Raw genomic sequence first — 72089 nt, 5'->3', positions numbered from 1 at the left:
GCTAAAAGAAACAAAGACTCAGATTATGTTCACAGAATAACCTCCGCAGGCCACTGTGACTATATCACAGAGAACTTACCCATGCTAACAGTAGTCACAATGCTAGCTCTCAGCCTGGACTCTTCATAAAGCATTACAAGACTCCTGAACAGGGGCGGGGAGGACCGGGGATGTTGTTCCTCTCACTCTCTGACCGGGCTGCAGGCTTCACCGGCTGACTCACCGACGCGCAGGCTTCGAGGACGGCGGAGCACGAGCTCGAAGTCTGGCAGCAGGCGGTGTCACAGAGTGAGAAAGATGGTTAGCAGAGGACTGATGTGTCACACTCAGCGGGGACGCTACCAAGATGTTTCACTGCCAATCTGGCGACGACTCAGCATTTACAAATCACACACCATGCGCAGAAGGTTTGAGCGAGGCAGGGTGTTACTGGTGTAAGACTCACAGAAATGAGTTGTCACACACCCTCAATAATAAGCAGTGGCGCTAAGCTAACACAAGTCTTTCTTTATGCCTAATAAGGAAAGGTGCATCTTTTAATTTTCCAGTTTTTAACAGTAAAATCGAAAGCATTTAACTTTTGAAAACATGCCTAAGAGTTTGTATCTGAACAGGAAGTGGCTTTGCAAATTGCTGATCAATCTGTTCGGCTCTTGTGCAATTAGCCACAGCGGAAGCCAACACGAATGCCTCCGGTTTAAAATACAAAGAAGGTCGTACTTCTCGGCTTTGCGAAAGCAGAAACTGTTTGATGATTCTTACACCTGACGGCACGACACAGCAGGATTTAAGAGGAAACGTCAAGAAACACAAAGAATTCAAATTGTACTTCCTGCAGATCCAATGATGTTTCTTCGGATCTTAACAAATGTGTCAAACATCCGGCTAATGAATCATCAAACTGGAAAGAAAAACCATCACAGAAAAGTCGAGCGGCAGTTAAACTTTGTTTTGTTCACTTCTGCTGGAACATTATGTCAAGCTGTGCTGCTCTAACAAAGCCGAGCTGTGCTGAGTGTTGTGCCCGTATCACTGTGTTTCATAAACTGAGTGGCTCTGAATCAGTCGCAGTCAGGCGATATTTGATGTTGGTTGTCTGACGATGACTCAACACTTGAGCGTGTCTGTGGAGAATGGTCCTGACCTTGGCTGGAAGAATCTGTTCTGACTGTTTCCTCTTTTTAATGGTACTTTTTATTCCCTTATTTTTTTTTTATTTCGGTGCCGCTGAAAGTTGTGGAAACATGGAGACTCGTCATAGCTAGTGACATGATGTGCCACCTTTTAAAAGATCTTGTGACAGGTGCATGCAGTGACTTTTAGCCTCGCAGGCTTCCGTAGGTCTACAGATAGCTATTTCATTCTGGCACAATTATTTTGACAACGGTACTAAATCTGGCATTTCTTTGAAGCTCTGTGTTTTTGGTTGTGCAGAAGGTTAACAAAACGTTTCTAATTATTTCCTCTCGTCTGCTTCGGACACCAGACGGGCACCGACTTGAGACGATCTGAATTGTTCCTCACGAGAAAGTAATTTAATGCTTTTGTTTCTGGTTCATACATGTACAGCGAGTCACACGTTCATGTGACATGTAGATTAAACTGACACGGGTGCACAAACTTCATATTGCACTGTGAATTATGTATTTGTGACACAACCTAGAGGCTGTTAGGTCCAGACAGGTTACACACAAGAGATATATTCATTGTACAAAAGATGTAAATATGTATATTTGAAATATGTGTGGAGATGTTGAATAAAGATCACATTTTTTCATATTCACACGGCTTGTTTTTTGAACCTTTCTCCGTAAAGCTCTTCATCCCCCGAGAGAGCAAACAATACATGTTCTCATTTTCCTCAGCGCTTTCAATTTCAGCCTTGTGAGGGGAAAAAAAAAAACCTCTCTCCGTCTCTGCTCCCAGCCGTTTACTCTTCTCTGACCTTTGCGTAATGTAACATTTAACTCTTCAAACACTCAAATGTCAATAGTGGGTCAGTGTCTTTTCCTGGAATACACAAGGGGGAGCGTATTTAAACCACTCTCCTGCTTTTGTCCTCAGCTTCAGTGCTCACCGGTAGAACTCGAGGTCAGCTCATCACGCGCTGAACACCAGCGTTATTTCATTTCAAACATGTATATTCCTCTTTACTTAATCCACTCTAGTCTATGAATCATCGTTTGACCTATAAGAGCTTGGCATGTCTCCACCGTCTTGTGTGTTATGACTTCCCCAGGCTTCGCTGGCCGGGGCTTGTGTAAGCGGTGCGTGCGTGTTCATGTGCATACCTGCCTGCGTGTCTACCTTTGTGTGTGTGTGTGTGTGTGAGCACCAGAGTCAGATATCAACAGGGTAGCTGGAGTGTGTCAGCTGCTGGGAAGCTGCCAAACTATTTCCCAACACGTCAGAGACGGGTTACCTCCGGGGACGACGGCAGGGCCCCCAAAAAGTAGGCTAGTAGTAGGTCAAGCAGCAAGTTTGCAGCTAGAAGTTAATGATAAATTGATGGGTGGGTTTCATGATATTACAGTATGAACATTGTTTATTCCTCATCTAAACAAATGGAGTGAACAACGAGACATAGCCTAGCATGGTTAGCATTATTAGAAAAGAGGCTACGCTACCAGTCCTGGTTTACCTTGGCTCTTTAGAATGTCTACACGTGCATTAGGGTTGCTTTTAGGCAAATTGTGTTACTTTTGGAGAGAGTCATGCTTGGAATTATCTTTGTGCGAAGCTAAGCTAACCCACTGATAGCAGTAGCTTTATATTTACCATGTAGGCACACAGCTTACTGCGAGACGGGATAAGAAAGCTATGCCTTCATGCGTTAGCTGAAAGTTATTACAGGGATTCAAACAGAGGTGTGTGGTGGTGAGTATAATGAGGTCAGGTGTTGGGAAACACACTCAGGTACAGTGTTTATCTGTGTGATCTCATCCCGGGCCTTTGCCACAAATGTAAACTTTAACCCTCCCTGTGATCTGGGATTATTAAAGTTTCCTAACCTCGGAGACCTTTAAATAACAGACTGCACTAACTTCCTCATGACGTGTTCTCTTTCTTGAATGGATGTCACACACGGCAGAGCGTCATCAGACGTTAACTTGAGCCTCGATGACCTCATTTGATCAAATAGAAATTACAGGGAAAGGAGAGGGTGTTTGCTGAGACGTTGAAGCTATTTTAAGCAGATTTAAAAACTGGTCGAATTAAATCTACGTGGGTTGTTTTTGATCATCAGACTGAACCATACAGGAACAAGGTGTAACGTAGGTGTCATCTGATCTGTTTTCCCTCTTAAGCCTCACAAGGAAGCGAAGAAGCGGATCTGAAAGTTGTACGTAAAACACCTGCTTCAGTCTGAAGTGATGGTACTCTTTCCTGAAAGCTCAGGTGACCGCTCCACTGATGCAACAGACTCTTCTGTTCTCTTTGACCTGATTTATTTCTTAACGCAAATCCCTGAAGGAATGTGAGGAATTGTGTTGATCATAGTTCAGTGATGAGTTTGAACGATTATAATAAGGCTGGTATTTTTCCCTGTCATCTTTGTTTAGAAAGGCATACCTGATGTTCATTTGAATGATGTTAGGATCTCTGCTGCCATCTTGTGGAGGTCCAGCAAACTGCAGCTTCGTGGCCTACATACAAATTATTTTACCTTTAGACTCCTTATTGTGGTGGAGGAAGCCAGACCAGACAGCTAATAAAGTCATGCCTGTTTGTCTGCCCTTGAAAGTGCAGCGAGCTCCAGGATCAATGTCCAGGATTGTCAGTAATATGGCCATGTTGGTCTCATCTTTTCTTTTTAATATCATTTCTTGGCCTTTTGGCTTTAATGGATAGGACAGGGAATATAGACAGGAAATATGGAGAAGAGAGAGTGGAGATGACATGCATCAAAGTGCAGAGGGCCGGAGTCAAACCCGGAGAGCTAGTGTAAAATATAAAGCACTTGTGTAACTGATCTCGTCAGCTCTTTAAAGGGCTTTTACTGTTAATGAAGTACAAAGCCACTTATATAATATGCCTTATTAGAATGTCCATCCATCCGTCCATTATCTATACCACTTATCCTGTTCAGGGTCGCGGTGGGCTGGAGCCTATCCCAGCTGTCATTCGGCGAGAGGCGGGGTTACACCCTGGACTGATCGCCAGTCAATCACAGGGCTGACACACAGACACAATTCATGCTCACATTAGAGTCACCAATGAACCTAACAAGCATGTCTTTGGATTGTGGGAGGAAGCCGGCCCCAAACGCTGGAAACGACAGCACTGGCCACTGCACCACACAGTGGACAGAAAATGAATTTATCCGTCTATAAAGACATTTTATTTAAGCAGAACCAACATCCTATTTGTCCAGCTTCTGAAATATAATGAAGCTGCCTGTTTTCAATCATTGTAAATAAAATAACATCTTTTTTCTGACCAACAGTCCAAAACTGAAAAATGTTTTGATTCCATGAAAACTTCTAACAAACCTTAAAGTCGAGCTGAAACGGCATTTCGAGAGTATCTAGCTTCCGTATCGTGACGTATTTCCAAGTGAAACAGGACGTGCAGGCGGGACATCTCATTATAGGGATTTGATTTGATCGTTGAGAAGTGGGCATAGACAGACGTTCTCCACAGCGCGGTAGCTAGAGAACTGACCGAGCGTTCTTGGTGCTCTGCGGCTAAATGTTGCAGATTGATTGTTTGAAATTGGTTGGTCCTAGCTTACATAAGCACGCGCAATATTTTTTTTTTTTTACAGGAAGAAAAAAATGATCGGATTTTGATATAAGAATACGAAGAAATGGATTTTCTGTATTTTTTTTGGCCTATATTGTCAAATAGATGCACAATATTACAGAGGATGTGATCTAAAAGGATTAAAATGACATTTTTCATTTCACCTCGACTTTAAATAAATATAGTTTTTTTTTTACATTTAAAAAAACCTGCATTGTTTATAACCACAAGCTACGTTTTGTTTTTCACCACATTAGTGGGCACATTGATGCTCTTTTGTGTCCCTAACCGCCACCTGTTGATCAGCTGAATAGTGTGAAACCACTGGCAGGACTTTGTGACTGTGAGTGCACTCACAGGGTGCCTTTAAATGTTCATCAGATTAATCATTAAGGAAAACAATCATTAGTTGCATGCAGCAGCATACTCATGATTCTGTGACAGCATGACTCTCCTCTGGAGGTGAATGTGAGTCTCGAGTCTCGTCTGGGTCAAAAGGCTCTTAAGCACAGACAGGAGGGGAGCGACGAGCGCGTCTCTGATGAGGTTATTTCAAGCAAAGTGGCTCCTCTGGGCTCTGTTATCATCTGGAGCGTTTTCTATTCTGACAGATAAAGTGAAACAGAAACACAATGTTTGGAGATTAAAATGTGCTGATGACATGGCCCCAGGTGGCCTGAAGTTAAAAGGTTCTTTTCTGACTGTTGTAAATCCATTCGTTCAAAAAGATCAGAAATAATCTCAAGTTTTATCTGCCAAATCTCAATGTGTAAATCTGCCCTCCTGTTAAGGTACAAATGTGTGTCTGCTATCACCTGTTTCTCAGCCCTTAATCCGACCTGGAAATACAAGAGACAACGCTAGCACAGCCTCATTCCTGTCAATATTACACATTATGTTGTGCTTTATGGATTTACTACAGTAAATACATCATGACAACAAAAGTCCAGTAGAGGGCGGTGTTTTCATGCACCTGTCCAGGTTGTTCCTCATAATGACAATCAAACTATCCTCAGTATCACAAAGAACAGCTGTTTTAGAGGTTATCTGTCTTTGATATGATGGGACAGGATTACAAGCTAGTAGATCAAAAAGGATATCGTCTGTCCCACAGATTACCATGCTGTGTAAGCTAAATGGGAACAATGCTTCAGATGAAATCTACATAACTAAAGCACATCTGATCACTCAGGTTTTCATCATGACAAACCATTTGGCTCATTGTTGAAAAAACAACAGACGCTCTCATCCTCATGAATTCCCACCCATGCCTTTAATGAGGCGAACAACATGAACTGATCAGAGTGCTATCGTTTCATTGTGTTCACTTGTAAAATCGTCCATCTGTCTGTGGAATCAATCAGCTTTTCATGGCCTGAGCTCGGACTGATGAGAACGTCGCCAAATTAGCCAATGAGAGAAGAAAGATCCACACACTCTTAAAACGTAACCACATGTGAAACAAATGTTTCTCACTGTCACCTAAACGTGCTCCACTGAGCAGAAAACAAGTCAAAGCAAAAGTTAAGGATGCTCCTTCATCTACACGTCTTTATAATGACAAGTGTATTGGACAGTTTTATGTCAGAGGATTTTAATAGCAGTTTCTTGACTAAGACTTAAATGTCAGATGAGTTGAATTTATGTTAATGTGACAGAGAGGTTTGCACACACAGTATCATGAGAGCTTAACTTGATTGGAGTATTTGTGATACACGCTGAAACGGTACGATACTATACAATATGTAACGGTGCAATACGATACGATACGATACGAAACGATACGATATGTAACGATACGATATGTAACGATACGATATGTAACGGTACGATACGATACGATACGATATGAAACAGTACGATACGGTTAGATACGGTTAGATATGATATGATACGATACTATATAATATGTAACAGTACGATACTATACAATATGTAACGGTATGATACGATACGATATGAAACAGTACGATACGGTTAGATACGGTTAGATATGATATGATACGATACTATATAATATGTAACGGTACGATACTATACAATATGTAACGGTATGATACGATATGTAACGGTACGATACGATACGATATGAAACAGTATGATACGATATGAAACCGTAGGATACGGTATGATACGGTTAGATACGGTTAGATATGATATGATATGAAACGCTACGGTATAATACGATACTATACAATATGTAACGGTACGATACGATACGATATGAAACTGTACGCTACGGTACAACATGATATGATACGAAACGCTACGGTACAGTACAGTACGATACGATGCGTTACGATACAATACGATACGAAACGGTATGGTATAGTACGGTACGGAATGAAACGAAACGAAACTATACAATACGAAATATGATGCCATAAAATTCGATACACTTTATTGTCCCCGTAGGGGAATGCGTCTTGGACTCGCATGCTGCATACATTTAGTTGCCTCCACAGTAGATGATTTAAGGGAGGGATTCATGTTTGACTTGAACCTCTAAAATGTCTACAAGAAGTTCTTCTGCTCTGTAACTGTATCACTGATTGGGAAAATTATATAAATTGTGCCCTCGGATGTTTTAATCATATCCTCATTAAGTCTCTCAATTTGCTCAATTTGTCTCTCATTCCTTACATTCCAGGATAAACAAATAGCTGCTTAGATTGAATGATATAAATATGAAACATCTAAAAGCTGATGTAAAAGACAAAGCAACTTTTTTCACACCTGTTCCAATGTACGTTTCTCTGCAGTTTCCTAGAAATTAGTTATTCAGCCACCGCCGTTGGCTGCAGTGTGTTAACGCTGACATCACTGACTCACAGCAGCTGCTAATGGGGACAACAGAGCGCACCAGTGTCTCTGAAAGCTTTGTGTCATTCATAAGATTGAACTGTCAGACAGAGCTGAATCACTTGGAGCTTTAATTCCAGTTTTTTTTTATACTCCTGGTCAAAGTCTTGAAAAGATTGAGCCCCCTCAAAGTCTTAGGTGAGAAAGCATCGTTAATAAGCTGCAGTCTCACATGGAAGACTGGAAACACGGACTCAACAAAACATCCAATCAGGAAATAATCAACTCTATGAACAGCTCTGACACCATACCTCTAATATTTTGCTAATGTGTCCAAAATAACTCCTCCGGAAATCTTTTCATTGCAGAGTTGTTTGATACTTTATTTCAGTCTAAGAAATTTCAAAGCCGTGCTTATATTCAGTATAACAGCACGAGTTCAAGTGTGATATTGTTTTTATAGACCAGTTCTATTTTTTGTTTATTTAATCACTTATTTGGCACCACAAACACAACAACAAAACTATTTTTTTTACATTTTGCTACTTTGAGTATGTCTACATGTTTCCACAAACCAGTGACTTTGTATAATGAACATTCATCTGTATGGTTCCATTGCTCAGGCAACTAGTGAAATAAGAGTCTGTTGTCAGTGGCTGTGCCAGTAACTGCGATTCTGAGGTAGCAGCTTGACTGTATAAAAAGATGGATGACATTAAATCTCCCCAAAACTGACTCCAAATCATCTCTATCGCCCCCTGCTGACTGGCTGCAGTACAGGTAATAAAGCCCGCCTCCTCCATGTTAACAGATGGGACATGAGTCAAACTATAAAATCAAAATACACATCACAATTTATTTTTCTCTCACATGGTTTCTGTCATTATAGTTAATTATTATCATGCTGATTTATCCAAGTGTTTTTGTGAAGTTTTAATTAGTTATGCTAAAAACAAAAGGGGGTGATTGACAGCTCTGTTGAATGGCTTCAAATGACATTATCAGCGTAAGATAGCAGACCCTGCCTCGGGGGTATTCTGGCTTCACTTTTAAGAGGAGGTGGAGTGGCGTCTATCTTTACATACAGGCAATGGCTATAACGTTAATTAACAGCATGAGAGAGATGCATTATAGTGGGAAGTATCAGTGCCGTTATACTCTATATCAGCACTCATGGACTGCCTTTTGTCCAATCAAATTACTTGATCGTTACTAACTGTTGTATAATGAAAATTAAGACAGAAAACGAGCAAGACAGCCTCCACTCCTCGACTACCTCATGTATTTTTATCTTTCGGGGAATATAGAACTGCAGTTCTTTTCTGTTGTCCTGTGGAGTGTTTTCACTCCAATATTCTCTCCTGGATGTCACTCACACTTCAGGAGACACATGGTAGCTCTACTCTCAGGGCTTTCTTGTTCAAAAAGGCACAGTGTCGTCCCACCTTATTCCTGACTTTTGAGGTTTCCCTCCTACAGACCTGAGTGCTTGAACACAATCACTGCCAATCTCTCAGCAATAGGCCTGTGAGGGGAATAGAAATTAGGCGACTTTGTGTTTTTTATCATCCATGGTGTGAAGTTGAACTTGAGCGCAGAGAGAAGAAAATCAAATTCTGAATTTAGGAAGCGCTGACCTTTGTATTGTTAAGTGTGGTTGTACATGTAGTGTATAAGCTGATTAATTCCTAACCCTCTAAAATGATAAGTTAGCACTTTCCCTTACTCATGGCCGAGAGAAAACAGTGCAACGGCCAAAGAGATTAGCTGAAAATTAAACAAAGAGCGCAGTGTAAGGGGATTTGCTCCGCCACACGGGCCATGAGTATACAGTGGCTGCAGCCTCTGTGGTCCTTCATGCCAATGCGCTTTGTAATGCTTCTTGTTCTCTTAACAAATGCACATTAGCTGACTTGCTGCTAACTTCAAGCTCGTGGATAGGATGTTGAGGACATTAGTCCCATTGTATGCCGGAGAAAAAACACAGATCAGCTGTGCATGAGCGTAACCTCGCCTTGTGACTGAGCAGATCAACTTTAATCCAGAGGTGGAACGTGCCGTCACATTAATATGATGACAGACATAATTTTAAAGGGAAATATGTTTTTTTTCCTCATTAGGTAGCTGATCACTGTTTAAATTAAAACTAGTTGAGTGAAAATAGGGATAGAATGAGTGAATTACCCAGAAGTGTGTGAAAATAGCTCAATATTAACCAGGTACAACTGCTTGATTCAGAGCAGTTTGTTTTGGTTACACATTAAAGCTCATGTGAGGAGTGTTATCTGGTTATGAAATGGACTGAAATTAATACAGATGCCTCTATATGACCTACAAAAGCAAATGAGACCATCAGCGACAGGATTGATAATATCTTTATAGTTGTTTATAATGCCTGAAACCACAGCCCGGGGGGTAGAAGTCAGACGAGGCAGTTAACTTAACTTAACAAAGCTTCACAACAAGTAGTATGTTTGAAAGTTAAAAGAAAAACACTTCTCGGGCACCGGTTTAGCTCAGCGGTTAAATCGGCGACCATATACAGAGGCTATGGCCCATCGATGCGGTGGCTCTGGGTTCAACTCCCACCCTCGGCCCATCCCCTGTCCTCCCTGTCAACAAGGGCATAAAAGACCAAAACAAAAAGAGAGAAAAGCAGCAAAGAGATAAGAGGTACCACTTTGTCCACAGGGGGTGCCAAAATCAACACAAACTGAAAGATCCTCACAGGAGGTCCCATTTTATGCAAAATTCACTTTGGAATGGTTTTCTAACAATAATATGAGCCCCCTGCCTGTCTACAAACTCCCCTAAATGAGAAAAGTCTATCCTCTCCCTCTCTTGCTTGCTCCACTTTTCAGAAAATGTGTGCTGAAACAGCACGATTGCAGCTTTTCCCTACATGACGTCAATAAGGGCAATAACACCTCCTCCAGGTTGGTGACCCCGCCCCAGATAAATGTTTGGTCTGCACCCCTGAAACTTCCTCGCGGTGGCTATTTTTTTCCACTCGCAAACGCTGCTCCGGTAAAATAAACATGGCGAAGGTACGGGCAGAGCACGGCAGTTGCTCTGTTGTTGGCTGCACAAACGAGCACAGGAGTCTATTTTTACCTTCTTTGTCTGAGGTTATGTTGCTTTACAGGCCTACCGAGCGTGATACCCTGTTGAATGTGGTTTTAGCATAGCAGCTAACGTAAGTTACTGTTGGTAACATAATTTCCTTATACTACGTTAAAACCCGTTACCACTCTACGGCCCGCCGGCGGGCCGTCATCGCGATTACTACAACATTGCCACTCATGTGTCACATCGTTGGAAAGCTATGATCAAGCTCAAGATTCGATTGATATTAACCATTAAGAGATCCAATCACCACAGCGGGTGCAATCAACGGCAACAGAACATAAACAAACATTTACAAAATTGACGTAACTCACCGATGAAAGCTCACTGTAATCCACTGATGCATATTATTTTCATAAATTCACTCCTGGTACATTGCTAAAGGTCCAGATGATATAATCCAGTAAAGTATTTAGTCCAAAAGCATTATTCCATCAATAAGTATCCATGGATCGCCGTTCGTCGTTACTAATCGGCCGTCAGAAATGCCGCATTTCCCCGTGTATTTACTGTAATAACTTCATATTCCCTTTGAATTGCCACTCCGTTCCGGTAGCAAAGTGGAGGCGAGCTTCTTAGCTTTCTATAGACAGCCTACAATAGCCAACCAGAGTCGGTGTTGAAGGAAGGTGCCTGTCCCTCTTTGACTGAAGGCAGAGCCGGCCAATAGCAACCGAATTAGCGCATGGTACCGGAGCGGGAGGGGCGTGGACAGGCACAGCTCATTATCATTTAAAGCTACAGACACAGAAACAGCTTATTCTCAGTAGAGCTCAGTAGAGGGAGTTACAGGCTGGCTGAAGTGCAGGAACAAACTGGGTTTTTAGGCAACAGACTTCAAATTGACTGTTCTGGGACCTCTGAGACCTATGTGAACTTGATGAAGAGGAGTACAATATGGGACTGAATAAAACGAAAAATCCAATATTATTTAAATAAAACTTAACTTTTGATTTAGGTACATATTGATACTACTATAAGGTATTACTACTTTCAATGCCATTTAAAGTTGTAATCTTGATGATTGCAGTTTCGTTCTCTTTGGCGCCACCTCTGGAAATAAACAGTGGTGCATGTGTGACGTCCACGGATGTCTCTGGTTGTAACTCTTGATTTTTCTCGCTGATGGTTGCTTTCCTTTTTTGCCTTCAACTGAGCGTCGAATTTGTTTCTTTTTCTTTGGATTTTCACTTATTTTTGAAGTTGTATCGATCTTTTCTTTGTTTGTTCAGCCATAGTAGATTACTGTTTACTCGCAACACTTGCAGAGACCGGAAATGCAGCCGCTTAGCTCCGCCTACCCTCTCTGGCAGACCAACTACTGCTGGCTGATGGAAAACACGTCACTAACTGGGCACCGCTTGTGATTTTTTCCGCGAATCTGTGTCGCCACAGTAACCCAGTCTGTAATACTATATACTGCAAATGCAAAGGCTTTCATCAGTGGGCCATAGACTCAATCACCATTGTGTTATCTCATTCAGTGATAGTGACTTAACAGACATTTATTTAAATGAAAATCTTCGAGATTATTACTTTAAGAGAAAAACAACAAGGTGTTAACACAACATTCAAATATTATCATCTTGTAAAGTTCATATCGTGACCGGGTTTGCTAAAAGTTATTTGTTTACACATTTAGCAGATACAGAGCATTCCTTTAGCATGATGTTTCTAACTACCTGGCAAATGTAAGTCAATGTTCTTTTTTTATCTGTTTTTGTAGCTTAGAAATGCTCCGCTATGTTCACCAGCTGACGGTAGACACAGAAGTAATTGGAGCGGAAAGAGTGAGAACCAAAACAACACAGTTGTGTCTGCAAAACCAAAACACTGAGCTTATTGGGTTAGATTTTTCTGAGGAGTAGTAGTTGAGTTTCTTTCAGTTCCAATGTTTCAAGTACTTATGACAATATGACAAGCATGCCGCGTATAATTGAAGCGAACTGCACCGATTGTCAAAGGAGGGATTAAACACACACACACGTTGCCCTGACGTCCTGTCTACACTCTCATTTAATCTGCGACTGATGCAGTTCTATTAGCTCTAACAACTGAGAGGATATCAGCATCAAGCTCATTATAAAACTCATGTTATCTCCTCACTTGTAGCTTGTCTTTTTGTGGGAGATATTGTGTGTAACCACTTCTAAAATATCCTTACATTTGCTACGATACAAGCACACACACACACACACACACGAGTCGGTGTGCAGCGCCTGCTCTGTGCCAAACATAAAAAGTTGAAAAGGGGATTAAGTCAGCAACCCACATAGTTGCACAATGGCAGCCTCCCTTTCTTTCCATTTACTCGGAGCTCCCACCGGGTGAGCCTGGGGGTTATGAGAAGGGGAGCCATGAAAGGGAGCGATCTTTCACTTCTTTGCATGGCATAAAGCTTAGCTGCAGATAAGCTCACATTCTGCAGCACGTACAGCAAGTAGTGTAAGACAGACACCGCTCTCTTTCAAAGGAAAGATGGCCACATATCTGAGAGATCTGAGAGGATCAATTATACATGCAGAGATACAGAAATATACATGTGCACAGGCATAAAGAACATGGAAGCTTTGGCTTTGCATTCGAGCTACATGGCCTTTAAAACTAGCAGCATAATGACTTGCACTACAAAATAAAAGCTTCAGGTAAAATCGATTTACCTCACATTATTTTTAACGAGCATATACGTGGTGTGGAGGGTTTAGGGGTGCTGTGGTTCATTTATTCACTGCATTTGCTCATAACAGGTCGCTGCTGCGCTCATGAGTCAGCGGGTGATGGATGGAGAGGAGAAAAACACTCTTAGGCTGGAGGAATGATGGACAGATGGTGGAGAAAGTAAGACAGGAGTTTAGTAGAAGGCAGCTAAAGGGTTGGGGGGGGAGAAAACAAAGAAATGTAGCAGCAGGACGCGAGACAATATGAAACAAGATTGGGCGAAGGAAAGGAGAGACAGAATAATAGAACCGCCAGAAGTCAAGAAGGGGTGTTGTAGCAAGCTGGGAGTGCAGTTTGCATGGCTCCACTCTGCGGGTGACTTTAATTACTTTTCAGCGTCACTGCCTCTCCCGGTCATGAGCTGCATGCTCCGATCACCAGCCCCTGATTATCGGGCCTTTGTGAGGGCTTCTTCCCGCTGTCAGGCCGTAATTACGTTTGTGCTGGAGAGAATCACAGGACGTCAGAAAGCTTACAAAGCCATTATCCAAGTGCTCTCCTTCTGTATCGGCTCGAGCTGCACGGTGCTAAGGAACTCAAAGGTTAAGGGGGGTTCATGCGTAATTTTGGATAGATAACGTTTATGTGAAGGAGGTTAGGGTTCATAGCAAGTCAGTTTTCAAGGCCTACTTTGAAATAGTTGTGTAATAAAAACGGGAACTGATTGCGAAAAACAAATGTGATTGCTCATAATGAGTCAGAAAAGCACAGAATCATCCAGTCATTGTGAAACGCTTATCTATCCTTCATGCTTCTTCTAACTAAGGGAACAACTGCCTCCACTGTGTCACTAATGTGTTACATAATGATTAACAGCCTTAAAGGTGAGGTAAAAGCACTCACTTCCTGTTAAACACACCTGTCCTCATGGTCACCATGGCACGACCACATGTACAAAAGGTGTGGATCCGTCTCCTAGGTACCGCACTGTGACTTATCAACCTTCCTCTCATGCCACCTTTGAGAGACTTCTTCACTTTTTCCTAATCAAGCATGACGACAACTTCAAACAGAGCTTAATGCAATATTCTCAAAGCAATTCTCAAAATCATTTTTATCTTTTATCTTCATATTTTAAATAATTTAATAAAGCCAACCATTGCTTCTAATTACTTCTAATTTGTCTGGAACGTTAAGTCGACCTTTAGAATGTGTTATTTCTTATGTGTAAAGATTAGTTTCAGTAACAATGGATCATTTTCATCTTCTTCTGCTACTTTTTTAACTTGTGGTGTACCCCAAGGCTCCATCCAAGGCCCCTTTTTTGCTGGTTTAGAATTGCTTTATTTGCATTATATATGTTGAACAAGGGTCTGTTTATACTAAATCACCGCAAAAAAACATTTTGGAGTTTCTACGCTGACGACACACAGCTATGCATCCCCTTAAAGCTGAGTTAAGCATGCCATATTGAGTTTCTTTTAAGTTGTCTTGAGGAAGTCAAATGCTTGCTCAGAGTCTTCTCCAGTTGGTCTCACCAGCAGCTCAACTTCAAAATGCAGAAGAGAGACACTTCACCTCTACCAAAAGAGGCCATGTCCCTGGAACTTCTTTTGAAACTTATTGAAATGAGCTGCCACTTTTAGTCATCAAAATCAGAAGTAGGATCAGCGATTCTACCACATTGTTTTTTATTCTCGATGACGGAGAAACAATATTAAGTTCAACAGAAGAAAATCCCCCGGTTTCTCTGACGTTTCCATGTTGCAACATTTATCCTCCCCCTGAGTTATCAAAACAACAGACGAACTAAGGCTATGCAACATGTAGGTAGGTCTTTAGAGAACAGGGTGCAGATAGCGGTAAAAATAGACAAGCATTCAGTGTGGACCAAGCGTATGGCAATGTCAGTCTGTCCATCAGTTTGTCAGGCAGTTGGTCCACCCCTGTGGTCCAAACTGTTGGATGATTGCATTGAAATTTATTACATTCATGTTCCCGGGAGATGAATCCCTAACAACCTTTGATCCCTGGCAATCCTATGTACAGCCTTACAGAGCCTCTCTATATAAATCGACTTAAGAAGTGATACTGCCTCGGATCTAAAATCCTGTCCCTTGTCCCATCTGTTTTTAGACTGTCTAACCTTTCTTTTTCTTTGTATCATTTTTGTCCATCTCTCTCGCTGCTCCCTACATCCCCTATCTCTGTGATCTGTGTCTCCCCCATTTCCCCTTGGCTGCCTTTCTCTCTCCCTCTCCCATGCAATCACTCTCCACTGAACCAAAACAAAGGCAGTGAGGTGGCATGAAGAGAGAGCTGCAGGTGTCTATTGAAGTGTTGTCCAGCCAGGCGGCCCACCTCCGAGCGTCCATATCCCACAAGCCCAGCGTTGCCTGCATTTTTGTGAAGGTCGCACCTCTCTGAGCCATCTCACGCAGCTGCTTAGGGCCTCTGAGCCCCATTCTCATCTTGCAGTCCAGCACCTACCTGCTGGGCATCATCAAAAGAGCTGGGACAGACCTTCAATCACAACAAAGTCAAAAGATTCCAGGGTTGTTGTGCATCTGTCGAAGACTGAGCGAAGGAACATCTCTGCAGGGCACTGGTTAAACTCATATCTGTCCGTGATGTTTGCCTTTTATCTTGAAATACACTGAGTAAAGTCACGAAAGGTTATGAGGAGAGCGATGAGGAGTCAAGTGTGATAACCTTGGCGTGTCCTAAGATTGGGGACCACATAAGTGTACACGATTACATGACGCAGGGTTACATGACGCTGTATCTAAAAGGAAAACAATGTGTAAATGACCCCACTGTAACAGCTACCATATCAGATGCCAAATATTCAGCAGTTACCAACAGCCAAATCCATTATTAGCGACTAAACTTTACTTTCTATACATTTACATTTATATCACTTACATTACATTAAGCCGTGGATGCTGTGATCTCTTATCAGATTCAGCTGACTCAGTATCTTGTGCTATAAGTCTACAGATGAGTCACTCATTTTCGTGGACATTGACAAGACCTTAATTTTGTTCTGCCATCCGAAACCACCCCCCCGCTACGACACACAGACAAGGTCAGCCTTTAATTAATAGAGTTATAACTTCAAGGTCTTGCACAATTGAGGATAGAAAGTCTTTGCAGGTCATTTGTTGCAACTTTATAAAGTCACTTTGCATGGCTTTTAGCAGGTATTTAAAGCAGACAGAGGAATATGAAACTACCTGTGCACATTGAGGCCTTCTTACAACTGAGCGTACACCACTGTGCGGATTCAAAGGTTTAGTACTAAACTGGAAAAGGGAGCCATACAAGTAAGGTTATTATAAAAGCAAAATCTATGAAGCAGTTCTAGGCAAAACTATTGCACAGGTGTGTTTTTGTCAAGGCTCAAGATACAAGAGAATCTGCTTCTTCCATTAAAAGTTACATTAAAGCAGCACTACTTGATTTTTGTCCACTTCTCAAACAAGCTGAAAACAAACCATATTCGACTTCCTCAAGACAGAATATATCACTCACTTTTAAGACGAAAGGTGTTGTCTTTTCTAAATTCAGATCATTGTGAGCAAATCTAATGAAAATTAAGTCATTTGAAAATAAAAAACGGGCCCAAAATGGAACCTTGGGGTACACCAGAAGTTATACAACAGTGTTAATTTCGTTAACGAAAATAAGACCTTTTTTCTATGAGGAAGACTAGACGTTGGATCGTTGATAATGAAAACTCTGACGACATGTTTGTTTTGTTTTTGTTAACAAGAGGAGCCGGGTCTAAAATGTTAGTGGTGGCTGTCGGACATTCAAAATCCATATTTTCCAGGGCGCTGGTTTAGCTCAGGTGGTAGAGCAGGGGCCCCATATACAGAGGCTACAGTCCTCATTGCACTGATCGCAGGTTCGACTCCCGGTCTGCTGATCATTTGGTGCATGTCGTCCCCCACTCTCTCCATCTTCAGCTGTCGATTAAAAGCAAAAAGCCAAAAAAAATCCATATTTTCCCACACTGATCTGTCAAAATACAAGCAATTCATTCCTGTAGCTGGGTGACCTGTTTGGAGATAAGAGGTATCATGAAGGTGGTTATGAACTTTCTCTGTTAACTCAGGTTTTCTGCTTCAGGCTCTGTGTGCACTCACAGAAAAAGGGCCATTTAACGTATTTAACACAACGTCATTTGACGCTTCTTCCGCACAAAAGGAGCAATCATTGGCCGTCTGCTTAAATCAGACTGTTAAAGACAAAGACAACGATCGACTTTATTGACCCCCATTGGGGAAATCCATTTGTGAGAAGCGATGATGAAAAGCAATCTTTTGATGCGGTGTGTTCATCGTTCATTTACTCTATTGATGATCTGCTGAAATTTAAAGTGTTAATTTTACCTGAAGCAAACAGTTAAAACTGTTATACAAGTATCAGAGGAAGATCAAAATCATCACCTTATAAAGTAAGCTAACATTATTCATTTAATTATTTGAAGTCCAATTTTTACTCTGTTTTGGTCTCCACCAACTCTCTATTATGTTCACCTACTTTATTATGTTCACCTGCTTGTTTGTCCTGCGACTGAAAACATGGTTTATACAGTAAGTGCTGTGAGAGTGAACCAGTACTAGTAAAAAAAAACAGATAGAAAAAGGATCAAGACTGATGCAGAAATTGAAGACCATTTTTGCAGTTCAGTTGGAGATTTGTGAATAATAATTATACTAGCTAAAGAACACTTGCGCTACTAGCCTCAAGCATAGATGAGGAGCAGGCTTTAGAGATTCTTTTTATTTTCAAACTTGTAGTCTTCAAACCCAACCAATGTTGCCCCAAGTGGGTCAATTTGTTCCCATTGGTGCCAAAAAGCTATAACACGACTTTTTTCTACACATGCAGCAGGATTTCCGATGACCTGTAAACACACTTTGAAGTGTGAAATTGGTGCACTTTAAACCAAGGACTTTTGAGCAAAAATGTACTAGGCTTGATAAAAGGTCACATTGTAGCATCATCCACATAAACATCAATCAATCTTACACGCGTGAACAACCTCATCTCCCACCACATTTTATGAAAATCAGTTTCTAATCTACATGAAAGGAAACCTCCCCGCTGGAGCTTAAACAGAATCAGAGGAAAGATGGCTAACTAGCTCCTGGATTCACTACTTGGCTCAGTCGTCTTTTCATAAAGCGTGACTGGAAGTCCTCCTTATATGAAGGCCTGTATCCTGGCAACCATAGAATTGGCCTTGAAATGTGATTGGATGTTATGCCGGGCCTGGAGCTCAAAAATCTCAGAGGGAGATTTCTAAGACACAAATATGTCACATTCAAAGCACCTATTCAGTCACACACGGTCGCTGCTGACGGCAATAAAATGGCTTTCAATTAAACATTGTTACTATACCTCAAATTTACATGAAGTACTTTGACCTTTATGGTCACTGTGGTGGCAGATAAAAGCTTCTTGTGTGCACTGGTTATATAATTCAGAGTAAACATTGTCAGCGTGTGTGTCTCTTTTGTGCTGTCCTTTGTGTGTGTGTTTGCTTTCAGTTTAGCCCGCCATCAGAGGAGCAAGAGCCCGCGCTCCCTGGAACGAACTTCCCTGACACATGGCAAGATTTTTGTCAAGCTACTCCTAGAAGGCAGCGATGCTTTCCAATTACCTCCGCGGAGCCAGCCAGCCATCTCGCCGGTTTGACAGATGACTTTGACCTCGGCAAACACGAGGACCCTCTCGTGGTTGACACGTACGCCTGCTGTTGAAGGGAGAGGTTGATGGGTGCAGGTATGGAGAGATGTGAGGCTTATTCTCAGATTGCATCCTGTACAGTACAAAACTCAGGCAGGCGAGGACAGGTAACTCCCCTTGATGGCATCCATATATGCTTCCTGCAACATTTTCCCTCTAATGACATGGTTAATAACCTGCTTCATGCTGGGCCTGAATGCTCGGCTACTGAACTGTGAGCCTTGACCGCAGCTTCCTCTTATAAAACCCTTTCAATGTGAGCTCTGGCTCATGGTAGATATGTCTTGCGAGAACAATAATAACACAACTATGAGGCTTATTTATACGGCGGCACTTTTCAAAACAAACATTGCAAACTGCTTTTCATAAAACCCAAATGACGGGAATAAAACCAGCAGGCCTCAGTCTCAACAAAGCGAACAATAACAGGTCGTTTCCTCTTTCTTCCACACAATCTAGAAGACTGATCGTCTAACTTTATAACCTCGCAGGCTCCCTTGTGTTTTTGATGAAGTAGATATGACTCGGTTAATGTGCTGTGTTATGAACGATTATAAAAAGTTGTATAACTGTTAAACTTTTAAACCTCAGTAAATCAGCTTAATGCCACATCCAGATAAAGTCGTATGAACTGTTTGCACTCTGCGGTGTAATTAGAGCGCACTTTGCTTGTTGTCAAGTTGTGGCACTGCGTGACTCTTTATGCTGTTATTAACATTCCCTCTGATATTACACGCTGCTAAAACAGCCTTGTGTTAATCAGAGTAAGGCTCTCGATCCGCACACTCCCCACGCAACTGACTTGATCCTTTGTTTTCCGTGCTGCTGTTATTATCGTAATCAAGCCTCTTGAAACAGTGGAATTTCCTCCGCGCAGGCCGACCCACCGGGCCGAGAGTGATGAAAATGCAGCTCATGAGTGTGAGCTCATTATTCTCGGCTTTACACACACTGTGAATACAAATACAGAGGGAACGTACCTGGGTAGAGCAGCCCACAAGGTTCTTTGGTTTTGTTAACTTTCCAGAGGGGGACGGCGAAGATTACAAAGTGGTTTTACACCGCTTTGCTTCTTACTTTACCACTGTTTAATTATCTTTCATGTAAATTTAAAGCCCGCACAGGTTTTGCTGCAAACACACAACCTTCGGACACTTAAAAAATATAGAATTCCACCTCATTGTCAAACATATAGAGGCAGCTAATGCCTAATTTATGTTACTCGAAGTCTTCTCTTTATTATTTTCTCCGCCAGTTTTAATAAGTCATCAATCCATTATTATCTCAGCCCCTGACCAGCACATATCGACATTTTCTCCAGGTGAAGCTTGATTGTCAGCCTCATTTTCTCCCTCGTACCCGCCTTGGGTGAGTGCTGTGTTTCAAGGTTAGGATTTAAAAAGAGCCCGGCGCCTGCCTGGCAGCGACTGCGAGGCAGGAGCCGGACCGCATAGTGAGAACCAGAGGCAAGAATCAGAAACAGCGTCTGTCGATTTATATTCTACCCTCTCTCTTAGTGATGTATGGATTAGGATGTGATGAGGTTCACATGTCGCATTTCATTCAGAGATTTGAATCCGCAATGACAGATTTTTTTTGGTTACATGAGAGCAGCCGAAACAAGCTGCAAACTTCTTGTTTAATCGACTTTGGGTTGTCTTTTTAAAGATTCAGCAGATATGAAGCAACATTAACGTTAATTTGGAGTCATGTTTCTGACCACCTGACGAGTGTAAGTCTGATATTCACCCCTAAAGGAACATAAAAACGATGTAAAGGAATCGTGTCCTGGCATTAGCAGCAGCACTAGACCTGGAAATTGTACCCTAAAAAAAAACGAAACAATTAGCTTCTCCTCCTCCATTGTTGTTAAAAAAGTTTATATCTGAAGCCCCACCCCTTCTTGATTTTGATTGGTCAGTGACAGAGAAGAGACAATGACGAGTGCAGCAGTGTTCCAGAAGTTTAATTACTTTCAACTGAGAGTGCTGCGATAAATAAGAGCTGACACCGAGGGCCTTTTTGCGCCGAGGACGCTGCACTGCATTAGAAAATAGCCGCTGCCAGCGCAAAAAACTAGTGGACACAGGCCCTTACGCTCTGTTTTTGGTCTCCACCAGCTCTGATAGAAAAGTATCTGGCTTTTGAGCAGCTAAATGCTCCACTTTGGCTCCTTTCACATCTAAAGTCTGTTTGTTTGATCCAAAGACCAAATTGAAACAATGTTGCATTTTGCCTGAAGTTTGGTTTGTGGTTACACAAACCAAACTTCTCTCATGGAAACTCATGGAAAAACTCCCGAAGTAAACAAAGAGAGGGAGCACACTCCTGATCATATTATTCCATATATATATATATATATATAATATTCTGGTGCGTTTCGACAAGCATTTGTGAAACTATTTGATCATCCCATGTTTCTATTACTGCCCTCACCTCGTCGCTGCCCCACATTTGTCTCTAATCATCTTGCTGCCTGCCTCCTATATTAGGTCCTACTTTAAGTATGATTGTGTTCCCACCTGAATCATTTTGAAACAGACTGAGTGCTGTCTTTTCTGGCGGACCATGGTCCGGTGGTTTGGTCCGCATCAGAGTTCGAATGCGTGTTCTCACCTCTACAAACGAACCAGACTTTTGAAAGTCCAGACCAAAGCTGTCAGCTCTGAAAGCACCCTTTGTTGATCAGCTATCCCTTTATATTGTCCGTCAGCTGTTTGGTTCTCGACAGGTTGTTCAGCTTTTTGGAGCTCTTTCTGCTTAAAATTGAGTTGTGCTACAGTCGGAAAAAACACAATAAGAGAGCTGAGAGAGACAGCGGTGTGGGTGAATTGTGGATCATACCTAACTCGATTGTTCCCATGAAAGAATTGGAGCCACAGTGGAGGTCAGAGTCCACTGACACATGCCGGAGAGATGACCCAGCCAGCTGTTATCCCTTTACTTGCCACAGCCCTGACATCTGGAAGCCACACATTTATGCAAATGAGCAGCAATTAGTACTTGGATGCTCATTTGGCCCTAATGTGCTCCCCAGGCGCCTCCAGATAAAGCACGACGGAGCGGAGGGGATTCAACAGGAGAGGATAAAATATCATGAATACTGATATATCATATACCACGCTGGCTGACCTTCCTACAGTCAAAACCCTGCAGGATTATGTACCACACCAGAGGAGTCAATTGTCTCTTTTGGCAATGCTGTTAGTGACAGCACCTCGACCGCCTGTGGAATCATTAGCAGGAGAAGCTCGGCATACTGACAATCTATCCGAACAAATGGCCTCTGTGAAGAGACAGGTGAGGAAAAACCCTTAACTCTGCGCGGTCAGACTGCCGGATCCTGACTCTGATTAAGTCACTAAGGGCCCTGAAGTCCCCGCTGATTATCACACCTAAAAATTTAAATTCTTCTTTGCAGCGTGAGTCCTTGGTTTCAAATCATTGCAGCATCCGTGAACTTTGACCTCGACTGCTGGAGTGATTAATGAAAAACAACCTCGAGATCAGCTTCCAGGAGTGATCGATGGCCGTCCTGCTCCAATTCCGCCGCCGAAGATGAGAGCGACACGCATTTGGAGCAACACCTTGGTCCCCCAGATCTCTCAGACAGATGGCATGTGCCAGTTAGAGCGTGCCCTCAGCTGTGTGCAGCAGCCCTGACACTCAGAAATCTCTCGCACACGCTGCACAGACCATCAAAATTATATGACCAATATGTTGCGTTTCAGCGAGGCTCAGGAGGAAATGCTATTATGGCGTATTTGCATCATGTGCTCCTCCACTCAAGTAAAACAGAACGCCTGAAGAGGAGGGAAATATTTTGGTAAAAGAAGGCTGCATCTGTTATACTATTATGAGAGTGTACTTTTATTAACATTCTGACGTCGTAGGGACAGATATCCATCTTTACTTTTCGTCGCAAGCCAGCTAATGTAACTAGGAAGATTAAGTACACTCATGTGAACTCTGAAACTGACCTTTTGTGTGAAAATAACTCCTACAGCCTCATGAAAGTTGTTCGTAATTTATTTTAGCTGCATGCGGAGGTTTGAGGCAGAATCAAATCGACTTCCTTCCTGCTTTCCTTTAAACGCCCTCTCAAGACTGATTATTTCAGACAGTGGAACAACTGTGGCCAGGAGGGATTCAAACCAACACATCAGCCTCGTAATGAGGATGTAAATATAGGGGGAGCAGCCAGAGTTCAGCTGTAACATGTCCCCGATATCTGACAGACAAACCGACATATTGCAAAAAATTATACACAACTCACACAATAAGAAGTCTCAGAGTTTTCTGTCAAGCAGCACAGAGACTGATCGCTCAATGCACCTTTACTTCACACAGTCTGGAATTTATGCAAAACATCGTTTAATGACTCAGAGCTTTGATTCATCTCAGGTGTTATTCAGCACCAGCAGCGTTTAAACGACTGGATGAGCTCAGACTTACATGCGAGTGGAAGACTTACAGGCTAATCTTTGTCTGGCGCAATTTTCACACATGGATTGACGGGAGCGGAAGAGGCACTTTGAGGGAACTGGGGACTCTGCAAACAAGGAAATTAGAAAAGAGATGAACAGAAGACTTTAACGCTCTGTATACTAAAAGAAAAGCAAAGTCATTAAAGCATTAAATGGAAAATATCGCCAAATTAAAAGATATTACCATCCAGATGTTCAGACAGGGGCGGCTAATGGACTCGATGAAGGGAAAAGTGACGTGTCCTCGTAAAACACACAAACAGAAAGCAAAATGTCTAATTTGTTTGTCTAATTTATTTTCCTGTTTCCTTTCCTTTCTCCGCCTCTACATTCAGCTTTTTAACAGATAAGGGAGCGATATGTGGAAACTGTTGGGCAATCGCGTCCTTTGACTCCGCTCGGGTGTCCTCCAATTTAGCAGCTTAATGGTGCGTTAACACTGCGGTGAAAAGCCTCCACTGTTGGGTTACAGTATGTAAATTTGCTTTTGCTTACCCGCCTCACATCATACAGCAAAGTCACTTTCAAGTCAAGTGTTCCGTAACATGAAAGAAAACTGCAGCCAGACACAACATGGGATACTAACGCAGCAGCAGTCGAAGGCCTTGCAAACTGCAAACTCGACTGTTTGCTTCTTTGATGCCAATTATCTCAAACCAATTAGGATCATTTAAAACAACTCAATTAAAGTGACTTGGATCCCTCCTCCACTCAGCAAACGCCAAGCGCGATCGTCTCAAAATGACCAGTTCAAAGAAGAGCTGCCAGCGAGCGCCGCCGTGGGAGACACACAGGACGACAGCGGAGATAAACAAAGGCCGGGCACACAATGAAGCCACCTGTCTCTGTGGCATCTCAAACCGCTCAGCTGTGCCACTTGACTCTGGACATGAAATGAAAGAGAAGTGCTTCAGGCAACGTTTTTGGGCAAAATAAAAGCAGGCAGTCTTCCCGGTAATGGGAAAGTTTAGAGGAAGACAAATTGAATCCAAGTTACAAGTGTTGTCAGTGTATCAGAGGCCACAGGCAGCTCATGTTCAAAATGTATTGGCAGCAGTTTAATGACTCAGAAACTTCACGGGGAGAGACAATAAATGGAGAAAAATACATGAACTGGTGTATGTGTGTTTTATGGACAGTCATTTTCAATAAAATCTTAAAATCAAGTTTTAAAGGAAGACAGTTTTACTTTTGGAAAAAGAATGAAAACATTCTAAACTTAAACGCACCTGACTACATTCACACAGAGGCCATTTTCCTTTGAAGTCACTCTCAGGGTGGGAAGCCAAATTGCTGTTATAATGTCGTTCTGCTGTAAATCGTTTAAATGTAGTTAATCTAACAAATCGTTATCATTTCAGTGCTTCCACTACGACAAAGTATGATGAAACTTCAACCATGAAACGTTTAAGTCTGAAGGAAAATGTTTAAAGATAAAATTACATATTTGATAACACATTAGCTACTGGCAGACAACAGCTAATGTTAGCATTCAACTACTTCCAGCTAGCACTACCATTAACTAGGAATTCATGGCTTTTCTATCATATTGTGTTATCTATCAAGTGGCAACGTTAGCTTTCAGCCACCATCTAGCTAGCAGTCATGTTTGCTGGATAGTGGCTGAGTGCTAACACTGCCACTAGCTAATAGTAATGTTACCTAGGTAGTGACTGAATGCTAACGTTGCCACTAGCTAATAGTAATGTTAGCTGGGTAGTGGCTGAGTGCTAACGTTGCCACTAGCTAATAGTAATGTTAGCTAGGTAGTGGCTGAGTGCTAACACTGCCACTAGCTAATAGTAATGTTAGCTAGGTAGTGGCTGAGTGCTAATGTTGCCACTAGCTAATAGTAATGTTAGCTAGGTAGTGGCTGAGTGCTAATGTTGCCACTAGCTAATAGTAATTTTAGCTAGGTAGTGGCTGAGTGCTAACGTTGCCACTAGCCAACAGTAATGTAACAGTAACAGTAATGTTAGCTAGGTAGTAGATTGAGTCTTCCGTTGATTCCCTACATAATACAACCTAGATTACAGCAGTAACACATTATAATTGCATATTACCTCCCACACTGAGAGTGACATCAGAGAAAATAGCTGGTGTGTGAATTTGGTCAATGTTACTCAGTTTAATGCACTGGGTAGTTTAACTGCTACAGCTTTGGTTCATCTGGTATGGCGGCTAACTTAACGATGGCTAACATTTGCTTATGTTAGCAAAGTTTTGACGGAAACTACTGTTTTGCGGATATTACAGATAGGTGACTGTCTCTTTTCTGTTTGTGCTGTTACAATTAGTTATAGCTTTTATCAAGTAACTGCGCTTTTTTCTGCCCCTAAATGTAGTTTTGAATGACCAACTCACACATTTCTTGTCATTCACTATGTAATCCTTTTGTTTTGCTATGTTTAATTTCCGTCATCTTTCGGCTCAAATCAAAAAAACAGTTTTGTCATTCTTGCTTTCAAAGGATTCTTATCAGCCCATGACATCACACTTTGAGTTATTGTCCTCAAGGTGGGGAGTGTTCCATGACGCTAACATACAAAGAGAGGCCGTGTTGCTAATGTAGGTGGCTATTACACACACAACTTTCCCAAACCTCCTCTTTGTCCAAATAGACAACTCCTCTCTGGACAAACAGAGTTGTCTGTCTGTTTAAACTTTTTAATGAGCTTAGTCATACTTGTTTACTAGAAAGAAAAACAAAGGTTGGCCTCCATGTTGCACCATAAATTGGGTCTGCTGTTGTGGGTCTTCCTTGTATTTATGCAAGAATTTGGGCACTCAATCAAAACACTTTTTTAATTGACTTTGAAACTTTTATACTTTTAAAGCTGCTTTATGTAATTTATTGTAATGTACTTTAGTGATTGCGACACTTATTGTATTTAAACAAAAACTGCTCTGTTATTGCATCATCTGGCACTACTGACAGTTATTCATTATCATTAGGGAAATAACTCAGCACTTTTGGAGTTACATGTTGGCGACAGTTAGATGAGAGGGTTGATACCACTCTCGTTTCTGTGGAGTAAATATGAAGCTACAACCAGCAGCAGGTTAGCATAGCCTAGCACATAGACTGATGACAAGGGCAAATAGCTACCCTGGTGTCATCAACACTATAGAGCTTGTTTGTTTCATATGTACAGTAAACTAAGCTTAAGAACGACAATTCAGAATGTTACACCTGCTAGATCTGTCGGCTGGGAGGAGTTGTCTGACAATACCTGGAAACTGAAGCTAGTCACTGATTCAGGCTATGCTAATCATTTAGCATTCAATCATAAAGGTGGTATAGGTCTTCTCATCTAACTAAAAACAGCATCGTTTATATAGAATTTATGCCATAAAAAGGCTATATCTTAAAGGAAAAGTAGCATGATGGAGCAAACTGTCTGGCCTTCACATATTTATATTAACTAAATCTACATAAGCTAAATCAGCCCTGTATGTTGAGAATTTGAAAAAGTAAACTGGTTTTATACGTTAATGTGGATCCACAAATAACAACTGTGAGTAATGAAATAATAGCTTGTTAAAAGTTACATTCTGTTCCTCATTCACTGGATAACTATTATGTACAGTAAATTAACTTAAATATTCAGAGAAACTAGAATTCCAATGTCTTAGTATTGTACAATGCAACTCATCACATTAATTCACCAGCATCCTATGGAAACAGAACACACACACGCGCGCGCGCAGCAGCAGCAGTAAGAGGAACCTGCAGGCGAGCTCTGACAGTTGATTATAATTGGGTTGCCTCTATAGGTCCAAGCTTTCACATCCCATCAAGAGGAAAGGCCTGTGAGACTGTTCATGCCGATCACTGCTGCTTCACTGTAAGAGCTGTAGGAACATACTACACCCTGCAAACACTACAAGAAAAATTGGCTGATATAAAAACAGGAGGGAAACACCCCGGATGTGTTTATCGTGCAGATATAGATGTCACTCACACAGTCACAAGCGACTTAGTCCCGTAATTACCTGACTTACATGTAACAGGAAGTGATTCCCAAGTCCATAAAAACACAGGAAAAGATGGTCAGTCTGTCTGAGGAGGTGTCCAGACGGCTTTTACAACTTTAACACACCTAGAAGTGCAGATATGATTATTGACTGATGTGAGTCCTGCTTGTGAGCAAACTGTTGCTTGTTTACACATCCAGCCTTTTATGGAACATTGTCAATCATTTGGAGTAGTGTTTCTGGCCACCTGGTGAAAGTCAGTCTGATATCCTCTCTTCTTTTACCTCTGTTTTTGTGTTTGGATATTAGCTGCTAAATGCTTCACTATGTTCACTTGCTAACTGTCTGTCTGTTGGTTGGTACTGGGCGGATAGTGTGGAGCAGGTTTTTTAAAGCTCTTTCCCTTGTTGCATAGGATACAGAGGCCAGACCTCAGTTAGAAAGCACACTGAAATTCATCTCTAATAAAGTTCAAATTAAGCCAAGCATGCCAAGAACGTTCATCACATCACGTAAATCCCTCCTGCAGAAACAGCAGTAACATCTGCACAGCTGCACTCCTGTCCACTTAAAAGCCTCTTGGTTCAATATAAAAGTGTCTAACAGACTTAGGACAGACTGAACTTGACAAGACCCTCAGGAGCGTTTACCATGTCCTGATTTGATTACAGCGCTGCGAGGAACATTAAAGCTAACGTATCCGCGTATAGCTACCAGTGTAGCATACTTTATATAGCATACCGTATAGGACTGATTATGGAAGATGACTCATCTGACTGTCATAGATGATTTCATGGTAAATTATCTGCATGTCAGACAGCGACAGGTTTTATGCTGCAGCTTTAATGTATCATCATTGTGTTGAGGGGAGTCAAGAAAGCGATATGGAGGACATGAGGAGGACATCAAGGTCAATATTCTCCTCGTCCTGTGACCCTTCCATCCACATGAGTCTGGACTCATTAAACTTTGACTTTTGGAGAAGAAAATATGGAAAAACTAAACTAAAAGATGTTTCTTGCGATAAGACTTCAAGAGAGTAACTGGTGGAACAGGCTTCTATAATTGTAACAACATAATCCAATCGCTGCCATCGTCAGCGCACAATGAGCATTCTTTCCACTGGTACTCTGTTTCCTCACACCGAGGCTGTAAAACTTTGTGCAACAATGTTCCCTCGTGTTCGTCAGGGCTGCAGTGAACACAACGTCCTCTCAGGAAACCTACAAAACATTATACAGTGGACTTTATATGCAACTACAGTTTATCGGTAATGTAGTCAACTGGCCACCTGCTATTTGTTTAAAGTCCTACTTTAACAATGAAGAGAGCAGATGGTCGACGAATGCTGCTAACAGATATTGTAGCTCTGATACAAGCGAAGATGAGAGGAGGGCTTAATTTAGTTATTCTGTAAAACTTGTTCATCCAAACTCTCCTTCTGTTGGGAGGATTTTCCCTTCACGACTCGTTACTTTTAATTCAATGCAGTTGTTCGGCAGGCAGGGCTGCAGCAAGGAATTCTGGGTACCTGGGGGAAGTTAGCTTTAGGCCCCCCCTAGGATTCTGTTTGTTCCCCTTTTAAAGCTTTTTTTCACCCGTTACCCAACAATAGTGACATAAATAAGGTATGGTTGCACATATCCATTCATTTAATTATTTTCTAATCCTGTTTTTTTATTGGTTTTCTTGTTTTTGGTTAATTGATTTATGGTTTAGTCTAATTAAGGTCAGAAAACAGTGCCGTTAAGAGTTTCCCAGTATCAAGGTGACATCTTTAAATATATTGTTTTGTCGATCCAACAACATTTTAACAATTTAATAAAACAGAAAAATGAAGTAAATCTATTATTTTTGAAGAGAGGATGAAGTAGTTATGAAATACCAAACATTTTGGCCATTTGTTTTAGCATAATGTGTGTGTGAAAAACAGCCCATGGGCTTCTATTCTCATGTTAAATATTAAAATATGAACTCTGACCCCCAAGAAGTTGTCAATGGAAAAAAATGTATTCTAATATTTATTTATTTTTCAACAAAATAAAGAAAAGTGCCCTCTGCAGCTGGTCGAACAATAACCTTTTAAACCCAGAAAATTGCACTAATTTATAAGAAACACTTTGAGGTCACTTTAAATACACAACAAACACTCGATCAAACACGTAAATGATGTTTTAGAGCAGCTAAATGTTATTTTTCTGCTTGGAAGTAAAACAACATGACAGACGCCTCATTTCAAAACGACAAGGAGGGTTTACTTGACCTTTGGGTACATTTGAGACTAGACTGATCAGTGTAACAACTCCACATTTCCTTCAGACGTGCTGGTGTGAGAATGAACCTTAAAGGCAGAGAGAATCCTTCTTGTATGCAGCTCCGACACTCGGCTGTCTGCGTGAGCCGAGGAAGGAAGTTAAACCTCATGAGAACAAAGTAACAGGACCCAACATGAACAGAGAAACGTAGAATCAACACTTTAAGACACATGTGTAAAGCTTTATAAAACTATACATTCTGAGTGGAGCGACAAACAGGCCTACTGACTAATTCAATTCCTCGCTGATAATTGAAGTCATAATTGCTAAGGCCATTTAGCATCACGGGGTGTTAAGGCAATAACATTGTTTGTTGAAAGCATAATTCTCCCAGTAGAAATAATGACATGTGTGCTCCAATTAAAAGTAAAAACAGAGGAGTGAAGGCTTGCTATAGATTAAAGCAGGGTGTAACAGTTTGGTAAAGGCTACTACTTGCAGAGCTATTATTTTGAAAGGGCAAACATCAGTCAGCGCCCGGCTCACTTTTTATCGCCTCCACGCTGTTGAAATGAGCCTGCAGCTCCTGCAGCACGGCTGTCCTGCCCAGGTGATCGTTCCTCCTCTTCTCCATGATCATGTCCTCCAAACTCTGAAACTCCAGCACGTGCGAGTGTTTGTCAGACATGAGGATTTTCAACCTGTAGGGCTGCTTGCCTATCCGGATCTCCCCACCCATTTTGAACTCCCTCTTGCCGAACATGCACCAGGCTGCAAAGCACTCCGAGTTCCTCCAGCTCAGCTCCCGGTCCTTTAAGCCCACCTGCTCCATCGCGTTCTGCACCACCATGTCCGCACCCAGAGCTTTAAATTTGTAGAAGTCGTTCACAATCCTGCACCTCCTCCCCTGGCTTGCATCCGTCAGAAAGCTGTTTTTCACCTCGGCTCTGTGCAGGTGCACCACCTGGAAGTCTCCCACATACACAGCCCAGTGTGGGTACTGCCCTGTAGCCACGAACTCCACCAGGTCCCCTGCTTTACATTTGTTGAGCAGATTCTCCGGGGAGTAAACCTCCAGGCTGGCAGACTTGGCGCTCTTCTCGTAAATACACTCATCTCTGTTGTAGACGGCGCACTCCACCTCGTCGCGCTGGTCGTACTGTTTCTCTTCCTGATTCGGGTCCCTGTGTGTGCCATCCACCGCGCAGCCGTCCTCCAGCTCGTCGTCGTCGTTTGAAAATATGTAAGAGACGCCAATCCGTGGACCTTCCTCCGTGTCCATGCCGTTCGGGTCCACCGTGGGAACTTCTGCGTAACTTAAATGTGACAGCTTGTCCATCTGGTTCCCCATACCGCTGCTCACCTGGTGGCAGCCTGTGTGTAAGACGATCCGATGAGCTGTTACCGGTCTCCAAACATCACCACCATATGTCTCAAACCCTCTCAGGTTTAAACTCGCTCAGCCCTGCCGTCGGACAGGGCTTTTATCCAAATTACGCATGAAAATATCCCCGTGAAACGACCGCCGGGATAGCCTGATATATCCCATCAACAAGTGGAGTTGGGAGGAGAAAACAAACTGGTTTCGAGAAAAAATATCCCTCAGGTGTTGCCTCGTAGACTCACCTGCTGTTTCCCTGCGTAAAGTTCCGCCTGCCAGCTGTCACACAGGAAACACAAACAGTCAAAATCCAAATACACGAAACGCAGGACTGTTCATGTGTTTGTCCACAGAGCAGATAAACTAGTCCACCGTGCAGCGGCAGAGATCCGTCCGGCGCTGAACTGAGTGCAGATCTGAAGCTCGGCATCGCTTCAGACTCTCTCCAGATACACACAGCGCCGCTTTTAAAGCGGAAGTGCGCGTAATTTTCATCATCGCATTTTTTTATATCCGCTCCTCGTCTTCGCAAGACTTAAATGCTCTTTGAAATAAACGCTGCTTTTGTATTTGTCTTAAATATAGTAATGTAGAATGCACTATTGACAAAATGAATTACATTTTTAAGCTTTAAAGTTTTTTTAATTTATAGTTTTATTTTTTAGTTAATTGTTTCATCTTAAAGCGATTAAATAATAATAATTATTTGTTTAGCAAGTTAAATATTAAGCTAATTAGCAAGTTAGCAATTTAATTTAAGTTCATATATTTTTTGTTAAAATTAGATACTTTTTTGATTAATTGATGAATTGATCGATTTTTGTATATAGCCATTTTTAAGTTATTTTATTTTTAGTGTACTTTAATTGTATTTTCCTATATTATATATTAATTTATGCATTAATCATTATTCATTGAATTAATTAATTAATTAATATTTGTTAATCATTTTTATTTTATTTATTTATTTATTTTTTTTAACTTTTATTTCTTCAAATTATTTTGTTAATATAATTTCTTTTTTTTCCTTTTTTTTATGTATTTTTTTTTTAATCTAGTTTGATTATTTTTAGTTCTACTTATCTATATATTAATTAATTGTTTTATTTTATGCATTCGTTTTTGTTGTTGTTGTTTATTTTATTATACTAAATTAAAGTCACTCACATCAAATTCTTGCTGTAGAGAAAAACACTGCTGCGTAGACAAACCTCCATCCTGGTTTAGCAGGTAACTGTGGCCCCATTAAAACTTACAAACGAACATCTGCGCATATTTTACTGTTGTGACCACCTGTCTGTCCTTACATGAACTGAAGTTTTGCAGTCATTTGCTCCCTCTCCGTCCCCAGGTGGGACCATAATGTCTCCATTAGGTTTGTAGCCGGGCCTGGACTCTCTCCCTCTCTCTCCCTCTCTCTCCCTCTCTCTCTCTCTCTCTCTCTCTCTCTCGTTATGGGCTTTTTTCTCACTACTGTATCCCACAGGCAAGGGGAAACACTCAGTATGCCCCAAAAACGGCACATGCTGCAGCAGCTTGTGTGTGAAAATACCTGTCCTGGAAATAGAAGCGCTGTGAGTGAGACACTGGGAGAGATGCTGAGCGGTGTTTGACAGGCTAAAGTAAGCAAATGTTCAACCCTGTAAAAAACAAGAGGCACACAGAGACACAAACTCAAACAGGGTGGAGTGACCTGTGTTGGACCCCAGCACTGAGCTGAGTCCCCACGGGAGGAACGCTTACAAAATGACTGCAAAGTCATCTGGTACAGTAGATATGACAGAGGACGTGTCTCAACAGGAAAGGGACTCTTTTTGAGCTCATGAATCTGGTTCACACAGGTTGAATAGCCTCATTGTCCACAGTGGACTCAGCAGATTAGCATAGCAGCCTTTGGACAGCACTACTTTAAGACTATCAAGTTAATTAAGGGACTGAGCTTTCCCAGAGCTGAACAGTATCACACTGTGTGATTTCCATACTTATGTAATCCTGATTGTTTTCCCTGATTAGCAATATTTGACCTGGGTCAGGGTTTGAATCAAGTTTCTTTCTGCAGATTTCCAGGTCAAGACTGATCCAAAGTTAATAGAGTTTAGTCACGGCAGGAGAGGAAATGTGGCAGGGGTGTCTGTTGGTCCAAAACTACTGGATAAGTGGCTTTGATATTCTATACAGACATTCATTGTCCCAAGAGGATGAAACCTAATCCCTTTGTTTATACCCTCTTTCTTCCCGTAATACCACCAGAAGCTCAAAAATTATGTATCCGCTAAGATTTTATCTCCAAGTTGGCACAAAAGTTTGAGTACACATTCATGACCTAATGACTCAGGAGGTTGGCTATTGTGGAGTGAAATTTGTAATGGACTGATTGTCATGACATTCACGTCTTCTTCAAGACAATGAATAACATTGTAACTGGCACCATCATCTGTTCAAATGTTAACACTTTAGTTTGCTAAATATGCGCCAAGTAAGTCATATTTACCTCAACTAAACTTTATCATAAAGGCTAGTTAGCGAATGTTAGCATGTTAACATGCTAGACTACAATGGGGAACATGAACATACTGCTAAATATCTGTGTTAGCATGTTATTGCGTGCGTGCTAGCATACTTATGTTAGCATTTAGCTCTACCAAACACTGTTTCTTAGTCTTGTTTGAGTATATTTGTTTCCTGTTTGTCTTTCTGGGCAACACAGATAAAGATACACTTTATATATACGTTTTTTTTTCCAGTCTCTACAAGTTCATTTGGGACTGGAAACTTGGGCGCCGGTTTAGCTAAGCAGCTAAATCGCCAGGCCATGTACAGCGGCCACAGTCCTCGATGTGGCGGCCCCCGAGTTGGACTGTCATCCCCACTCTCGCTTCCCCTGTTTCTACCACCATCCACTGTCCTCTCTAGGTAGAGGTATTAAAGGCCAGAAAAATAACCTTTAAAAGACGAGGAACTTAAAGCTGTAGTATCATGTCCTGACTTGATAATGATGAAACACATTTCAGAAGAATTTTATCTGCTGCCGTACTTCCACTTTTACTTGAGCAGAGGGCAGAATCATTTCACCATCACGATTGTTTATCAGCTTTGGCTCTAAACTGCATTTTCCGTAATGTGCACGCCCGTCTTTTATTTCCAACCTTTCTCCCTTTTGAAGTCTTGCAGGCGCAAAGCATATGTCAGAAGTCAAAAATAACAAATTCAGCAGATGCATTACACCTTACCAGAGCGTCAGTGCAGGCCTGAAGGTGTTAGAAAAGAAATGAACAGTTATAGTGGTGAGACGCAGCACATTCGACCAGAGCTTCTTATCCTCGGGTGGCATGACCCAGTTTATGCCCCTGGTGCCCTGCCGGTGACACGCTGAAATTTGTGGTGCTGGGAAATTACTGGAGCAGGGAGACCTGGGAGACAGAGGCAATTAGACGGGGGGCCACACGCTGACACCTTTACGACCTCTCAAAAATGTGGGTTTTCATAGCTTTCAAATGGCTTCACATCCATGTATGAGATTGTTTTTTTTAGCCTTTACATCTACATGGATAGGTGAACAAGTGTGTACTTGAGGCAGATGGATGGAGCATCCGGATCTGGCGTCTTGCGCTCCATCTGCTCCACCTGGCTAGGACAACATAGCATGTACGGCTTATTATCATGTAATGTGATTGGCTGCAATTCAGAGGGCTGGAAATCACAAAGTATATACGAGGATAAACAACACAGGGAGACATTTTCAGGGAGGAAAAAGTTATTACATATTTATTTATACTTTCATATACTTTTTACATATTTATTTGTCATAATAATAATAATAATAATATGTATCTGGAGCAGAGGGGAGATGGAGCAACGATGGAGGAAGGGCATGTTGAAGGAATGTCACGTTCTTCTTATTTTTTCACCCATTTAATTACAAGAGCATCATCATTTTTAACTCAGTCAATGATATTCACAGTCCCATCAAACAAGCTACAACAGAGAGTCTCTAAAATATATGCCGACATATAAAACTAGCAGTTTTTTTTTTTTAAACACTGTGGTGGATGTTTACCGGGGGAAAGATGGAGGGTATCTGGGATGACTGAGCACTGCAACTAGAGAACAGACAGGCAGGATTTCAAGGGGACTCTTATTGTGAAAGGTGTATGAAAACACCGAGAGTGAGGCGTACGATACACACGCATACACAACATACGCACGACAGTTTCTACACAGTCATCATGCTTCAACGGGACCTCATATTAGTCTCTTTTTATGTGTATTCCGCACTAGAAACAACCACAAGTGGGTCAAAAACGGTAGACGGCAGATACCTTCAAAAAGAACTTAAAAAAAAATGCAATAAAAACTCGTTTCGGAGCCACCTAGAAAACTCATGACTAGACTTCACGCACTTTAAGGGCCACCACATCACTGAGACGCCGTGCGGAGCATTAGCATTTTCCGTCCCACGGCTCTGCGACAAGCCTTTCCTCCTCTCTAGACTACAAAACCCCATTTTTCAAAACACGGTGTAAACAGAATCCTCGGAGAGTGTGGCGAGCTGGCCGAGAGTGCACCGCACTGCACTGCACACGGACTGGAGTCAATCCAGGGAGAGATACTGGCAGCAGACAACCGTGGCAACAGGCCCGGGTCAAACACACAGACGTGACTGTTCCCGCTCTATGCAATTAGATACACTCGGATGATCTGGTTGAATTCTCCAACAGCGGTGATTGCTGGGAGTTTTGGGACCCAGTGTTGTTGCTTTAACCGGTTTTATACACTCATTCCATTGCACGTAAATCATTAACAAACCTAAAAAAAAAAAGAAGAAAAACTAATTCTAAGATAATCAAATCCAGAGATTTGATCAAAGACCTGTCAGTTTGTGATTGGCTGAGAGATAAGGCAACTAAATTAAAGTAAAACACATTCAGAGATTTAAAAAAAAAATCCTTACACAGGAAAGAAAAATGGTCTTTGGTGTCTTTACTGAAACAAAAGATGAGTAAAAAACAGCAGTTTCTCTGATACCCAGTTAGTTTCCAACAGGAAACACTTATTCACGCCAGCTCCAAAATAATGTGCACACTACAAGGGATAGAAAAAAATACATGAAGTTACTTCATCCACAGGTTCGGAGGAATCCTGCGCAGTGCAAACAATAAATGCCCCCAATATTGATTACAAGAAGAGAGGAACGTATTTTTTTTGTGGTGTGTTTTGTGCAACAGTATCATGCATCAGATCACTTAACATGAGACGACAGGGAGGCATCAGGAGGGGAGGGTCTGTGTTTGGACTCGGTCCCAGAATCTGCATATCGTCAAATGATTCCTGAAGAAGTTTGTTCGACTTTGTTTATTTCGTAGGGTCTTTTTTTGTTTTAGAACATCTATACAATATCAACCACTTTACACTCGGCTCTGGAGGAGCACAAAACATCCACTGATTGAAGGGTGGGCAGGGGGCTCGTCAGCGATTGTGCATCCACTTCAATGGTCTTCCAGGTTGTATGCTGTTAACCTGCGTCATTGTAATACACTGTGATAATAGCACCACTCCAACAGAAAACACTGCCTCGCTACAGATACAAGGAATCACAGAGGGGGGAAGAAGCGAGTCGGGGTTAGTGTCAGAAGGACGATTCCTCAAACTGTCAAAGTGCTGCCGGGGCGAATTTTTCCATGATACTGACAGACAAGAATGTGAGGCTTCTGATTGAGCGTGTCCTCGTGATCAGGTTTGAAGATGCAGTGTTGGACCTCGAGAAATAAATTCTTCATGACCAAATGTGGAAGTTTTGGGGGGTTTTGGCTTATGTGGGCTGGTCCTTCTGCAGAGCGGAGATGTCCAGAGGAGGAGGGGCCCGCCCGCTCCACTCCTTCAGCTGCCCGTCCTTGAAGAGGAGGTTGAGGGCGGGCAGGGGGACGCCGGATTCAGCCGGCGGCTGGCTGAGAGGGTTCGACACGCCGCTGTCCATGTCAGAGGTCTGGTTGCCGTCCTGCCAACACAGGAGTCACAGGTCAGAAGACAGAGGGCAGAGGGTGATATGTGGGACATAGGGTGCATCTCTCTGGGATAAAAAAGTTGAATAACTTCTGTCTGATTTTACACCCAGCACAAACAGAACACTGAACCACGTGGCTGAAAATGTGTCAGAAAGGGTCACTGCAACGAGTTCAAGGTGTCGACTCGGCCTCCAAATTCCCCAGATCTCAATCTAATCGAGCATCTGTGGGACGTGCTGGACAAACAAATCCGACCCATGGAGGCCCCACCTCGACACTTACAGGACTTAAAGGATCTGCTGCTAACGTCTTGCTGCCAGATACCTCAGCACACCTTCAGAGGTCTAGTGGAGTCCATGCCTCGACGGGTCAGGGCTGTTTTGGTGGCAAAAAGGGGGAGCTACACAATATTAGGCAGGTGGTCATAATGTTATGGCTGATCAATGTATAGTGTAAATAGGAATCTAAAAGGTATCAAGATCAAGTTTAGCGCTGCTCCTGCAAAAACCTTCTCCTTCCTGAGAGCCTCTCGTGTCTCACTGCATGACTGGGAGTCTGAATGGCTGTGTGGCTAAAGACCTCAAGAGCTACATTCATGAATTATTATTCTCAATGAATACTTAGCAGACTTAATATCTAAAATTAAATTCACCAGCCGCAGATATTTTTACTGGACCAACGTTGTTTCTTTTCTTTCTGTGAGTATTTTCAAGTGGCCACTTTCAGAGGCAGCGGAGTGCTTTTACCTGGAATGACTGAACGAAGCTCAGCACCTTCAGCGACAGCTTTCGGCTCGAGTGAAGAAGCTCTTGAAGGCTGAAACAACAACAAAGCGTAAGTGTCTCCACGACTACAGCAACACCTTCTTCTGTCTTAAACACAAAGTCGTATTTCTGAAGACGCTTGGCGTTTCTTTTGTTTTACCTTTCGCTGCTGCACAATTTATGCGAGGCGATTTTCCGACACACTTTGCGGTTGAGCTCGGAGCTGAAGAGGGGCATGCCGAAGCACAGTTCGAGAGGGACCCACTCGTCTTCGGATGAAAGGGCTGAGAGAGAGATTGGAGAGGGAGAGGAGGGACGGGCAGGAGAAAAATTGTACCTTTTTACCAACCATCTTTAACATCTTTCCCAACTCTTAAACACCTCATTATATGAATATATTTTAATGACAACATAACTTTAAAAAGGTGACCTACTGTCTGTCTTTGCTTTGCCCTCCCCGTTGTTCTCTTCTGTCACCAGCTCAAAGGACTCAGTGCTGCCGTTCGTGTCCAGGCCTCCACCTAGATGTGTGTCCCCTAAAAGAAAAGCAACAAGTTTCCATCAGCGTAAGGTAGGGCTGCGCAATTCATCCAATATTAATCCTTATCACGATTAAATAAACATTATTGACAGCAATACTGACATTTAAAATGCATGCTCTGCCCGCATTTCAAATCAAGCACCCCCTTAACTAACAGCCCCTCCCCCAGCGGGCGATGGAGAGGTTGGGGGAGCCGGCATGTCAGGTCATAAGTTCCTACCATGCAGCAGCAGTTTAGATTGGAAGAGTAAACAACAGAGATCGGTGTTTCGGTTCAACCAGTGATCATGTTAACTGGCGACTTTGAGCTGAATGCATTTGTGGTTGTCGTAGTTACAGCAGCTCTTAAAAGTGGGAAGAGAGTATGTAGCGTTCCTCGTGAATGCCACTTTGTTGTTTTCATTATAATCTCAAAATATACTGTATTGATCTGTTAAGGTGACTGCACGCTGCCCAGACAAACACCGACCAACTCCAACCGACCAGCAACAACTCGGGTCAGTGTGTGCCGACAGACTGTCGGATGGAGTTGTTCGAGTTTGACATGTCCCGTCGGGTTTTGGTGGAGTCGTGGAAAGTCGGACAAGTGTGCGCCTTTTCCCAACAAACCGCAACATTCTGAGAGTGCGTTCCCTTGACAACAAGCCGATACTCGGGTGCGGAACATCAGTGCGCACGACCTTCGTCCATATAAAATAAAGCAAAAACTTAAATAAGAAAAAGAAGGCAACAGAAGTCTGTCCTGTCAGCTCGTGTCTGGGCAGCGTGGAGCTGCTAGCAGTTGGATTCGGAACAAGACTGCAACCAGCAACTGCCGACTTTAGAATGAGCTGGGCATCGTCTGGGCAGTGTGCGGTCACCTTAAATCTTTGAAGTGTTGTTTGTGCAAACGTGTCATGTAGGCTACTAACGATCAGTCGCGTCTTGAAAGAGTGAGTCACTCATTAAACCAAAACACCGTCCTTGTCCAGCGTCAAGTCAGACATCCATAACAGCGACGCTGTACAGAGCGACACCCTGTCCACCCAACTCCCACACACTGAAATTACCCATGATGCACCAAATTCAGGTCTTATTTTGATACAGAATTTGTACATGAACTGGTAAGTAGCACAAAATGGAACTGAAAGTGTTGCTCCGTTTATTTTAAATAATAATCTCGAGGATTCAGTTTCATCTTTTTCAGCAGCATCTTCTGGGAGCACACTTCCTAGATATCCAGACGTCTACAGCTGGCTCCCTTTGTTGTTGTAACTCTTGATTTTCCTCGCTGACGGTCGCTTTCCTTTTTAGACTGTTTGCCTTCATCTGAGCGACAAGTTTGTTTCTTTTTCTTTGGATTTTCACTTATTTTTGAGGTTGTATCTGTAGTCATCGATCTTTACTTTGTTTGTTCAGCCATAGTAGATTACTGTTTACTCGCAACACTTGATCTCAATTTTGATCCATATATTCATGATTCATTATCAGTTTGGCCATGACCGTGCAGCCCTAGGGTTAGGTACAGAAAGGTGGATTCTGGGAAACTAATCACAGCTTTGGTTAAGAAACTAATGAAATGCAAAACTTTTTAAACAACTTCTCTTTCGCCAAATAACTTTCTTTCTATTTTAAGCGAAACCTGTGATCTCTTACGTCAGTTTAATCAGTAAAACACAAGGTAAAGGCCAACACTGTTCGATCCACGTCCATTAGCAAAGGCTATCACAATCAGAGACACGATTATGCAGACAAACAGCATAATTAAAGCGGACTGCGAGCAATCTTTATCTAATTTGCACCATCAGTGTCAATAGCCATCAGAGGAAAGGACATTGTTACTAATTCAACTGTGCGTCTCCTCTCTCTCTCTGTCACACACACACGTCTGCATGTTCCCCACCTCTGCACTCGGCGCTGTCGCTGGCCCGGCGACGGTGCCTGTTGTTGGAGTTGAGCATGGTGATGTAGCCGCACTGGTGCTCCAGGTCCACCTGCTCCTTCAGCATCTGCAGCGACTTGTGCGTACACATGTTGGAGTAGGAGAAGTCTGCAGGAGGAGGAGGGAGAATACACAGGGAAATAAGAGCGATGCTTTAGGGTACTAGGTCATATCATATCTGTGTCTCCGGAGGATATAAAATCCTGTATTAGAGGGGTGAGTCACCAGAGCGATGAGCACAGCTTGACTGAGGTTATGTTTCTGTATAGTGTGAGTATCATAAGAATTATAATACTATAAGATAACCCTGCTGTATGTACCACAGAAAAGTGCAGCTTTAACGTGCATCCCTTCCTGATGGATCTGCTCTTCCTCTTCTTTTCTAAGAAAAACACCTCTCTCTCTCTTTTCAGCATCACCTCTCATTCTGTGACATCAGCTTCCTTTAAAAGGTGCCATAATCAAATCTCACATTTTCTCTGACTCACTGAATCATGTTCTTTCTCACACTTTGCAAATAAATGTAGCTTTAAGGCCGAATTACTTTTATGAAGTGAGTAATTCACTCCCACGTCTGCTTAGAAGAGCACATGTATTATTAGAAGAACATTAGAGTAAATTATATCACTAAGTGATTTTACAGCGTTGTCCTCGTGTCATAACTCACCTGCTTTGAGATCTTCCTCATCGAAGGGGAACGGGATGTGAACCGTTTCTCCGTGGCCGTGCATACCATGACCCTGAGGGTTACACACACACACACACACACAAACAGAGTTTATACAGTGTACACAAATATGTTATGATTGAAAACATACAAAGAGTCGATACATAACATTAGATTCTCTTCCAGAAATCTAATGAGACAGAACCTCATCCGGGGTGGGAGTTGCAGGGCGGCGATACGTGGCCCACGATAACACTTATATCACGATACAGCGATTCTGCGATGATTGATATATTGTAAGACAAATCGGATAACGATACATCACGATATCTGATTAACGGAAGAATACAAATTGCCCCTAAAAAGTTTAAGTGCAGGATTAATGTGTTTATTCGCTGCAGCGTCAGTTTCACAGAATTTGACACAAACTGAGATAAAACAATGTTTCAGTCTGTAAATTAAATGTACAGAACAAATTAAGACTTTGGATTTGAAAGTAGGTGGCGCATCTCATAACTTCTTTTCACCGCTGTCCAACATCCCGCCGTCTTCTTCTTCTATCCTGCTGTCAACTTCTTCTTTGGCCAAATAAACTCTGTTCATGTTACCCCTTTTTCTTGTTGTTTAAAAATAACGCGATAACGGCATACATCATAAAGAGTCTCAATTTATCACTAAAGCCTGTTCGAAAAGCGTGTAGCATGAAGTGAGAAAAACGTACCTAGTCCTACCCTTTTTCTTTTAGACTACATTAATTTGTTCACTGATAACACCAAAGAATACAGATAACTAGCTAATGCTAAAAATGCAACAATCCAAAAAAAAAATACAAGATGCACAGTAGTGATGTTAGTCCAGTTTAGCCGTTTGTTCTTCTGTTCTGTATCTGTTCAATGTTAGTTTTGAATATTTGTTTAAACTCGCTCTGTTATGTTTTCGTTTCCTCACTGCAGCTGTTCCACAGATTAACCCCCTTTGTCGTAACACGTTGGCATTGGTTCTAACTACTTGTTTTTTGAATATATAAATGTTCCTCTGAGATCGTGTTTAGTTTCCCTCTGTTGAAAAAACCTCTGGATACTGTTTAGTAACCACTGATTTTTCACGAGATAACATCAATGTTAGCAGAGCAACACACAAACTACAGTTCAGTTTGCACATCCGAGGTTGATTATCTGCTCATTTGGAAATCATTCTGTGATTTTTGTGCTTCTACCATGGAGGAGTGCACTACTTAATTAAAAGTGTTATTTAATTAAGTGAGATTTCAGTTTGTTGATATTAAAATAAACGGGAAAAAACAGGAGTCTGTAGCGGTCTGTACATGGTGTTTTATTTTGAAATGACCGGCTGCTGTATGCTGCTTTTGTGTGTGACTTCCTGTTTGGAACGATCTGCTCTGTTGAGCTTGACGCATGTTTGAAGCGGCCTCCGTCAAAAATAGACCCGACGCGTATCTTTAGCGGAGCAGACACGCTTCTGGGACGCGCCGGAGACGGACCGCGGTGCATGCTGTGGAATCACTATCATTGGCTTGAATGGGCACGATCAACTCCGGAGGTCGCGGCGCAGATGGAACGCGCCAGAGACGGACCCTGTGGGTTCATTAAAATATCGATATTTGGCGCCAGCCTGTCGATGAATGTATTGCACGAGTCAGGACGACGATATATTTTGGCGTATCGATATTTTGTCCCACCCCTAAACCTCTTTTAGAGCTCATATACTGTATGTGTGTTTACCTGGATTAGCACAGCAGAGTGCGTGAGGGCATCGTTGAGCATGGTCAGCACGTTGGATGTGGGGACGACTCCGGGGTCGTGACCCCAGGACGTGATCAGCAACCTGTCGTACGCCTGAGCAGAGACAAACAGGTCTATAAAAGATTCTTCCACAGTTGCTACAACATTTTCTTGCTCATCAATCAACATAATAAAAGATGATATAGAAAAAGATGAATGCTTTTCTTCTAACACGAAGCTTTAATTTAATAGTTAAAGTCTAGACACAATGTTACATGAAATAATAACACGCCTCTGTCCTCTACAACAGGTCCTCACTGAGTCAGAGCTTCTGTGAAGTTAAGAAGAATTACGTTCTTTTGTGCGTTTTGTTGATTATTTTTACCTCCGAAATTGGTGCAGGTGTGTAAATATGTGTATGAATGTGACCACAGTTTAGTTTACAGTGAAGAAAAACTGTTTGAATAATAAAGATGAGACAACAGGCAGCAAAGTACATGCTGCTGTGTTCTCATGAAGTGACCCATTTACATGATATTACCTGCCCTCCCCTGAGAACTCACTGCATCAAATTCTCTTCTGTCCCCACTCTCACATTCCCAGGATGATTTAACAAATCCCAAGACCACTGGGAGGCCTTGGACGAGGAGAATGCAGGTGCACGGTGTGGTAAAGCTGTGATTGTGATGCTCTGTGAGGAAATGAAGGTTGATGCGGACGAAGGAAACAGCCTTGAATTTTACCTCCTGAGCTCTGACGACTTGGAACGTCAAGGTCAAACTTTAAAAAGGCAGGTGTCGAGAAAGAATGAAAAAGTGTCCAATCACATCTTTGATCCGCCTTAAAGGGATGTTTTTCTGACTCTGACTTCAGGAGATTTATTCATGCTGTATCTGCATCAGCATACATTGACTCACTCGACCGTGTGCCTGCACTCATTCAACCTACCTGCCTGATTAATCATTACTTAAACGTACCTGGAATATATCGGGCAGTTTGCGGAGCCTGGAGCCTTTGGAGAGCAGCAGAGAGGGCGGGCCTTGGCCGGTCACTTGGTACAGGTACAGCTTGAACCAGATGGAGCTCACCTCAGGGATGGCCGGCCCGATGTGCTGCAGGGAGTAACAGGTGTGTACACGTCAAACATAAGTATACAGGAGCAGATAAATTGGAATTACATGCACACAGCCTCAGACATCTTTCTCTCATAAACACAAAGTTATTGTGTCTGTGTTCCTCCTCTGGCGGAGAAACAGAGATTGAAGCTGCTATTAGAGATGTGAGCGCAGAAAAGATTCATTAAATTCCACTTCGCTGAGTCCCAGCGGTGCGGGATAAACAGCAGCGTGAATGGCACAACAAGAGTTTAACTTCTTTCCCTCCATCTCTCTGAGCTCAGCGAGAGAGCTGGAGTGAGGCCAGGCGGAGGAATTACTCATGAGCCTCCCCTCCCCTTTTCCCTCTCTCTTTCTCTTTGTGTAGTTTTGTTGTTGGGGGCAACTGCAGGCTGAGAGCCCACAAAGCACATACACACAGAGAGTCACAAATCACTCCAGGCATACAAGAGCACACACAAAGAAAGAGGGCAAACACAAAAGAGACACAAACGCATGAACTCTGCATTAAAACACAAACACACGATGTTCACACTGGCAACATTTGATCCTACAGTCCAGCACGTCACACAGTATCCCCTCCGCTCTCCCTCCCTGCAGACATCATACCTGAGGCGTGCAGCTGCTGATGGGCCTGATCTCGTTGCTGAGCGGCGCCATCGAGACGAGCAGCTTGTAGTTCTTGTTGAGGACGCGGCTGCAGGTGGCCTGGTCCAGACCCAGCAGGCTCTCACAGCGCAACATGTCCAAGGGGAAACCTAGATGAGGAAAAACCAGGAAAGATCTTCCATATAAAATAGGCTGTGAACCAAGTAGCAGAGATTAGGGTAATGCATGTAGTTTGCATTCTTGTGTCTTCTACGACGTGACTGAAGTATCTGCAGGGATAAAGTCTATTAATGATAGTGTTTAAATCACCTAAATAATTTGTTGCTTTTGTATTTTATTTTGAACTTTTCCTTGTATACATTTCCTTTAGTTACATTAAAAACATTGATGCTTTTATTTTGAAAAGGTATTACCGGTAAGGTTAACGGTAGACACGGCATGCGTGCACGCGCTTTTTATTAACCAGCGCCTGGTTGATGAGGGCACAAGCAACGTAATTATTTCTTTTAATAAGCAGCTTTATAACGACTCAATTCATAAACTGTTTTCTTAAGTTAAAGGTTGGATGCGTGTTAGCAAAGATGCTGCATTAGCTGCGTGCACCGAAACACTGCATGTCGAGCAATTATTAAGACGTAGTTTAACGGAGAAACACTATAAATGACCGTTTATGTTGTATTTAAGATATATGGGACAACATGTGCTTTAAATAGAGAGTTAACAATGCATCTCATGTTTATTTGGGTTAAAAACAGTGACTTAATATTTCATATTTTATTTAATTTGCCTATGTGTACACGCAGCCCTCTTGTATTTTGTAAAAGGAAAAATGTGAATTCACGGTAATATAAATAGTAAGGTTAATTAATTTTCGTTGTAAGGTTTAAAATACATAATGTCAAGGTTAGGACTGAACATAATTGAACATTTAAAGGGTAAGAGGGACACATTTGTGAGATATAAAAGGATGTTAATATTGTACTTGTTTTTCTCACTTTGTTAATGGACAAAGGAACTACTTCCAATAAAACACTGTGAACCATCAGTAAAAGAGTCACACCATCATCCTGCCGGGATCATTATAGTAGCTAGCTTTTTCTAACTGTTCCCAAGAATTATACTACGCTAAGCTAAGCTAAGCTAAGCTAACAAAGCACAGGTGTGACTTGTATCAAAAGCAAATAAGCACATTTTCCAATAGAAAGCGAGTAATCATATTCAGAACAAGTTCCAAATCATTATGCATATCATTATGTGTAACCTATGGCAACCACTTCGGCGATGCGCGAGCCAGCTGTAACCGTCATCGTAATTTTTGCAAACTCACTACTAACATTAACGTTACTACGACTAATTACTACATTTCAAGCTAGCTAAGCTTCAACAAGTTGCCACTAAACGATGGCAGAGACAAGTTTTGTTTTCGGCTGTAATTTTATGAAAGGAGAAACGTAGCACATAGTGGGCGGGGACTATGCAGATTTGGCAATTTTTAATGAGGGAGAAGGAGGAGATGCCTCGGGATTTTTACAAGGTAATTAACATATTTTGCAGGGGAAAAAAACAAATTAGACACAATTTATTATTATGTCTTAAAACATGACTAGAGCTGGTCTTACAGTTCAAGTTACAAGGGAAGAGAAGAAGGGAAAAGGAAGTGCAAAAAAGACCCCAGAAGTTCATCTCCCCTGTGTGAGTGCATCACATACCAGTTACATTGTAAATGAGCAGTGAATCACATCAAGAACACAGTGAAGAGTCTCTTTGTGCAGCCGTGGTGTTAAGAAAAGTGTTCCCACCGAGGTTACTTGTTAAGAACGTCTTCTCAAAGGACACGACGGTCAACTTGACATTGTTGGATTTTAATATTCACCTCTTGCATCCTACATAAATCAGAGAGGAAAGAGGTGTCTTTGATCTGCAGGGAGTCTTTGTATTATATTATAACAGGTAAATCCATTTTCATAGATGTAAAGGAGTGACTGAAACTAAGTTAGAAGCTCATGACCTAATGTTTATATTTAATCCTGAATAAAAATGTCTTATGAAAGCCAATTAAAACATGTAATGAGACTGCTGTTGTCTGATTTACCAGCATATTTACAGTCTGTCTAATAGTATCTGTCTGCATGGCCTCTGTGCTGTCGATCAGAATTCAATTTTCTCTGACTATGCCGTGCTGCACTGAAGAGCAAAGGAGAAAGGAAAAGTCTCGTCTGCAGAGACGTTTGTTGGCAAGATTAATTTCCCTCACTTCCTAAATGAACAAGCATCAGGATCATCACTAGACTCTTGTATCACTGTGGGTTTAGTTCAGCCTCCAGCAGCAGCCTCTCTGTGCGCTGGCTCGCCTGGAGCAGCGGCTGAGGAGGGCTGAGAGATAAGACAATAAGACACGAGGCAGGCAGCCAAAGCAAACAAACAGCATCTGGTGGCACTCTGGTAGCTACATGGAAACTCAGACATTTGATATTCTCTGCTGCTCCCCCTAGAGACACAAGCAGAACAATACAGCTCTACTCTCATCGTCTGTCTGCGGAGCCAGAGAGAAAGTATTCAGACACAGGTGAGGGGTGAAACGGAGCCGAGAGGCGCACAAAGACACAGAGGACGCTGTAAAAAGCGGCACAAAAGAGAAGATTCACTTCCTCTGCGTTGCTTTCAGAGTCTCCAGCTTAATTCAGAGCTGTCGCATGAAAGAAACTTTAAAACGCTTCACCACTTATTGATTTTTTTAGACTAAGTTAAAGAGGGAGTCATTCACAGGAGGTAGCTGCTGCTGTAACGACAGCTCGGAGTATCTTTTCAATAATAAAGTGGAGCTGAAAAGAAAGTCTGAAAGAGCTGCTGAAAGTCTGTCTCAGTTGTTCCCAAAAAGTTGCAGATTTTGCATTATTATACTTAGATGAATTTCACATGATTGTCTATAGTTAAAGTAATAATCTCTAAGAAGTCTCTACCTATCGCCGAATGACGTAACACAATTGTGATTAAGCCTATGGCCCACTGACGAAAGCCTTTGCATTTGCAGTATATAGCATTTTTACAGACTCTTTGTCCGTGGCGACATTGGCGTAAAAAAATCACAAGCGGCGCCCAGTTAGTGACGTGTTTTCCATCAGCCAGCAGTGGTTGGTCTGCCAGAGAGGGTAGGCGGAGCTAAGCGGCTGCTTCTCTGGTCTCTGCAAGTGTTGCGAGTAAACAGTAATCTACTATGGCTGAACAAACAAAGAAAAGATCGATGACTACAGATACAACTTCAACAATAAGTGAAAATACAAAGAAAAAGAAACAAATTTGACGCTCAGATGAAGGCAAACTCTAAAAAGGAAAGCGACCGTCAGCGAGGAAAATCAAGAGCTACAATGCTCCTGCGTTTAGGTGCTGCCAAAGAGAACAAAACTGAGATCTTCGAGATTACCACTTTAAGTAATTATTTACATTTCTGCTTTACCCTGGCAGCTGTTTGTGCCAGCTCCAAAACGAAATTTCAGTCTGACTGATTAGTGAAGTTTTGGAAGTGATTTTGAAGCAACTGTTACAAAATGATGGCTGTATTTTCATCACAAAGGATGTCAACTGTTGGCAGAAAAGTAACAACAAAAACAGAGAAAACAGTGGGCTGACAGCTTGTGTTTCATTAGCTCTCTGTGGAGGCTGCAAAGGAAGTGAGATCGACCAAAGCCGGCGTGCCAGCTGCGTGATAATAGAAACAAATCTGGGATTGTAGCTGCCTGTTTATCACATGCTAAAACAAGTGTACAGGTGAATGGACAAAGAGGGTGCATCTGTGTAATTACCTATATTGGGAATGTCAGGTCCCTGGTCCTGAGTGAGTTCTTTGTTGTAGCGCAGGAAGAGGATGGTGTTTTTCAGAGTAAGAGCGTGGTCAAAGTAACGCTGGGCCTCGCCCTCTGCTGTGCTCTCCACCTGCAGAAACCAGGACAGGAGTCAAAGTGTTATGTGGTATACCTATGAGTAAGTCTATGAGTAACTATTTAACTTTGGTGTTTAAGATAAAAGTTTAACTAAACACCTTTTCCAGCTCAGCCAGGAAGCTGTCCAGCGTCTCATCGGACAGCTTGCCAACCTCAAACATGGTCACTGCATGACTCTTCAGGTTCTGGCAGGAGAGAGACACAGAGGATTCAAGACGTCAAAATGTTACTGTGATTAAAAGATTTCAGTTTCTTTATAACCTTTGTGTTCACTCACCGGAGAGAGGTTGCCCATCATGAGGAAGGCTGTGAGGGTGGAGTCAAAGAGGAAGGCGATCCTCTTTGTGGGTGCGATGGGGATGCTCAGGCTGCTTACGCTGGCTGTGTCTGCTATGGAGACACAGATGAGATCAGTCATGCATGTGGGTGTACACGTCCCCTTCTTATATACTTGATTATAAACATGGAAATGGTTTTGATGAACAGCCACTTTGTTTGAGCAAACCAACAGAGCTGCTTTAACGAGCACGACAAAAGTAAAATTAAACCATTTTAGACAAACTGCTGTTAATGTGAGAATGACTTTAAGAAGCACGACTGAGCTTTCTTTGGGATTAATTAGCACTGCTGCTAAAAAACAACAACGCAACAAGTGCTTTGCCAGCATACACCAGGTTGTGTCTCTATTTGCATGCACTGCAGTGTTTGTCTTTACATGTGTGTGTTTGTGAGGCCAGGCAGACCTTGGTCCTCGAGACTGGTGGTGTCGGTGTCTGTGGCTGAGGAGCCTCCCTCCATGACCGGACTGCCCTGCTCCCAGGACAGCAGCATCTTCTGAGGGTCCATCGTGCTCCTGACACCGAGGACATAAACACAGTGATTGAAAGAAAGACGCCACAATCAAGCAAAGTGTAGTGGTTTGCTAAATTCTGAAGGGCTGCTTTTTAAATTATCAGAGATATGAGTTGGTTAAAGGTTGATGAGAACCCAGCTATAATTTTCCTGCCACATGAAAGTAAGAGTCCTAAAATACCAGGATGTAAAAGGTTCAATCTTTCAGTGTTTGATTATAAAATATTAAAGACGGGGTGTTATCCTGTTTTATATTTTAAGACATATAATGTTACAATGTTGGATGTCCAGACTAAACGTGGGTGAAGTTTCACATCTGCAGGTAAAAGTATGTTAGAGTAATCCCCAGGCTTCTCAGCTCAGTCTGCAGGCTGCTGTGAACGCCAGGTTTCACACTGTTTTTTCAACACGCAGCACTTTGTGACATCACAAAGTGCAGCCTCAGCAGGCTTCAGAGAGCTGGCTAATCAGAAGTAAGCAGGCTTGTATGTGTGGGGTTTCATAAAGGGACAGAGCTGACCGAGCCGTTTCAGACAGAGGCTGTATGAGCACCTGCACAGAGCTCCAGTGTGAGAACAATGAGTTTTTTAAAATGTAAATTATGCTAAGCTACTCCACAGGTATCACAGAGTGAAATATGAAGCTTGAAATTAGCATAATACCCCTTTTAACTTAAAGCTCCTGTGAGGAACTTTTGGTTTGTGTTGATTTTGTCGCCCCCTGTGGACAAAGCTGTACCTCTTGTGATTTTGTCCTCTATGCTGTCTGTAAAAAATCTCATCCTGCTTTCTTTAACAGTCATATTTATCACTCACTTAAATATTTGCGCTAGAAAATATAAACAAAGGCAGCGTGCAGTTAATCCATCTGACACCCCCCTGCCAGCAGTTTCAGGCATTAAACTACCTGCATAGAAATAATCAATTATGTCGCTGATGCTCTGGTTTGCTTTTGTAGGTCACATAGAGTCATCTGAATTAATTTCAGTCTGTCTCATAACCAGTGAAAAAACTCCTCACAGGAGCTTTAATAAGACAACATGGATGTCTGGCACATACTTGAGCCTGTTGACAGACGGCGCGTTCTTCCAGGTGGGGTGGAGCTGCTCGGAGCCGAGCGCATGACCTTTCTTTACAGCGAAGCCGAGCCGACAGTACATGGAAACGGCATTCTGAGGAAACAGTAGAAGTTAACATAATGAACATGTTATATATCATTAGCCTGTGACCTGTCATGGACATGGGCACGTCAGATATGGATGGGAGTTATAAGATGCTCTTTAAGGTGTTTAAAGTATTTTAGCGGTGGATATTTTAAATAACTACTGTTATATTAGCTCGCACTTTTGCAAGTTTGAAATAAAAAGTTACCTTAACAAGTAATGTATCAGCTTATAAGACTTACAACCCCGTCTTTTTAAACTAATTTAAAAAGTCACTACACTGTGAAGAAGGGCGACCGTTTCAGGAGATACAACGTGAAGAATGAATTAACGTGAAGTCCAAACACAACCTTATACTTTATGGGGTGAGAAACTACAATGAAGCCATTATTTTATAAGAAAAAGAGCGTTTAAAATTGCTCATACTGAGGACTTTCCATTAAACTGTTGGCTGGCTTTTTCATTATATCTTTAAATTATACAGCCGTCTTCTGGCCTTGCTGTTAAATCTTGTATTCAGACGGAGCGGGCCACCGCAGTCAAGTGCGGTGGCTTGATTACTTTCTGCACCTTCATGCCCCGCAGGTGCAGACTGAGGTCAACTCTTAGTCACCCTCTTAACATATCAAAAGAGCCACAAGCTTCGAGTGTCTCAGGCTGCGAGTGTAGTCATTACACAAGAGAAAGTTGGACTCAAGACACCGAGGGAAAAGTTGTGCACAAAGGAGACCTCTCAGACGTCTCAATCATCTCACAAGTTACAGGGTTCCTCCTGCTGACGCTGCCTTCAACCACTTCTCTTAAATGCTGTTTTTCAGCGGCAAGAGATGAGATGTGACTGAGGGACGGGAGAGTTCAGCTCTTCACGCCGGAGGTCAGAACACCGAGAGGGGAGTTTTGGCTCGGTGTCTGATGGAGAGTGAAAAGGAAACTGGGGAGAACTGGGTCAAACCGGAGCACCAATTCAACTGGAATGTTGCTGCTCAGCCCTCCGGTGGAGTCATGGGGCACGATGGATCTAATCTGAAACAATGCCTATGTGTGTGTGTGTGTGTGTGTCAAGGTCTACCTCCCAAGAGTACGTCTGTGTGAGTGTGTATCCAGAAAGTAACGGCCAGATTGTGCAGAAATATCTACTTGCGGGGCTACATAATATCCCTGCTCGTCTCACATATTTGCACAATACTTTGTTCACTAATCAGCCTAAAACAACAGACTGCAATGTTCTGCTGTAATAACATAAATCAAAACAACACAGTGGCATCCAGATTTAATAATAGCAAAACTTTGGAAGGAAACTCAAAAGAAAAATGGGACTGAAATCTGTCACAGTTGATGCCAAACTTTAAGCTTATAATTTGGCTCCAAAACATTCATTAGACAAAACTAAAAAAAAGCTGTTTACTTCATTTATTAAAGTAACAGTGTGTGCCTTTAAGCACATAGAGAAGCAAAAGTATGTCTCAAAATCTAATCAAAACCACCTTTAACCTTTAACCTTTGAAACCAGGGGCCATAATCTCAATTTTTCCCGTCCTTTTGTGAAAAAACTACTTTAGTCTGCACATACACGACTCACATTCTGCAGCATATGAATACTCACCTTTACTAAGTCCAGGTCGATCTCCAACACGTTGGCGAGCTAAGAAGGATCAGAAGAAAGAGAACAGATCAGTCTCTCCAGGATTTTGCTGTGATCGTTGCGGCCTAAAATTCCTGATTTCGCGGCAGATTTTTGAAAAAGTTGCAATGCAAGTTGCGACGTTTTGAGGCTTTTTTGTGTGTGTAACAATATGGCGAAACCAGATGGTAGGCTGTAATTTGTGTGTATTTTGAAATGAAATACTGTTGAAATAACTTGTATACACGTTTTTGTTATTAAATAGCTAATAGTAAACCTTTTTCCCTCTGGGATACCCCCAAAACCAGACGTCTTATATTCCGTTTGTGTTATTTCAGGTGCTGCGCATGTTTAAATCCACTGATAAAAGACAGGGATTATTATCTCACTGTACAAACACTCTTTAAGATCAAGAGCCTCAACCAGAGCCTCTGGTTGGTGGAAAGTTAGGAAAACAGCCTCTGATTGGTCTATAGACTTAACACAAGGCACCAGGAAGTGGCTACGTGAAGGGCTAAAGTTTTAAAGATATTAAAGGCACAACAAACAATATTCTCTGATGTTTATGCAACATTTCAGACCCATGAACATCAATATTTGTTGACGTACACGTCGACGCTCGTGGAGGTAATCGGCTGGTTGGTCAAATTTGCGGAAAAGTTGCAGAGATTGTCCAAAATTGCAAGGTCACAAAAAAGTTGCAGGGGTTTGCTGGAGGGACTGAAAAATAGGTTGAAATACTGATCGATACATAAACCAACAAACATGCACGCACAAACACAAAGAGCAGTTTCACGTTCAATGAGCACAAAAGTTCAGACACAATGAGACGCGTTTCTAAAGCCCACCTCCGCCACGTTCGTCTGCTCGTCGATGGACACAAAGATTTTGTAGAGAAGCGTCTCAAAGTAGTCGCCCTGGACTCGGTTCATGACGAAGCCTTCCAGCGGGGGCACTGAGACACAAACGGGGATGAACAACTGTGAGGAAATTTCCAGTTTACCCATAATGCTGTGTTATGTTCTCAGAGTACTTTAGGTAGATACAGGATTTGGCCAAAGTAATCAGTCAGGGGTGGTTAATAGTAGGATATCTGAACACACACACACACACACACACACAGACAGACAGACAGTAACGTACCTGAGATGCAGCTGTCATCAGATATGGGAACATCTAAGTAGATGAAGCCTCGGTTGTACAAACCTGAAGAGGAAAAAACAAACAATAATTCTCTGTTAGCACTTAATATCTATTAACACTGTTTATGACACATTCAAAACAAATCTCACAACACAAAATATCAGAACAAAATGATACATCTGGTGGTGTGATGGGAAAAAATTCCAGCCGATCAGATCAGATGCAAAAAGCTACTTAAACTCAAACGCCCCGCGTCTCCTGTATTTAATCGTATTGCAGTCGGCAGCACTCCAGCATCAGAGGTTCATCGCCGTCAAACTGTTCGATAATTAACGTTTAAACTGCACGGACACAACCTCGGTCCCTGCGCTTCATCTTTTATATTCACCTTAAACCGCAGCATTAGAATCAGCCTCCATGTCCACACTTAGGCTGAAAAGACTTCTGTCTCTGGTTTACTAATTAATCAATTAGCAACAACTTAGTCAAGTAATTTATGCTTTATTTTCTGTTTAACCTCATTACCATTATTTTCCAAAAACATGGTGACACTTTTAAACTACACCACCATACCATTGAAACAACAGTTATATTGAATGATACCAGAGCTCAGGATTAGGGATAGACCGATTGTCGGCCTAGCCAATTATCGGCGCCGATATTCGACGTTTTGACGCATATCGGCATCGGCCTTATTTTTTAAATTTTTTTATTTCCTCTCTGTCTGCAGTCACTACTCTGTCTCCAGCATTGTCCCACCCACAGCACTGATTGGTTACACGCACAGCCATGGCACGGGTAACAGCCAATCAGCAGTGAAAGCTGTGCATGCAGAGTGCTCACACACACGGCGGAGAGGAGAAAAAGTTAATTTCTTTGCAAAGTTTTATTTACTTTATAAAACTTCAGGAAGTTATTTATTCATTTATTTAAATTTTCAGTTAACTTTATAAGAGATGCTGCTGACCCTGGGAACTCCCTGCGCTTTTTGTTTGTTTGTTTAATAAACATACTCTTAAAGGCATTTAAACAAAGTTAAGTGTTGGAGTTTGTATTATTGAAAAATTTGACGCCAATATTTTCACTTTTACTGCAAATGAATATCGGCTCCAAATATCGGTTATCGGCCTCCTTGACTACTAATATCGGTCTATCTCTACTCAGGATGCTGCTGCACAAGGAATGTAAACTCATACGAATGTAAACTCATATGAAAACAGACATTTGGAGGGACCTTGTTCCCATAATTCCTGCTTAAATAGGATGTAAGAGTGAGACAAAAAATAAAAAACACAAAGCAATTAAAAGGAGTACACAAAGTCCAGATGCAGTTAGGGTTTTAAACAAGACTCGGTCTCACCTCATTTGCTATGAGGAATGTGCTTGGGACAGATTATTAGTAACTCTTTACCCACTGGGTTATTAGAATAAAGACACACAGAATACAATATTATTACAATTTATATAATTTTAGCAGCTCTAAATAGGCCTACTGTATTAAAAGAATAAGAGTTCAGCTAATTGGGACAAGTTGAAGATAATGCCACTCATTTCATTACACTGTGATGTGTGCAGAAACAGCTGCTTTAAGCAAAAAGCATAACATGTCAGAGACTCACTTAACACCACATTGTACTCCATGGATCCGGCCAGCTGAGGCCCAGAATCGATCATCTTATCAATCGCCTTCTTCTCTGCTTGAGAACAGATCTGTAATAACACAGGACAGACACACAGTCAGACCAAACGTGCATGTGAGTTTGTTACAATGGATGTTAAGACAGTGGTGCTGCAGTCTCTGGCGGGATGAATACATTTGCATATTGTTAACAGACTGTGTTCAAGTGTTTCTTTATCTTGTGGAAGAATGAGAACTGTTGTGAACTCGACGGGTTTTTATTTTTAGTCAGGTGAGCTCTTCACATGCAGCGCAGGGGCTCATGGGATGAATAGATGGAGCTTGGTGGGTAACAAGTGTGAATTACAATGAGAGCTCGTGTTTAACAACACACTGAAAACACAAGTTTCACTCTCCTCTTGTATTCCACCGTATCAGTGTAACATCCAGCTCAGCCTGCGATTAAATCCAACTGAATTGTTGGAAAGAAAAGAAGAAAGCTCTTATCTCACCCTGATATCGTCCTCAGTGATGAACCCCGTCTGCGCCACCCACCACGGCTCCACAGAGATTTCCACTGGTTTGGCTGGTAGCAGGTCCCGCGCTGACTTCCTGCGGAAGAATTTCTAACAAAGGAGACAAAAGGGGAAACAGGTAAGAGATATCGAGTTGCTAAAATCTGACAAAGATTGCTGTAAAGATTTTTTGTTGATGTGTGTTAGCTTGAGGATTCTACATCAGGCTGTTATAATTCATGTGGAGAAACAGAATAAATGTATGACTTTGATGTATGAGGTTTTGTTCTATATGGGGCTGCACGATATTGGAATTGCGATAACATTTTGTTCTGCTATATTTATTGCAATTTTAAAAAATACTGGAAATTAAACGAAAAAAACGCAGGGTGTTTTCATGTCCGTATAAACAATTAACAATCATACTTTTAGTTATTCAAACAAAACAAAATCCTCTCCTAAGTTTATCATATTTGGTTTCGTGACTCGGACACCCTTATGAAAAGTAGAGAGAGTTCAGGTGGAGCGACGCGATTTATAAAATACATACAAATAGACTTGTGAGCTGCAGCTGTGTTACTTCTATGGTACTCTCTGTTTACAGATTCTACAGGGACGTGGATTTTAGGGACAGCAAGTGTTCTGGTTTCTGTTTGAACTACGCTTGTAGTCCGAGTAATAGTTACCAATCACGTATCAGCAGGCTGCGGCGCATGCAGGAAAAACAGTCCGTGTGGAGAGTTGTCTGATGATGATTTAGCTTCTTATTAATCTCTATAAACAGACATCTGCATGCTAACCGCTAACAATCTGCTCTAGATCTAAAATTCAACTTGAGATAAATTCCCTGACGCGGCGTCACAAAAGCCGTTCAGGGTTCAGATTTCCCGACTTCCTCGAATGCACCAGAAATTATCGATCTGACCTCTGTTCAACAAACAAGCCTTTTAAAAGTAGTTTTCTTCTCCTCTTGAGGACAGACCTGACAAAGCTTCATTTTACTTTTTACCAATCTGCATAAGGATGTAATTTCGGCAAAGGTAAGAACCGTTAATTAAAGTAAATCACAGGAAAAACGGTTTCTCTTTCGGGTTCATACCTCAGTAGTTTGCCAGAGTGAATCCTTTGTGTCACTTCTGAAGTTGCCAACCGGACTGTAAACAATGCAGCACGCGGAAAAGGAAGTCTTGACTGGAAGTTGTTTATCGCTAACTGCTGGCTAAACCGGACATGTGCACCATTGTCCCCATCAGACTATAGCCGATGGGATCTGAGGTTGCTTGTACGGTATGTCACCTACCGTGTCTAACGGTGTTCAGTTGTAGGTTTTATCAGCGTGATCAGCCCGGTAACTTTTTGAAACGAAAGCTCACTGTCTCCCACTTCCTGTCGGCACACACAACCTCACGCCGTGTGTGCGCTGTAGGTGTAAGCGGCACGTTCGCTCCATGAACGGTCCGTTTATGTAGCTACAGCGTTAACCAGCACTGCAATGAAGGTGCGGTTCATAACGGGAATACTCTCACTTATAAGCTGTTGTGAGTTTATTTGGTGTATTTAGTAAGAATATGTAAGTTAATAATTCATGTAGATCAGTAAATGTGAGAAGCATTGAGTTAAAATAAGACATTTCATTCAGATGCCTTACGTTACGTTTCAAGGACTTCGTTACCCATAATGCCATGGTGGAAACGAAAATGTTTAGAAGTTCTAAAAAGTGTATACTGCCTTTTTCCTTCACTAAAGAGAATGTCTTAAATTCAGAGTCTCCTCTCGTCGTGTTTGAGAGTAGTTGGACTAAGCTACAACATAAGCCACCTCGCGTAACAGAGCGGCCGCCTCCATCATCCCGCCGACATGATCTGTGACGGCAGCAGTGTTGCGTGCTTGTTTACAGTTTACAGGCAGGTGGCACGCTGACTCTGCAGCTTAGTGTCAGTTCACTCTTCACGAGAAACCGAGCACAGAGCAACAATAAAGTAGCAGCTTGATGTTTTTCACTTAATTTGCTTCATGATCACACGGTTGTTAAACGATATATCGTGCAGCCTTTGTTCTATAACAGGTCTATATAAGAAGTCTAACCTACCTTGGAAGACCTGCACTGGTTCATCAGGTCGATGTACTGGTTCCTCCCGATGCCGAGCAGCCGCAGACCTGTAGAACGATGATGAGAAAATTAGCGCGTCAGTAAAACTCAATCATTTCTCAGTAACTTGCCGTGAACGTGTCATTGCTGCACATTAACACGACGAGCTGCAGAATAAATTTGGCTGTGGTGCAGCTGCAGAAGTGTCTCTGGCATTTTTAATTACAGCCTGTGAGGCTTTACATAAAAAACGAGAGAGAGACAATTACAGCGCAGAGAAAAGTTTGAGACTTAGCTTTTCTGAAAGATGTATTATAGAAGGAGCTACACGAGTGGTGACAGTGACTCATCCAAACTTTGCTGAGGGAGTGCGACCAAACAAACACACACACACCTCCTCTGAAACAATGCCCTGATGCACGCACACACAAAACATACACAAAGGGTTCTACAACAAGAAGTAAACCTTTTTCTATATAGCAGGTTCAATTGTCTGTATAGGGGAAGGGGTGCATATTTTGGCTCTAAATCCCCCTGTGTCACCTCCTCTAGCCTGTGATGCTGAGGCCTGGAGGGGGAGGACCAAAATGTGCCGGGACGTCAGCCAACACAAACAGGGAGCAGTGAGGGATGTTCTCATTTCTGCCTCCTAACACAACACAATCCTACACACCTCTCCTACTGCTTCATCGAGACAGACACAACGCATAAACATCCGCCCACGTAAGAACGCTCTCTCTCACACACACACACATGCTCTCACTGTCTATCTGTCCACCCACTTCTGTGTGACACACTTCCAAAGCTCCTCCAGGGGAGATTAGAGGAGAGAGACCCTGCGAGCGGCGCGGCAGCCTGCTGGCAGCCTTCTGTCTCCTCAGCGTGAAGGTCCTGTACTGCCAGGAGTCAGTCACTCACGGGCCAAAGCACGTTTCACTTGACAACTGAAGGAATGCTACAACTGACTGTACACTTGACTCCCAGCTCTGACGCAATCTTGCTATGGTTTCTGAGGAAAGCAGCTGCTCAGTGATGCAGTAACACGTCAGACAAGTGACTCTATCATCCATCCATCATCTATACCGCTTACCCTGTTTGGGGTTGCAGGGGGGCTGGAGATATCCCAGCTGTCATTGGGCGAGAGGCGGGGCACACCCTGAACTGATCGCCAGTCAATCACAGGGCTGACTCACAGAGACAGACAACCTTTCACGCTCACATTCACAATTTTAGAGTCACCAATGAACGAGCATGTCTTTGGATTCTGGGAGGAAGCCGGAGCACCCGGAGGGAACCTTGCTTCATCCGAACAGGTGCAACCGTGCAGCCTGATTTATATCAGCCAATCCAAAAATAATTTGGCCCGTGCTCAAGCTTGGTTATAGAAATATAGAAAAAGGTTTTGTGTTTATTAAAAATGCCTGTAAAGAAAATTCCTCTCAGGAACCGTCGAAACCTGAATGGAGCTTGTTATTCAAGAGAAGTAGTGGCAGGTTTCCTTGAAATAATCCTTCCTCACACAGAAGAGAACAGACACGTGTCAAGAATACTGTATAAAGAACAGACACTCCTGCCAAAAGGCTGCCGGTCTTGCACCAATTTTTGTCTTCATAGAAAAAGTAGTTCCAAAAACAAAAAACGTTTAGACACACTTCAATTCCATTTGCAAACTAAGCCACAGCCGTAAAATGCACTTTGCATTAGAAGAGTTTTACAAAACAGGAAAGAGGATTAGCGTTAGCTGTTAGCATGGAAAACGCCGGTTCCAGTTCAGTGACACAGTGCAGTCAATTCACGCAAAGCATCATGGGGGCTACGAATAAGGTGGATAAGCACTGTTAGATATAATTTGGCAACTTCAGTTAAAATAGTAAAAAGAGGCCTTCCAGTGACCTAACCAGCCATCTTTTCCCTGTGTAACGCTCCCACCTCACACACTGACAGTCCTTTAAAAACCACTGTGAAAGATGAGGATGAGAGCAGCAGTCGAACACACACAGAACCCCAGTGAAGACATCTGAACAGTGTGAGGGTGAAACTGGGGAGAAAAGACTCACAGTCTGCAGCAGTGAAGTTGGGCAGGGAGTCGTAACTCTTCTCGCTGTTCATTATATCCTGGAGGTGATGGAAAAAAGAAAAGAGACAAGGCAGAAAAGAATTAAACTCATTTTCCCTCTTCCCCTTTCTATGTCCCCGTGCCTCTGATTAATAACAGGATTAGCAAATTTGGGCGACCTTGCTAATTTCTACTCCCCAATTTTCATTAAGTGCTTAAGAGGGATTATCAGAACATGACGTCGCCTTCAGGCAATTTGGAGGCCGAGATTAAAGCTACGTCAAGTTTAGTTCAGCACGCAGAGGAAGCCCTTCAGCTTTCAAGTGTGAGCTGAAAGCTGTATGGTCATAAGAAAGAACACTGGGCACATTAGTCATATCTGATCTGATGAAATGGGAAGTACGCTGAATGTGGAACAATCTCATGTGGCAGCGAGCATCTGCACACACACGCTCTATGTAGATTTAACGACGTGAAGTAAAGTGTAGTGAAAAGTGTAATTAGAGGTGCATTAAAAAAATAATTATTATATGTAGTAAGGATGGCATGTCAGAATCAGCCGTGTGAACACATGGGCTCAAGTCTTTGGAATTGGAAGTGTGAGAAATCAAGGAGAAGTCTGTGCCAGCTGCAAACAACAGACTGAGTTTCATCACGCAGACGGACCGCAGAGCAAACAGACTCTCTCTGGGTGTGTGTGTGTGTGTGTTTGTCCTGGGATCAGTCCTCTGTGTGTCCCTCAGCTGGTACACGAGGCTTCGCTAGACTCTGACTGACATCTAGTGCCCGACTGACGCCAAGTCTATCAGCGTAAAAACACATAAAACCACACGTCTAAATGTGCACAATATTTTAGAGACTAGCTGAATATATCCTCCGAGTGGATCTCAATATGGCCGGCATGTTCCTTTTTTTTTATATGCAGATGAGATAGTGTCAAGTGTGTGACTCATTCATGCAGGCAGAGGACGTGCACAGGAGTCTCTTCTATACTAACTGACACAAAAAGGGTGCAGCTGCACGAAGGGATACCTTTTTAGTGAACCTTATGTTATGGAATACTTTAATTATCTGGGCGACAAAGAACACATTACACCTGACAGCAGGGAGAAAAAGCTTAGACCCGTATTTCTATAATGGCTTCTTGGCCTCCCTGTTTTGTCTGACGCTGGTGTTTCTGCAGCCGTTCCCAAGGAAGCCGAAATTGAAGACATTGTTAAATTTAAATGAAGAGCGACTGGATGTTTCCAAACCAATTAGGGGATCTTTGCTGCTGCACAATAAGAAATTCCTGCTCCGTGCCTTCGGGTTTCCCCAGCACAGATGTAACTGTTGAATCACCTTACTGTCGCTGGTTTCAAACGTGTGTACAAAGATAGATGCTCAGGTGTTTCAGAAGCTAGTTCAACATCAAAAACACCTTCCCTCTGTTCTTGTGTCTTACCTCCATGATTCCTATGTAATACGAGAACGGAGTGACTCGCAGCCCTTTCACCATGATGTCCGACAGGTGGTAGGGGTACAGCATCAGGTGGTCCCGGCTGTACTTCAGGAGCTCCTCGTAATACTTGCGCTCATCTTTCCTCACGTGGCGCACTGCTCATAAAACACACACACACACACAGCAGTCAGGTCACAGCCAGGGGTGAGTGTGTATGTGTGAGCACTTCCTGTTGATCTATAGCAGATCAATACAGGTTAAAAAAAGGAGCATTGATCCTCTGAAAGGTCACAGGGGAAGTAATGATTACAGTATTATCATTACACGGCTATGAGACATTATTTTGATTGACATATTACTTAAGCCGTAATACAATCATTGTCTTTGTTATTGACAACAAGTAAGCTTGAGGACGTTGTCGATATCATACACCCACAAGCGGACCAAGAGGACACTACAGTATTCCTGTGACTTTAGTATTACTTCCAGATATGTTCCTGTTAAACATTACGTTTGTTTGCAAGCTAACAACACTAAGCTAACTGCATAAACCTTACAGTTGTTACATGGAATAAGATGCTTTAAAGCTGTTGTATTTGAGTGCCTTCATTTTCGCTAAATGTACCTGATAATGCAGAAGCTGCGTGCACATGTGGCCAGTCATAAAGCTAATTCAAAATGCTTTATTATTGAGCTATAAAATGCAGCAGGATTAGTTCACTCTGTCACTGTCTTTTAATCTCACACCTGACCGTGATGTGTGTCCTGCAGTATAAGGTGTGTGTTTGAAAAAAAGCTCACCTAGGTTATTGCGGAATCGCAGCTGGTTGCGGATGCTGTACAGCAGCACATGCTTCTCATACTCACGCTGAGAGTTGCCCAAACTCTGCAGGAGAGAAAACACACAGCACAGAGGTGAGGACCATGATGGAATGACCTGCTAGGAGGAAAAAAGACCTACGGGGCTCCTGCTAACCCCACGTTCCTCTAACTATAATCACTTAATTTTTTCTTGACACTGTAATTCAATAGTCTATATTCCAAACAAGATTCCGTAAGATCATTAAATACACCGGATGAGTGTTGGCACCAATACTGATCTAATTACAGCAGGTGGAACAGGTATCAAACATGATGTGACTCATCTACATTTAATGCAGTTTCTTTTTCAGTGCCATCAGTAAGTGTGGTGCTAGCAATGAGTGTAATGATAGTATAAGCAAGCAAAATGTCAGCAATCAGAAGGTATCTAGGTATCAGAATTGGTATAAAGAAAGAAAAAACTGTATCCGACCATCTCTAGAAATGAGAGGAGGAAAAACAACTAAGGCCACTGCACGTCTGGGGGACCCAAGGCTGTTGCCCCCTTTTTCTGGTGGGAAGGTTATCCCCCTTTGGTGAGGACGCTCGTGGATGCAGGCAGCTCAAACACCACAAAGCTCCTCCATGTACGTAACGCAAACCTGCCTCCAGTTCACTATGTAATGTTGGCCTAAAGGCACATCGCTCGTACAGGAGGAGAGATTTGTGCAAACTACTAACAGTGAATTATCCTTCATATTCTCTGACAATGCATGCCTATTATTACACATAATGCACAAAGGTGTATATCCAGTATTTGCAGGTGACATCCACGCGCTAGAATCGTGTGGCGCCACCTATCAAACAGTCAGTCATGTGATGCACAGTAAGCAGCGGAGCCTCAATGGCTCTAATGTAATGATGGTCAGTCATGGCTCCGCTGAATGGTGAAGCCCTGCAGAGGAGGTTAGCGAGCCTCGCGACCCTGACAGCTGCCTCCTGAGTGACAGAGACACCGCGGTGACATTGACAGGTTAACCCCCACCTCACAGCGGGGCTCCCCGCCCACCCTGCCCCGTGGAAATGTAAAACACGGTACCTGCTTGACATTAGCTGGGAGCTTGTTCCACGGATAATTCTGCCTGATGTGAAATTCCACGTCCGTGTTCATCGCTAGCTAGCTAGCAGGCTAAAAGCAGAATCCCTCGAGACGATCACAAACGGGCTCGCGGGCAAGTCCACAGTGACTTTACCCCCCCGACACCCGACAACGGAGCGAAGAGACGCCAAAATCAGGAGAGATGTGTTATCCGGTGATTATTTTCCTCAACAATAAACGGCCACTTCCTTGTTGTATTTTCGAACAAGCCGTTCGTCACGCTCGTGGCTACAATCGTCACTTCCTGTTGAGGCGTGACCGTTGCTGTGAATGGAGCACGAGAGCGAGGAGTCAAATGAGAGGTGATGGGATTATCAAACCTGATCAATGTCATGTTAAGTATTATTTCACCTCAAAAAGTGTGTTTATTATTAAGATACACTCAAGCTAGATGTCAGGTGGAGTTTGGATCATAGAGGGATTATCCTGCTGAAAGCCCCCCAGGGTAAGAGAGCTGCTGGGACCCCATCAAAGGATAGTTATTACTCTATATTTCCCTTAATATCTAATGTAAACTATGTGGAAGTTTATCCCTTAGTACTTTCTTTTAAGTCCATTTCACACAAATCTGTGGGCACCCATGCTGGGTCTTTGGACTTCTTCGCTCATACTGTATCTCAGCCTTTGTTGGGATGAATTCAATTTTAAATTAAGGTGTCTAAATCCATTTTCATGTATGAAATGTCAGATTGTCAGTTTGGCCCTGCAGGGGTCTGCCGTGCACAGCATAACCTGTGAGCATGACGCTGTCACTCGCTAACTGCTAACAGAGTGTAACATTTCACTGTGTGACAAAGTCCACCAAAGCTGCGTGTGCTCACATGTCATGAAGTCTGACTTGCTGACAGCTCACTTTCTTGCAGCTATGTCATCCAATCTGTCCAGATGTAACTCCAGTTCTCTGCCATGCGCTGCTAAACAAACAGGACAATATTTCATCTCACTGCCTCAGGAGCTGCACGACAGAGAGGGCATGAAGAGATGACAACTTAGACATATAAAGAGGGAGAAAAGGAAGGTTTAAATGCCTTGGAACCATATCTGTCTGTAGGCCATGATATAAAAGAAGAGTATATTTGATTTCTTGTTTAATCTTGCCCATCAGTGACTTTCAATAATGTTACAAGAGATTCTGTCCAGATTAATTTTTATCATTCAGAAAGGTTTAACAGTCTGCTGCCTGTTCCTTTAAATCACTGTTTCCCAGCCTTCCTGCCTTATGACCTCTCGAAATGAAGCAACGTCCACCTGTGACCTCTCGACAGTTTCAATGTGGACCTGAGCTGTGAGCAGTTTTCATTCATAGACGTTTTAACTTGAAGGATTTTTTCCGGCCTGGAGAGGTGAAGGTATACAGGATTAGAAAAAAAGCTGGAAAATTTTTGCTAAGTATAAGCCAGGGAAAAAAAGATTTATTATTGTTAGTCATCTTATCACATGAAGGCATTTCTGTACATCATATAAAACGTCACTATTCAAGAAAAGAGAGAAAAGCTCCAATAAGAACGTCAAAAAGCAACTTATTTAAAGAATTTATAGAAACATACACTTGACAATTCCTTAAACAAATAGATTCACAATGTTTCAAGTAGAAATATTCTTGCTGAAATGGCAGATTTTTCAACTTGTTTTGTGATATAAACCTCAAGACATGTACAACCATGTTTTGGATACTATCTATAGCCAGTATTTTTTAGAAATATCCAGTCACTGTATTCCCATTATTTAATTACTCTATAGTCGTTTTCATTGTTAGCGGTAAAACACGCCATTCCCTTCCTGAATTCAAATACTCATCCTGAATTCACAGGCAAGACGAGATGTTGTGATCCAGTGTTACTGTTTTTAATTAGGGATGCACAATATTATTGCCACGTTATCAACATTGGCAGATATGTCATTTTTCTGCCGATAAAACAACGCTCGATGATTATTCCCTAAAAAAGCTTGATGAAATGCTAGGACATTAACTCGGCGTGAGTTTGCGCGTACACTGCTTGCACCACGCCTCTTCTGTCGAGCATGAAGATGTCTGCGGTATGGCAGTTTTTCAAAGTTTTCCGAAACGGACAGCAAGGTGGATTTCATTTTATGTATTTATTCTGTGCAATAGGTAAAATCTGCCCTAGTCTCAGGGAGAATGTCATCCAAGCCTGTCCAAGTTGTTTGAATATTTCAGTTTTATTTGAAAGAAAATGTTACAAACAAGTAAATATGGCATTTTGTACAAAACCTAAGTTTAAGTAGTTTTCTTATATTGCCCAGTGAATGTGTACATTTTAAAAAAGCACTGTATTATGTTATTTCTGCATCTACCAGTGGGCCACTACATGTGCCTAATATATCGGTGTTGAAAACGGCGATAGGCAGAAAGGGTTGGAAAATATCGGCATATCGGATATCTGCAAAAAATCCAATATCGTGTATCTCTATTTTTGATTTTATCACTTTCACTTTTCAGTGTCTCAGTATCTGCTAATACAAACACAACATCCTAGCTGCTAGTTTGCATTAAAAATGATTGAATGGGGGGCGCTGGTTTCGCTTAGTTGATAGAGCAGTCGCCCCATGTACAGAGGCTACAGTCATCAATGCACTGATTGCAGGCTCGACTCCTGGTCTGTGAACATTAGGTGCATGTCATCGCCCACTCTCTGATCCCCACATTTCCTGTCTCTCTTCAGCTGGTGATATGGCCATTACCTTGATGTTTCATTTGCTGGGGGACCCCTTGGATCACCAAAAGGAAGAGTACAAAATGTTAAAATACTTGTACAATATATAAAAATAAAACATATTAGACACCGGATATTTCAATTATCATGGGGTAGTGTCTTTTCAATGGAGTTGTATAGAAAAAAACTGCAACCTAAAAATCTCCATTGATTTTTAAATTAGATTACATTAGGCCAAACATGACCCTGGGACAGCACCTTCACTATATCAAGATTTTATGGTTATACATCTGACACACAGACAATCACATCCTGAGGCAGACTGAGTCCAGCTCTTACAGCTGTTTCTCCTGATCAAGCCGGCCTATCAGCGCTGCTCTATATTTACCTTCATCCTGAGTTACACACATGAGGGAGAAGAAGGAGGAGGGCTTACACAGATCAGGAAGATGGACAGGGGTTAGCAGCTCAGGGACACTTTGATTAAACAGCCGCCTGGGTGGGCTCGATGGCTGAGTCAGGACCCTGTGATGAGTCTCCCTCCCCTGGCTATTGTAAACACTCTCTCCTCTGGACACCGGCAGAGCTGTTAAGCCGGCAAACTGGGTACCAAACAGCTCCGTGTCACATGAGAGGCCTGGCTGGAGTCACAGTGGCCCGGGATACTATTCTTAGCAGCAGGAATGTACACAGTGGCCTCATGGCGAGCTCCACAGCGCCTAACTGGAGACCCTCGTCTTTTCTCTGTGTCATGCTGCTTTTCTCTCTCTGAAAACACAACCAAGTTTCTCTCTGGATTATGTTTTTGTTCTTTGGTAATTGGGACTGATATTTTCTCTGACAAGCCCGACCAGACACTGCGGATATTATTGAATTTCTGAGGGCAGGAGGTAAGGATTCACTCAGTCACAGATGTTGCTGATGAACTGGCAACAGATTTGTTCGGCAGAGGGTTCTCTCAAACTCTTCGTTTGACACAAATGTGATATTTAAATCACTCAGAGGAAAGTTTTTATTGTGTGGCAGCAGATTTGTTCTTCTTGTTCGACAAGAGCCTCAGTATCTGCTCTAACTGTATCCTAATCTAGTTTATTTATAGTTTATCAAGATTTTTTTTTCAGGTTTAAGGAAGCCAGACTGCTGATATAATCCAGCTGACTTTTTTTCTTGACTTTTCTTAAATAAGTATTACTGGAATATTCTGTATTGATAATAATTGATGATTTAGGAAACATACTTTATCATTTTCACAAAAGAGCACACAAAACCATGTTTGTTAACTGAGTAATGTTTACATATTGTTGGTAGAAACCTTATTAATGACTAAGTAAACGTATCCTATCAAAATGACTGGACAGTATGTTAGTATGATAATAGTAATATAATAATAATACACTATTAGGGATTGTAATACATATAATTTACACGAGTCTGACTCATGTCTGATACCATTTATTATAAGGATTTCTTTGTCCCTTGATTGACATCTGAGGGGAAAATGTTAGTAATGAAATGTCACTTACAGTCATTGGTATTTCATAATGTACAATAGTGTTCAAAGGTCCAAACATATCAGACAGGCCAGGCCCCATGAGTGGGAGTAAATCAGTAGCTGTCGCGGGGATGATTAGAAGACTTAGTGTTGCTAATAGCCCATTGAAATTCCTGCTCTTTAAACGGCAGGATCATCACAAACCCTCCAGCCGGGGAGACACAGACAATGCGAGTGGATATGTGGTGTGGGACAAGCATAACCTATAGAAAATAGCAACAGAAATAACAAGGCAGAGAGAGAGAGGGAGATCACAGATGGTCTGTTGACACAGTTTTGTTCCTGTTAGCACCAATGGGCTGCTGGATAAGGGAGATGTGGCCCATGCTACATGGTTGCATGAAAGTAATTTAGACGGGGTAAAAATAGAAATCTGTGAGTCAGTAATCGTCCCATTAAGGGCAGCTGCTCTGCATGTGTTGGATAATAAATGTAAGGGTTTGCTATCAGTGTAAATTAGGCTGAGGGCAAAAGTTGTGCTAGCTAAAATGTCACTGAAACTGTGCTAGCCTTGTCGGGTTAACTGTTTGTGTTTTGCATTCAGGCAGGACTTAACTTTACTAACTTTAATTACCAACCTTATTTTTGTAGATAAAAATAACAGATTTTCCGATGGAGATGTAGAATACAACAAAAACTGCAAGGACAAGGTGCGCCAGCCCAGATTAGCCATTAGGTGAGCCTTTCGTAGAGGCATCAGTACCAAGTTCCACCCAAGTTTTACAAGTAAATTAGCATTTCGGTAGATTAGACAATCAGTGGGCTATTGATAGATTTTGCTAAATGCACACTGACTTCCCAAAGTGTCTGCTCTTTGCCTGGCAGGACATGGTGAAACTCTAGGAAGGAACGTTGCCCTACCAAGCATAACCTCCTGTAAAACCACAGCATTAAACTAATTAGATACAATGTCATATTTAGTGACCTTTACATGTGCAGGTAGGTCACATCTTTATGATGGGGTAAGCTAAGCTAACTGTGTACTGGCTGTAGCTTCACATGTCACAGACAGACATGAGAGTGGTATGGATGTTCTCTTAACTCTTAAGTGAATAAGAATATTTCCTAAAATGTAAAACTATGTCTCTATTGTGGTACTTTAACTCACCTCAACATAAGAGCCAACCTCGGCTTATGAACTTTCTTCCTTGATCCCAACACAGTGGTCATTATCACCATAGTTTAATAGGGCAGTGAATCTCAGTGTAAAGTCATCATGTTTTTGTCAACCATCTCTTTCCAATGGACCACTGAAGTTCAACAGAGTCTCTCTATTTATCCTTTCCACAGAATGGCCTGTAGACCACGAGACGTTTTCTCTTTCAAAGACTCAGAACTGCCCTTCCACCTACTTGCCCAGCTCAATATCCTCCGGCACGAGCGCATCCTGACAGACGTCCTGCTCTGCACAGAGTACCAGGAGATCCCCTGCCACAAGAACGTTCTGGTGTCCAGTAGCCCGTACTTCCGCGCCATGTTCTGCAGCAACTTTCTTGAGAGCAGTCAGGCCCGAGTGAATCTCAAGGGAATCTCTTCAAATGTCCTCAGCGGCATAGTGGACTACGTCTACACAGGCTGCATCACAATCACCATGGACATTGTGCTCCCACTCATGCAGGCAGCGTCCATGCTTCACTACGGAGGTCTTTTTGAGGCCTGTTCCTTGTTCCTCAAGGATCAGCTGAGTCCAGAAAACTGCCTGAGCATGATCCGACTCTCTGAGATCCTTCACTGCGAGAGTTTGAAGGAGAAGGCAAAGGAGATGGCAGTGAGGTGTTTCTCTGATGTAGCTGCCACAGAGGACTTCAGCGAGTTGTCTCTTCCCGAGCTCATGTGTTACCTAGAGGATGACCGACTTTGTGCAGAGGAGGAACAAGTCTTCGAGACCCTGCTTGCATGGATCCACCATGACCCGTTCTCAAGACGCGGTGCAATCCACGACCTCTTCAAGAAAGTCCGTCTTCGCTACATCCATCCAACTTACCTCTTCCAGTTCATCGCCAATGACCCGTTGGTGCAGTCCTCCACCCTCTGTACTGAGATCATTGATTCAGTGCGCCGCCTCATGCTTACAGTCAGCACTAAGTGTAGCCGAGAGCTCAAGCCACTTTGGACCACACCTCGACGTTACACCTGCAGAGAAACACTGGTGGTGGTCGGAGGACGCAAAAATAATGAACAGACCTCCCGAGAAGCCCTGCTGTATGACGAAAGGACTCATCGTTGGCAGTGGTTGGCCAAGCTTCCTCTGCGCCTCTACAAAGCTGCGTATGTGTGTATTCATAGCATCCTCTATGTGCTTGGTGGGCTCAGCCTCTGCATGTCGTCAGGTGACAGCACAGTCAGCGCTACAGTTTACACACTCTCCCTAAAGACCAACCAGTGGCGGACGGCTGAGCCCATGTTGGAGCCTCGATACGCCCACCAAAGTGTGTCCTACCTACATTTTATTTTCGTGTTAGGAGGCATCGGGGTGGACAAGAGAATCTCTCAGTCAGTAGAGAGATATAACAGTATGTTTAATCAGTGGGAGGCCATGGCATCGATGCCCACGGCGGTGCTGCATCCAGCTGTGGCTGCCAGTGATCAGAGGATCTATGTTTTTGGCGGTGAGGATGCTATGCAGAATCCAGTCAGACTGATTCAGGTAGAGAGAACCTCTCATTGAATCAACATTGAGTCATCTTTCTTTGCCCTTAAGCTTAATTATTTTATGATTTTATGGAAGGGAAACCAAAAACACTTGAATGTCACATAAGCAGACAGCACACTACAATCTTTAATGCTGTAGTGGACAGCTGACTGTCTGTTGATGTTTGTCGTGTGTCAACAGGTGTATCACATCTCTCGCAACATTTGGTCCAGGCTAGAGACGAGGACGGTGAAAAACGTTTGTGCTCCGGCTGCTGTCATCGAAGACAAGATCTACATCATCGGAGGTGAATCAGTGCATGATCACCACATAAGTATTTTTCTCAAAGCTGTTCCATTGTTTTACATTTTCAGTGCAGCCGTTGACTGCTTAATGGTACATGGAGTTTCATAATCCAATAGGACATGCATCATTAAACGATAAGGCTGGCATCGTGTGTCTTCTAATAGTCAACAAATCCCATGAAAAAAACAAACCATCAACGTCTGTCTCTTAATACTTTCCAGCTTTCCAACTGTGTTGGTTGCGCCCTATCCCAAGCCAATTTCTTCCTCCTGTCAATGTACCTTTAACAAAGACCCCACAAATATACAGGTTCCTTTTCATAAAGGCCAAGTTTCTCCTAAAACAGCTGGGAACTGTGGTTTTTAGCAAGATTTACTCAACCAGGAGTAGATGGTTCATTCATGGGACTTGTTTTCAGCTGCAGATAAAAACACATTTTGGTATTTTGGTACAGCAGAAGTTCAGTATATGTTGGATAGTCTCCAAATAAACTGGAGTCTGCATATTCACTGTTATGAAAGAAATTGTATCCCAGTACAGCAGTTTGGCTCAGCATTTACTTTTTTTTAATAGTTTTCGAATAACAATAGGTTTTGTCTGTGAAGGTTCTCAGTCATCCAGTTCATGGTAAATCGAAGCTTAATCCAAAAGGCAACTGGACTTGGTTGAAGTTCTTGAAAACATTTCACCTCTCATACAAAAGGCCTCTTCAGTTGAACTGAAGAAGCCTTCAAGAACTTTGAGTCCAGTCGCCTTTTGGATTAAGCTTCGAACAATGGGTTTTGTTTTTGGTCTTTTCAATGGACCTGTTGTTAATAAGAAAAAGATTAAATATTACAACACTTATACTTCAAGGTAGACTGAACCAAAATCTATTTTCCAGGATACACCAGGCGGATGATTGCCTACGACACCAAAGCCAATAAATTTGTCAAGTGTGAAAACCTGAAGGAGCGGCGGATGCATCACAGCGCTACAGTTATCAACAACAAGCTCTACGTCACCGGAGGACGCATCCTGAACAGCCAGGACGTCATTGAGGACTCAGACTGCTTCGAGTGTTACGACCCAAAGACTGACGTTTGGACCTCGAAAGGTTCTTTGCCGTACAAGTTATTTGACCATGGCTCCCTGCCTTTAGTCTGCGTTTCCAACAGACCCAACCCACCATGACTTGCCATCCAGACAGCCACTTTGCAAATGCTCTCCTACATGTTTTTCACCTCCCCTTTGCCAAGACTGATTGGCCTCTAACTACACAAAAGGGAAACCATTTAAATCTGACTGCATTCCCTCACGCAGCTCAGTCTCTGCCACAACCTAGCGGCATGTTGATCCAGGCTGACTTTCGCTGAATCAAAGGGGAGCTCAGCTGAACAGCAGAGGTGTCATTTCTCTGGCACCTGGGGTGAAACTTGACTGAGAACCAAAGAGATGACGAGTAGCAGACAGACTTACGTAACGAACAGCTGTTCAGGCACACGTAATCCAAACAGCTCTTTCCGCAGATGGCTGCACTTGTTTGATGGTAACTGATAGTGTTAATGCTTTAATTTCACAGACATTTATACACTGCATATCACTGCCTGGCAGCTGCAGATGACTGTTTGAACTGGAAAACTGAAAAAGGAGCTGACAGCTCATTAATTTGCACTTCATAAAAAATACATTCCTCCAGGACCCACATGCTTATATCAGAGTGCACTTACTAAGAAAAGCAATTGTGGTAAAATATGGATTGATTGGTTTGAGTATTTATTTATTTATTTTTAAAGAAAAATGCCAAATTTTATGATTCTAGCACCTTAAATGTGAATATTTTCTTGTTTTTTTTTTACATTTGTATTACAACACATTTTTTGTTGGGTTGTGGACAAAACAAGACATTTGAGGACGTCATCTTGGGCTTTGGGAAACACTGATCAGCATTTTTCAGCATTTTATAACATTTAGTAGACCAAACAACAAATTATTA

At 42.3% G+C, this 72089-nt stretch overlaps 4 protein-coding genes across 6 annotated transcripts in view; 2 read left to right on the top strand and 2 right to left on the bottom strand.

The window, feature by feature from the left end:
• The window catches only part of trib1 (tribbles pseudokinase 1), an 8093-nt gene extending 6316 nt beyond the window's left edge, over nt 1-1777 (top strand). The window contains exon 3 of the mRNA XM_069681902.1: nt 1-1777. This exon is cut by the window's left edge and continues 727 nt beyond it. The gene's annotated coding sequence lies outside the window, so the exon portion shown is untranslated.
• A 27836-nt stretch (nt 1778-29613) lies between these two features.
• lratd2a (LRAT domain containing 2a) lies at nt 29614-31637 on the bottom strand. Its single transcript, XM_069681690.1, has one exon. It carries the CDS (start codon nt 31161-31163, stop codon nt 30339-30341), a length of 825 nt encoding a protein of 274 aa, XP_069537791.1. The 5' UTR covers nt 31164-31637; the 3' UTR covers nt 29614-30338.
• A 3302-nt stretch (nt 31638-34939) lies between these two features.
• Nucleotides 34940-63118, bottom strand: fam91a1 (family with sequence similarity 91 member A1). Of its 3 annotated transcripts, none has more exons than XM_069682003.1 (24): nt 62890-63118; nt 61791-61875; nt 60993-61144; nt 59550-59607; nt 57493-57560; nt 55401-55514; nt 54890-54980; nt 53271-53333; nt 52976-53082; nt 52110-52148; nt 50403-50515; nt 49236-49345; nt 48770-48882; nt 48591-48677; nt 48355-48484; nt 44555-44703; nt 43808-43942; nt 42831-42944; nt 41089-41161; nt 40383-40529; nt 38394-38495; nt 38120-38243; nt 37942-38011; nt 34940-37188 (listed from the first exon to the last, which is right to left on the bottom strand). In XM_069682003.1, exons 1-24 carry the CDS (start codon nt 62959-62961, stop codon nt 37003-37005), a joined length of 2502 nt encoding a protein of 833 aa, XP_069538104.1. In that variant the 5' UTR covers nt 62962-63118; the 3' UTR covers nt 34940-37002. The 3 variants fall into 3 exon arrangements, with proteins under 3 accessions (XP_069538104.1, XP_069538106.1, XP_069538105.1); XM_069682005.1 differs by having other exon boundaries at nt 34940-37176; XM_069682004.1 differs by having other exon boundaries at nt 48770-48879.
• A 5349-nt stretch (nt 63119-68467) lies between these two features.
• klhl38a (kelch-like family member 38a) lies at nt 68468-71287 on the top strand. Its single transcript, XM_069681871.1, has 3 exons — nt 68468-69823; nt 70010-70115; nt 70998-71287. Exons 1-3 carry the CDS (start codon nt 68468-68470, stop codon nt 71285-71287), a joined length of 1752 nt encoding a protein of 583 aa, XP_069537972.1.
• The last annotated feature ends 802 nt before the right edge of the window (nt 71288-72089 follow it).

The sequence above is a fragment of the Semicossyphus pulcher genome, unplaced genomic scaffold (assembly GCF_022749685.1).
Source record: "Semicossyphus pulcher isolate SPU_LCO1_2020_fin unplaced genomic scaffold, fSemPul1.0.p SCAF_5, whole genome shotgun sequence".
In the NCBI taxonomy this organism is placed as follows: Eukaryota; Metazoa; Chordata; class Actinopteri; order Labriformes; family Labridae; genus Semicossyphus; species Semicossyphus pulcher.
This window is presented reverse-complemented; position numbering and strand designations above follow the sequence as displayed.

Bases quoted from the DNA above. Each gene is read 5' to 3' on its own strand.
- lratd2a (XM_069681690.1), bottom strand. From the start codon at position 31,163: ATGGGGAACCAGATGGACAAGCTGTCACATTTAAGTTACGCAGAAGTT.
- fam91a1 (XM_069682003.1), bottom strand. From the start codon at position 62,961: ATGAACACGGACGTGGAATTTCACATCAGGCAGAATTATCCGTGGAAC. The intron at 48,485-48,590 runs GTGTTTAGTTAA...TGGTTTCTGCAG, and splicing joins TCCTGGCTGAGCTGGAAAAG to GTGGAGAGCACAGCAGAGGG. The intron at 43,943-44,554 runs GTATGATGTCTG...TACTCCCTGCAG, and splicing joins TCAGCAGCTGCACGCCTCAG to CACATCGGGCCGGCCATCCC.
- klhl38a (XM_069681871.1), top strand. From the start codon at position 68,468: ATGGCCTGTAGACCACGAGACGTTTTCTCTTTCAAAGACTCAGAACTG. The intron at 69,824-70,009 runs GTAGAGAGAACC...GTGTGTCAACAG, and splicing joins ATCCAGTCAGACTGATTCAG to GTGTATCACATCTCTCGCAA. The intron at 70,116-70,997 runs GTGAATCAGTGC...TCTATTTTCCAG, and splicing joins CAAGATCTACATCATCGGAG to GATACACCAGGCGGATGATT.